The sequence below is a fragment of the Mirounga angustirostris genome, unplaced genomic scaffold, assembly GCF_029215605.1.
Source record: "Mirounga angustirostris isolate CCGP_5_RB_7025 unplaced genomic scaffold, mMirAng1.0.hap1 SCAF_3, whole genome shotgun sequence".
Taxonomy (NCBI): Eukaryota; Metazoa; Chordata; class Mammalia; order Carnivora; family Phocidae; genus Mirounga; species Mirounga angustirostris.
In genome coordinates this window covers 143,497,334-143,569,422 of record NW_026991711.1, presented here as the reverse complement: position 1 = coordinate 143,569,422, position 72,089 = coordinate 143,497,334, and the positions used below count along the sequence as shown (strand labels likewise).

Sequence of the window (72,089 nt, the reverse complement as noted above, 5' to 3'; positions counted from 1 at the left end):
AATCCATACAAACCTAGGTCATCAAAATCTCTGCTGTCCTGGGGACTGTTTCCCCTGAATTAGACTTCAAGCAAAGAACAAATTATCTGGCATGTCATATCCCATCACATCAGGCCCAATCAAGCTCAGTAAGTGACTATTTGCTTCTCTCTTCAGAAGCCCAGCATAATAGATCCTATGCTGATGACACTTACAATATTTAAATAAAGCCAGACTAGGTTTATGATTGAAGAAGCCATCATCTTTCATTAGAATGAGAAAATAAATTTTCAAGAGTAGGCCACTAACATGTTTGAATGGCTCAATTCATTTTCTAGCAGGTCATGGCCAATATCCACTACAGAGCAGCCTTGTTGAAAACAATCCTCTTAAAGAATCCACTTTGTCTTGATGACAAAGAAGTGTGTTCTTCCTCAGACAAGAAATGGGGGAAAAAACAGCTAAACCTTCTAAATGTTTTTACATTTCAGTGATTTGGTTCTGTGACATTCTATCCTGTGTGAAGGGAAAGAGGAAACAACGGATAAGGAACAAAACAGATCGTTATGGCAGAAGCAACGGAAAGTTGGAAGCCCAGTGGCCACATGCAGCCTGGAACAGAGGGAGGTAGTAAACCGGAGTCAGAAAGGCCAGGTTCCACCTCAATCTTGTCACTCACTACCTCTGTGTACTAGAGCATCTCGCAGACCTTTTCCAAGTCATGATTTATAAATTGAGAGGGTTCCATCAGATCACAAGATCACTTTCAGTGTTTACAAGACCTTCCTAACTCTGTACATATGTCAGAGAATTCCAATGTCTAGAATCTTGTGAGAACATGCTGGTCACAGGAAGGTGCTTTCCTCTAAATAACCTGAAGTGGAAGGACATGATGCTCTCTGGTAGATAAAGTAGCAAAATTCACACACTAAGGGTGTGACCACTCATCATGGGGACTTAACTGGGAAAGTGGATGTGTCTCTGTGATCAAAGGGTTTGGGAACACTCACAGCTCAGAAGCACAGAAATAGCATATGAAGACATCTGGGTGTGTTACAATCTAAACATATGTGTTGTCCTTTTTTTTTTTTGAAGAAGGATGATGTGAACCGAGAAAGCATAGTTACCCTGGAAAACAGGTCAGGAAAGACCACATAGATTTGTATTATTTACTTATCTATCCAGTTCTGAGTCTGGAAGTATGAATGAGAGGCAGTTCCCTCTGTGAAGATGGGCAGATCAGCCCCTAGCGCTTGAACCTGAGTGTTCCAGTCAGATAATACTCACTTGCCTTGTTCTGATTCTGCACGTAGCAGGCATCCTTTGGCCTACAGAGAGAAGAGGCAGTGGGAAGACTGACATCAATATCCAATTTCCATAGGGTTACATATTTTTTGGAAATAAGTAAACCTGCATTCTGGTGGGCTTCCTATAAGAAATGGGTCTCAGGGAATATATGCCCCAATTGGCCGACTCAAGTATTTTAGTCTACCTAAAATTGTATTTCTAATTCTAATTAATTGACATTGTGGTTGAAATATACCCTTCTCAGTGAGCTTTAAGGGGAGTCTGTCCCTGAGAGATGGATCTTTCCTAAGGATTCTGGCAAGATGATATTTAAAACTGCATATCCTCAAGTATTCCAGACCTTGGATACACTCTTCCTTTCAAAATGCAAACAATAGTCTCAGTCTCTATGCTGCTTGATTAGTAGGGAATCCCGTCATTTTCCCCTTTATTTCTGTTTCTTAGGAACACCTACAAGTCCTAAAACCTGTCCTGGTTGTCACTTAACATCTCTGTCAGTGGTTTTCCTCCCTACCAGCAGGTTCTTTGCCAGTTGCTTTTTTGTATGTCCTAACCAGTACTACCATGCTTCTAAGGAAGTATTCCCATACAGCATCACCACAGGCCCGGCATAAGCTTGAAAGCAAACCTAGTTTACTTCATTAAAGAGGTGGGCTTATGAAAAGGAACAAACAAAAAAAGAAAAGGAAACAATTCTTAAAATTGCACAGAAGTATTGTTATAAGATGAAGATATTGTTATGATTTATTGAAGACCTGGCCCCCAGGACCTCAGAATGTGACTGTGTGTGGAAATGAGGTTGTTGCTGATGTAATTAGTTAAGTTAAAATGAAGCTAGACTGTCTATGAGGAGACTGGGTCCCTAATCCAGTATTACTGGATTCCTCATAAAAAGGGGAACTTTGAATGGAGAGACAAACACAACAGGAGAATGCCATGGGAAGACTGGGGTCAGATGCCCACAGGCCAAGGGAATGACCAGAAGCTGGGGGAGAGGCCTGGAACAGATCTTCTCCTGGCACTTCCAGAGAGAACATGGCCCTGCTGATACTTTGATCTTGGACTTGTAGCCTACAGAACTATATGACAATAAATTTCTCTGGTTCAAACCACTTGGTTTGCAGTGCTTTGTTATAGCGGCCCTAGCAAATTAGTACTGGTATTATGTCTCCTTCAAACCTCAGACTAGGCCTCTCCATAGGTCCTGCTGCATGTTGGGCCCCAGCCTGCTGCCGCCCTGCAGAGGACAGATCACCTATAGATAAATCTGTAATTCTCGGTAGCAGGGATGTTGGGCTCTCCTTACCTACAGTCTAGGCCCCTCAATCAACCTTCTTGTGTCTCCTATGACAGATTAGAAGAAAAAAATATTCTTTCTCTATAGCTAGTATAAGGTCTACTTCACAGCTAAGATCAAAAGGAGTTCTGCTAAGATGTAATTCTGATTATAATGAGAGAAGTTGTCTCAAACCTCATCATTGCAAGGTAAGGTTTGACTTTATCTTTGTATAACCAAAGAGGTCCATGAAGCATTCGCCCCAAATAAAAAAGTTTTCTTCCCAAGGTGGAGTTCTGCATATCATTTCAGAAAAGAGCTGTAAAGCAGTAGCTTGTCTTCTCTCTAGTCATTTGGGTTTCAGGATGTAAGGTACCCCATGCCCTTGTTTAGCTGCTATGAGATCAATGAACTCACTGTGGACACAAAAAACACTGAGTTTTTTGGTAACCGTTACCTCTGGAGGCTCTCTGGCTGGTGTTTTCCACGTGCAGTGGATAGTGTCCATGCTCCACGCACATCCCGATATCCCCTCAGCACTCCCTGTTCTCATACAAACTAATGGCTGTCAGCAAGCTCTGTCTGACAGTTTTCTCTGGCCTCAGTGTGCTCACAACCCTCAAAAGGTAAGCTGAATTACCAGAGTTGATAGCCTTGGGGGTAGTCCTCAACTAATGCAAAGCCTGAGATGGTGGAAAAATGTCTGTGATGATCAGGGTTATGGGTTGAATTGTGTCCCCTCAAAAGGTATGTTGAAGTCCTAATCTCTGGTACCTGTGAATATGACCTTATTTAGAAGTGGGGTCTTTGCAGATCTAACCAGGTGACAATGAAGTCACACTGGATTAGGGTGAACTCTAACCCAATATGACTGGTATCCTTACAAGAAGAGGAAGATTGGGACAGACACAGAGGGAAGATGGCCATGTGAAGAGAGAGGCAGAGACTAGAGTTAGGTTACCAGAAACCAAAGAATGCCTGAGGCTACCGGATGCTGGAAGCAAGGAAGAATCCTCGCCTAGAGGCTTTAGAGGGAATATGGTCCCATTAACACTTTGATTTCAGCCTTAAGACCTCCAGAACTGTGAGAGAATAAATTTCAGTTGTTTTAAACCATCTAGTTAGTGGTACTTTGTTAGGGCAGCCCTAGCAAACGAATATAGCCAGTTTGGCTGGGTTATAGTACCAGTTATTAATTTAAACACTAATCTGGTGTTGCTGTGAAGGTATTTTATAGATGAGTTTTTTTTTTTTAAAGATTTTATTTATTTATTTGACAAAGAGAGACACAGCGAGAGAAGGAACACAAGCAGGGGGAGTGCGAGAGGGAGAAGCAGGTTTCCCACGGAGCAGGGAGCCCCATGTGGGGCTCGATCCCAGGACCCTGGGATCATGACCTGAGCCAAAGGCAGACGCTTAACGCCTGAGCCACCCAGGCGTCCCAAGATGTGGTTAACTTTAAGTAAAGGAGATTTCCTATGATAACATGGGTGAATCTCATCTAATCAGTGGAAGGCCTTAAGAACAAAAAATGAAGTTTCCCGGAGAAGAAATTCTGCCTCAAAAAGGTAGCATCAACTCTTGTCTTGCCCGAGCTGCCAGCCTGCCAGCGTACCCTGCCCTACAGGTTTCTGACTTGCCAGTCCCAACAATTCATGAGCCAATTCTGTAGGATCAATCTCTTTATAATCATATATATACATATATAGTGCTCTTGACTTGTGTGATCCTATCTCCTTGAGTGTGGGCAGGATCTGACACTTACTTGTGACTAAGAGGGGTGATGGGACATATGTCATTACATGCACATAATTACATTACATACAATTTCAGTATCGGTCCTGCTGAGAGTGTGTCTTTCTTGCTGGCTTTGAGGAAGCAAATGGCCATGATGGAAGAGCCCATCTGGCAAGGTACTAAGGGCAACCTTTGACTGACAGCCAACAAGAAGAAGCTGAGGCCCTTAGTCTGGCAATCCACAAGGAACTGAGTGCTGCTGACAACCACAGTAGGGTAGAAGTAGAGGCTTCCCTAGTCAAACCTCTCATGAAACTACAGCCCCAGACAATACTTTGATTATAGCCTGTGAGACCCAGAAGCATAGTACTTAGAAATTTTGGAGAATTATGGTGACATACTAAAATGGAAGAGGGGCGCCTGAGTGGCTCAGTCATTAAGCGTCTGCCTTCGGCTCAGGTCATGATCCCAGGGTCCTGGGATAGAGCCCTGCACTGGGCTCCCTGCTCAGCAGGAAGCCTGCTTCTCCCTCTCCCACTCCCCCTGCTTGTGTTCTCTCTCTCATTGTGTCTCTCTCTGTCAAATAAATAAATAAAATCTTAAAAAAAAATAAAATGGAAAAGAAAAATGAAACTAGAACTTGGATCATCCGAGTCCTGGTTCAAGGACCTTTTTGTTCTACCCCAATGTATTCCTCTGGTGTTCACAAGAACACAAATGCTTCAGAAAATTTCTGATGCCAAGAAAAGGCTCTAACTATCCTTTGTACAAGAGTGAGCATATAAATGTGGGTGTGGATGTATGGATGTCTTTTGTGTTTTGTAAGAATTTAATTTATAGATCAGCACCTCTGTTCATCAGTACAAGTCCCCATCTCTAACTCAGAGCAACTGAGTAGTAATGAGCATCAAAAGTAATCATTCCATATGAGGAAATAGAGGGTTATTCAGCTATTAGGATCAGGAAAATTTGCCTGGTTGGCTCCCCACTTCCTGACGGATATTGATTCAATTGCAAAACTGCAAAGATGTGGCTGTTTCACCTCCATTTAAAGTAATTAGAATTAGTGAGAGAATGTCTTATTGTCATACCTATTGCTAGTTTTCACAATTACCATGAACTTCTGGGAAGGGATAAAGGGGAAACCCATGTTGACCTCTGGCAGGCCAGACTGTGGTAGCAATCAACCACTGAGCTCATAGGATACCACTTCCAGTAAGTTTTTCTCATTTATTTTTCCATAAATTTATGATGTAATTCATTATCTTAGCATTGACCTATAACTATGGTGTTGAGGAAAATGTGTAAGATCTGAAGTCAGAAAACTCCTCAGAAGTATTCACAGCAGCAGGTCTCCATCAACTTGCCCTGAATTGAAAAAAAGCAAACTAAAAGCCAGGGCATGCTCCCCTCCCAGGAGAAACTTAAACATCACAAGATATGGTAAACAACAGCACTCAAATTTAACAAAATTCCAGGGGGAAAATGGATAACTCCACCCTCTGTAAGTGCCACAGGAAACTTTGAAAAGCTTGCAAAGTCCTGCATGCCCCACTCCATGCTGTTTAAAAATCTCCTAAGTTTTTTTCTAAACTTTAATTCAAACAATTTTATCTAGCTGTGTCTGTGTCTTTCTGTCAATCTTACCATGATGTTGGTAACGTGGTGCGGTAGCCATGGAGTCGGGTTGGGTGTAGGCATAGGGGATAGAATGGATTAACATGTCAATACTGTTTGTGTCTTGTGTCCAAGTGATGAGATTACAGGTGATTTCTATTTTCCTTTTGCTTGTTTTTACTTTGTGATTTTTCTAAAATGAATACATATTACTTGCATAATTTTAAAGTTATTTAAAGCCAGCTTTGAAACAATGTGGATAGTAGGACAACGAGTTTGATTTGGTACCAATATATACCATATATAAACCAACTTAGTTGTGGTTAATGTCTTTGGTGAGATTTTTTATTTCTTCTATGTATTTTAAAATTTATAATCACGATAATGCCAGTACGTAGACTCACAAGGGTGTCCTCATACTTGGAAATGTTAGAAATCACCATGTAGGTTCTGGTCACTCAAAGTGTAGATCACTGACCAGCATTGTCAACATCACCTGGGAAGTGTAGAAACTCAGGCTCCACTCCAGAACTAATTCACTTAGCCTCTGCCTTTTAGTAAGATCTCAGGTGATTTGTATGAACATTAAATTTTCACAAGTACTTGTGTGGTTAAAAATTCACTACCCAGAGAACTTTTCCCCCCCTCTATGTTATCAAGGCTCTTTGGTGTCTGTCTTAAATACTCTGATTGGCAAACAAATGCTGCTCTAATTGAAAGTGATTAAACTCTGACAATGGACATTTGGTCACTTCTGGGTTTTAGATAAGATTTATTCTCTGTGATATTTTGAGAAAAAATATACATACTTTAAAAGATTATACATGGCCTTTCTGGAAGATGGAGCAGATGGAAGGCAGGAACAGGTGTGAGGAGGAAGAAACTGGCTATAATTAACCCTCGGTGGTGATGGAGATAGGAGGTACTCAGAGTTATGAAAGTCACAATGGCGGGGAGCAGTTAGAGGTAGATATGTTCTTCCTCATCGCATCAGTTTTGTTTACCACTAATTGTCTGATTATGAAAGGATTTAGTAATAATTTACACCTATATGTAGCTTTAGATTTGATAAAGAATTTTACAAATTTTATTTTTATCACTACCCAATGGGATAAGCATTTTAATCAGGAGAACTGTGATTCAGAGATGTTGACATCTGGCTAAATACTGGAGAGCTAATCAGTGATGAGACCATGGGTTAAACCTTCCTTCTGTACTCACAGCCAATTCTAAATAAGGAAGAACCATTCTTAGGACTTCCCCTCCTCCCAGGGTTTCCGTCTCTGGCTCTAATCCTATTTCCTCAGCCATGTGTCCTTCTCACCTACCTAAGCTGGGGACTGTGTGTGGTGCTAGGCAGAGAGCAAGGAAACACAACACATGTCCCCATCGACAACGAGCTCACAATCTGGACAGACTGTCCTTTCTGCATTTTATGTTTATTTCATTCAGTATGTCAAATATTCATGTTATCATCTTATAAACATGACATACCCCACACTGGGTAAGGGCTCATCCTGGGAATCACTTTTCCTTAATCGCTAGCTCAAAAACTTATTTTGTGACAGGCCCAGGGACTTACCTTATATATAAGCCAGCATGTTTATATTAAATAAGTGAGTCCATTTTCATCAGAATACTTTTTCCCTTTTCATTGTGATATCAACACTTATTCACAGAAAACAGGAATAGAATTTCCCACACTAACAACTCTGAACCATTTTAAATGGAAATCCCTCCTGATTATGTAGCTTGTCTCGGTTCTGAAGGGCTGCACCCCAGAGAGCGGAGAACGCATTAGCCTGCAGTGCTGTTCCCAGTGGGAGATGACTGCTCAATATTGCCACCAGAGTAGCAGGTTTTACTGCTCTGTGTACTTGGTCACTGGACTCATTAAGATCACTGAAAGGTTTTAGTTAAAAACAAAAACGCAGTGCCTTCAATAATGAATGCTTTCATGAAAATAACAGCTTTACTTTTCATGTTAACTAGAAAATGTTATTAAAATTTTGCCTTAGAACTGAGTACTCTATGCACACAGAGTTTTTTTTTTTTTTTTTTCCCCAACCTCATCTGCCTGTATTTACTCATTTTGGTCAGTGATCTCAGATATGACCTTTATGGGCAGCAAAGCAGAGTGGTTAGAGTGTGGCATCTAGAACTCTATTTCCTGAGCTTGAATTGAGATTCTGCCAAGTATTAGCTACATGCTCTCAGGCAAGTTACTTAACCTCATCATGATTCAGCTCACTCATCTGTAAAATGGGAATAATAATGGGATCTCAGTGTTGTCATGAGGACTAAATGAGATCATATATCCATGGTGCTTAGGACAGTGCCTAGCATACACTTACCACTCTATATGCACTAGGCTGCTATTAAGTTATACCTTTTCTGGAATTGGGGTCTAAGCAACTTCCCTCATTTCCATATTATCTATGTGATAGTGCAAGTCTTTCCACCTACAGAAAAGGATGACACAGTAGATACAGTACTGAACAAGGAATTAAGAGATATGTGTTGGCAGCTCTAATTCTCTTAATTAGCTTGGGGATCTTGGGTAATTTCTTAGCCTTTCTGAGATGCAGTTCCTTGTTTTGAAAGGAGGAGGTTAGAGCAGGTAATCTCAACATTCCCTTCCAGTTCCAAGTTTCAGTGATTTTGAATTTTTATGTAGGGCTCTATTTAGGATTACAAAGAAAGGGTCCATATGACTCATAATTGCTAATAATTGCACATATAATAATTCATATTTGAAGCTGAAAGGAAAACCATTTTAAATTGATTTAGTTAACAGCCAAGAGCTCTTGCTTATCAAAGTCTATTCCAATTATTTGGTGCTTGTAACACTGGACAGAGTCTACTGTATTAGGGCTAACTGGATCTCTTGTAAAACTCACTCCAGAGAACAGATATCTATGTGCTAAACCACACTTCCAGGAAAGTGTCTAAAATAACACTAGGAATCTGACCCTGAAATAGCAGGCCAGTGCGGTAACAGTTTCATGGCTCTAGGGTCCAGTGCAAGGCCAGAGCAGTCCAGCCACGGGAGGCTGAATCATGGCCAATAGCTCATTATCCTGTGGGAGGAAGGGGGCTGTAATTGAAATAACCTGCTGCTCGGAGTCTTTGAAGACCCAGAGCCCTCACATGGTGTATTCAGCAGATGCTTTAGTTTGTGTGGCAGTGGGTTGTGTATGTGAATCTAATAAAATCACTCCTGACTTATATCAGGGCAGAAAGTCTTATAAATCTGCCATCCATGACTTTCAGTAACAATTGAAAGTGAAAGTCATATCCAAGCTAAATATGAAATGTAAGAGGTCATGTTTGTGGTCTTGATGTGGTTCCTAGCCCTCCTGGTACATTCATTCTAGGATATGTGTTCATTTGGAACTCCTTTAGTCTGTGATATTTGCATGAAAGATAGCCTGTTCACATTTTTTTTAAAGATTTTATTTATTTATTTAAGAGAGAGAGAATGAGAGAGAGCACATGAGAGGGGGGAGGGTCAGAGGGAGAAGCAGACTCCCCGCCGAGCAGGGAGTCCGATGCGGGACTCGATCCAGGGACTCCAGGATCATGACCTGAGCCGAAGGCAGTCGCTTAACCAATTGAGCCACCCAGGTGCCCCTCCTGTTCACATTTGAGGGAAGCCTGACATGGTTTATAATTCTCACATGACCACCATCCCTCTAACCCACATAACCCCATATAAAACAAAGTGGGAAAAGAAATCCCTATTGAGATGCTATGCTAAGTGACGACCACTGCAAAGTTACAAATTAGACCTTGGGGTGTTCTTGAAACAGGCATAAATGCAAATGCTAAATGTCCATCATTTAATTACTTTAATGGAGAAGATTTTGCTAATGGTAAGAAAAAGAAAATATGAGTTGGGGAAAGGTCTATAGATCAACATTGTCCAACAGAGTTTTCTGCAAAGATGGCAAGATCCTAGATCTGTGTGCTGTCCAGTATGGTAGTCACTAGCCATATGTGGTTATTGAACACTTGAGATATAACAAGGGTGACTGAGAAACTGATTTTTAAATGCTATTTAATTCTGACTAATTTAAATAATGTGGCTAGTGATTATCATTTTGGACAGGGTAGCTATAGATCCAACAAAGCAGGAAATCTGAGTTGTCACCAGTTAGTAAATAACTCTCACCCAACCCCTCTGCCATTATCTCCACTGGCTTTTCTCAAAAGCACTTAAATTATATTAATTTTATACTAATTTCCAAACTTGGATTTGAGCAGTCTTGTGCAAATCTAGCTCCAAGGAAAATGATTAAGGTAGATGATGTCTGTTTTTCTCTCATGGCTTTTCTTACCATTAATATTCTCCTTCCTTTGGTGCCTCTTACCTTTTTCTAACCATTAAGCACCAACCCAAGTCCCACCCCCCCACCTATGTTTTGCTCTACTGTTTATGAACTATTAGTTTATAATGTCCCCTAAGGGAATTTTCATTGCAGTATGTGACTACTGAAAACCAAACCATATCTTTGATACCCAAAGTCAGTGCTTTTCAAAGCATGGTCTGAGAACCCCTAACATTAGAACCGTCTGGGAGCTGGGGGAAGTGTATGTTGAAAATGTGGATTCCTGGGCCCCACCCCAGATATTCAAATTCCAAAATCTTTGGGAAAGGGAAGAAGGAGTCCTCTTCAGACCGGCCGAGTGGGTAAAAACACAGGCTCTGGAACCAGACTGCCTCAGTTTGAATTCTAGTTCCAGCCTCTATTCACTGTTAAATTTTGAATAATTGACAAAACTTCTTTATAGTTCCACTTTCTTTCCTTTGAAAGGAAACTTAACTCAGGGTGTTGTGAGGAAAAAAACCAGTTGATATGTGTGAGGTGCTTAAAAGAGTACCTGGTACATATTAAGCACTACACACACACACACACGCACACACAAAATATATATTTTTAGAGAAAGAGAGAGCTAGCGCTCAAATGTGCATGAGCAGGCGGGGCAGGGGGCAGGGTGGGGAGGGGCGGAGAGAGAATCTTAAGCAGGCTCCATGCTCATGTGAAGCCTGAGGAGGCGCTTGATCTCACCACCCTGAGATCATGACCTGAGCCGAAATCAAGAGTTGGACACTTAACCAGCTGAGCCACCCAGGTGCCCCCATATCAAGTACTATATTAACCATCATTTCTATTACTTTTAGCAAACAATTTGAATAAGTCTTATATACACTTAAGTTTGAGAATTCCCAACCAAGGAAAATAGTGTAAACAGTAGAGGGATAAAGGAGCCCATGTTGTATGGGTGGTAGCTCCTATCTTGTGTCTCTGTGTTTTCAGCTGTAAAATAAGATGGTGATATTTACTCAGAATTAAATGGATATAGAAAACAAATGTGAAAGCCTTTTACAGTTTATGCAAAGCTATACTAAGGTTTGCACGTGAGAATGCCAGATTTGGGATTTTCACTGAAATGAGATGCATAGAAGCTATCAAATGGACAGTGTCACACTGGGTAACTGCAAGAAGGAAGAATCAAATCCACATACACAGGAGGGAGAAGTGGTATCCCCATGTGAGTGCAATTTGCAAATAATTGTGCTTATAACACATGAAGACTTTCAGAACAATTGTGCATGCCAGGTTATAAAGCCTTCCATTTCGCAAATCGCATACACCTGCCAATTGGGACAGGCACTTTTCCCCTTGTCAGCAAGCTGGAGTGAAAGCTTTGCTGATCATCCTCCTGCCAGCTAGAAAATGGATCTCACTATCAATTTATCCTGGAAGTGAGAAGCTCCTTGCCTCTGGGAGAGATTATAAAATGGAGTCATTTTACTCCTGACACCTTCAGAATCAGTTACTCCTTATGGGACAACTCAAGATCCATGTTCTGTGCCTTTGGCAAGAAAACATTTTCTACAAGCTACTGGCTAACACCTCACAGAGGAGTTTTATTTAAGGTCCATGTGGGACCAGAAAACGAAAACCAATAAATTGACACTTTCTAGAGAACACAAAATATCTCAAGACAGAAACTGGCAGACATTTTTTTCCCTTTTCTTTCAGTATTATAAATCACTATTATTTTAAATGCATGATTGAATTCTGAAAGTAGCATACAGTAAGTTTTGACATTTTCTACCCTCTCAGTTTCTGAAATAGATATGTAAACTAGCTCATCTCTCATTTTATTTAGCATACTGTATTCCCTTCCCATTAAAGAAAACATGCATGCTTCCCTCTTTTGATATGAAATATATTTTTAAGAGACCCAGATGTCTATCAGGTAAGTTATTTTTCTATGAAACATGTTTGTGCTTTACAGCTTCCTTCAGAAGAACAAAGATTGATCTAATTGCCCAGTATATTTATCTGTTTCCAGAGGGCAGTTCAGTTCAGGCCTCCCTTGAGCATGGATCATCTAGCTGCTCAGAAATGGATTTGGGAAAATTGAACTGGGGGAGCCCCTACTACAAAGGAGCCCTGTGAGCTCTGGTCAGCTCTGAAGCTGAGCCAAGTTGAGCCTCTGACATCTTGGGGAGATTGTTCTCTAAGCCTCATCAGAGAGTATTTCATTAGCCAGAAAGAATTTGTCAGTAGTTTTTACAACATGCCCTGTCCTCCTGAAAGTCTATGAATAGAAAATCCACCAGATTCTGACTAGACTGAATAGGGTCAGTTGGGTACTCAAGAGGGTCAAATTGACAACTCCTGGGGCTGGTAAATGTCTTCAGAGGCTTTAGGGCATGGACAACCAGATACTGAACATATCACTATTTATCTATTCTTCATACCAGATTGATGTTGATCCAGTTTTTTTGCCCTCTCAATTCGGAGTTAACTTCCATTGCACGAACATTGAAATAAATGAACACAATTGTACAAATTTATTGACAGAGAAGCCTTTATTTACCCCCTTTTCAGCCTTTTTCTGCCTCCATAATAATTTCAAAGTAATTTGTTCTCCACTGTTACAGGAAAAGAGATATCAGCACCAAAAGTGAAGAGAAATATAAGCTATTGTTTCTTGGCTTTTGAGCTTTCAGTGGCCCGGTCTCGATAATATGAGATTCATTTAAGGAAGTTTCAGAGGTACATCACTGTGCACTGTATTTTGTATTACTGGCTAACTTTAGAGCCCAAGCCCTCACATAAGTTTTTAGCTAAAGTGTCTCTTTACCTTGAGGGAATTCATGGACACCTTTGAACAACTAATAAAAGCAATGGACTCAATCCCTGATAAAACTTGTATGTACTAACAAAATTTTGGACATACTTTTAGGGGGTTTCTTGGACATCATGAAGGCATCCATCCAAAACAAACCTATTTTAAACCAAAATACTAAATGCAATATAGCCTAAAAAAAATAGACTTTGGAATCTGATACCTAAATTGTACCTTGGCTCTGTTACTGGTGGTGTGATGTATTTTATCTAGACTTCAATTCTCTCATCTGTAAAATGAGTAAAATAAAAGTACCATTTCCTAGAGGGTCTGTGAGGATGAGATGATATCATGCATATAAAAACACAGCATAGGCCTAGCACATAGAAAGCATTCAACTGAAGTTGATACTATTTCAATATTCATCATTTAAAAACAAACATGGATGGGATTCAAAAAAATTGAGAATTAGCCTACATGTTGGCATTCTCTCATCTCATCCCAGAAGTTGTCCCAGAGGTAAAACAAAGTGAATTTGGAGAAAAAAGCAGACAACGATTGACGGAAATAATTGAAAATAGAGATATGGCTGAGGAATAAGGTACCATGCTGGAGAGAAAAGATGGGGAGGGTTTTAAGCCTTCCCCCCCCACATTATCCTGGCCACACGATAGCTCAAGGGAAAGCAGTGCCTACTCAGTGCCACCAGGTCAACAGACACTGGGCTAGGAGAGATACCTGCAGGGCCCAGTGATTATGGCAAATCGCACTGCATCACCAAACCCACTTTCGGCATTAGCTAATTACAACCAAGGGGTAGGTAAGATTGGTGAGGAGAGAGCAAAGAGGGATGGTAAAGCCCAGACTGTGGCATGGTGAGCTCTCTATCTAGGATTGTCATCCTTCTAGTCACGTATAGCTCTCAGAAACCACAAAAGCTAGAACCTGGGATTCTCTATGTACAAAACCAGCCAGATAGAAACAAGTTCAAATGTAAAAATAACTAGATATCCGAGGAGCATAACTGCTACAAAACAAAGGCAACAAATACAAATGCAAATACTAAGTGACCCAGCTCTTAGTTTTTACTTATTTACTGATTGTCTTTTTACTTGAAATAAAACTAATGAAAAATTTTCAGAGAATTAAGAAATGGTTGGAATATGAAGCAGAAACAAACCTTTTTAAATAAAGCCAGGTAGGTATACTTGGTGAGAAAAATATGTGAGTTTCAATAAATTATTAATGCATTGGATAAATAACTAAAAGGGTACAAGAATAAAATAGGGTACTAGAAAGTAGGCTAGAATATTTTCCCAAAAAAGCATTTGGAAGCACACCTGGGTGGACAGTTAGTTAAGCAACTGCCTTTGGTTCAGGTCATGATTTCAGGGTTCTGGGATTGAGCCCCACATCAGGCTCCCCTCTCAGCAGTCAGTCTGCTTCTCCCTCTCCCTCTGTGATCTCTCTCACTCTCCCTCTCTCTCAAATAAATAAATCTTAAAAAAAAAAAGCATTTGGAAAGAAGAAAAGTAAAAAAGTCAAGATTTTTTCAGTAATAGAAATATCAAAATATATATTTAATAATTCCCATTTGGAGAGAAAAAATGTACATAAACACAGAAAAGAAACTTTCAAGAAATGACACCCAAGAACTGCCCCAACTGAAAGGGGATGGAAAACTTCATATTCAAAGGCCTTCATAATGAAAAAGCAAAGAGAATAAGATGTCCAAACCTAGAAACAGTATGGTAAAATGTATGGATAATGAAGACAAAGAAAAAATTAAAAGTTTCTTGAGAGAAAAACAGACTACCCATAAAGGAAAACAAGTCATGTTGGCATCAGACTTCAAAAAAGCACACTTGAGTGTAGAGCAGAAAAACATTTTCAAAAGGCTTAAGAAAATAGCTTCTTGTATAAAATGTAATACTAGGTTGCCATATATGGTCATTAAGAGACAGGATTTAAAAAATTTGGGGGGATGAATTAGAAAACTCACACTAAAATCTATACATAAGAATGAAAATCTTTAAGTAGGTAAGTCAGCTTTGAAATAGAAGGTAAGGGGCACCTGGGTGGCTCAGTTGGTTGAGCGACTGCCTTCAGCTCAGGTCATGATCCTGGAGTCCCTGGATCGAGTCCCGCATCGGGCTCCCTGCTCAGCGAGGGGCCTGCTTCTCCCTCTAACCCTCTCCCCTCTCATGTACTCTCTCTCTCTCTCATTCTAGCTCTCTCAGATAAATAAATAAATCTTTAAAAAAAAAAAAAGAAATAGAAGGTAAAAGGTGCATGAATGGGTGGCAGGTCAGGGACTTTCCCTTCCAAATACTAAGACAGAACCCAAGCTGTAGTGATAAAATCAGTATATTATTAACTTCAGAACAGAAAAGCAAGCCAATGGATAGGAATTGAGTTTGGAAGTAAAATATAGCACCACAAAGCAATGGGGGAAAGAATTATTTATAAATGGTATTTAGAAAACAGGTTCAGTAGGGGTGCCTGAGTGATGTAGTCAGGTAAGCGTCCAACTCTTGGTTTTGGCTTAGGTTGTGATCTCAGGGTCCTGAGATTGAGCCCTGTGTCAGGCTCCACACCCAGCATGGAGTCTTCTTGGGATTCTCTCCCCTTTCTTTCTCTGCCTCTCTGCCTGCTCTCCAAAATAAATAAATAAATTAAAAAAAAAAAAAGCACAGCTTCAGTATATGAAGAAAAGTGAAGCTAAATTTGCACATTATCATAGCATAGATGGCAGATTAAAGACATGTTAAAAATGTAAAAAATTAAAAATAGGTTAAAAAACATAGAAAATATTTTTGTGATCTAGGCATAGAAAAAAATTCTTAAAACCCAAAACATACACACTATCAGGCAAAATTAAAAACAGATTTTATTATATCAAAATTAAAGACTTCTTTTAATGAAGGACTACATAGACAAAGTGATGATATTGATGGAATACAGAGAAAGTTATTTATGAATCAGTACGAAAAAGACAGGAATCTCAATAGAAAAATGGGCAAAAGAGACAAACAAGCAATTTATAGAAAGAAAAGACACATGGCTAATAACAACATATATGGAAGGATGATCAATGTTACTATGAATCAAATAAAGAAAAATTAGACAGTAATGAGGTATCATTTTTCATCAGTCAGAACAGCAAAAATAAGAAAAACATTTAATAATGAATGCTGGTAAAAATGAGAAGAAAGAGAAACTCTCCTGTACTGCTGTTAGGAATATAAATTGTAGAGATGTTTCTGAAAGCAAACTGGTATTTTATTTACTGGAATAAATTATCCATTTGCCTTAGAACCCACAGATTCCAATCCTGAATATATACCCAGAGAAATTCTCACATAGCTTCCTAAGGGAACATGTATAACAATGTTCATACATGTGATGCCAGGAAGGTAGAAACTACTTGAGTTGTTGTTGATCAAGCATACGTAAAATATAAACTGTGAAGATAATGGAAACACCATCTAGTAAAAAACCAAGTAACTGATGTACATACCACAGAGTGGAGAGATTTCAAATGTGTTAAATATGAAAAGTAGGAAACAGACAAGCTTAACAGCAAAATATCCTGTACATAAATTTAAAAATACCCTCCTACAAAATAGTACTACAGGGATGTGAGTAGAGACCTGTATCACAAATAGGGTGGTAGCCATGAGTATATGGGGGATGGGAGCCATATTAGAAAAAAGACAAAACAGGGTGCCTAGGTGGCTCAGTTGGTTAAGTGTCCAACTCTTGATTTCAGCTCAGGTCATGATCTCAGGGTCGTGGGATCAAGCCTGGTTTAGGGCTCCATGCTCAGTGGGGAGTCTGCCCCTCCCCTATACTCTCTCTCTCTCTCAAATAAATATGTAAATATTAAGAAAATAAAAAAGAAAGAAGAAAAATACTAGTTTGAAGCCTTAAACCAACCAATGATGACAATGTGCAAAGAGCTAAGGGGTATAACTAACTCAACTCTGTACTTGATATCAACTCAAAAAGACAAACAAACTCATACATGTCTAAGGCTTAAAGCAAATTAGCAAATAAGGAGAACTAAAGAGAAAATATTAAAGAAACCAGAGTGAAACTTTAAGTTTGGATAGATTTAAATATCTTTTTTTAAATATGGCTTTCCCAGTTTTTTTAAAAGATTTATTTAAAAAAATAAAGATTTATTTATTTGAGAGAGAGAGAGAGCATGAGCAGAGGGAAGAGGCAGAGGGAGAGGGAGAGCAGACTCCCCACTGAGCAGGGAGTCCGATGAGGGGCTGGATCCCAGGACCCCAGAATCATGACCTGAGTCGAAGGCAGATGTTTAACCAACTGAGCCACCCAAGATCCCCTAGATTTGAATATCTTTGGAAGAAAATGTTAAGAAATAATTTTTAAAACTTCCAATAATATAATATAGTATTTTCTTTTAGGAATATTTTCCTTGAATATATCTTGCTCACTCTTCCTTATTTTCAATGGATCACATAACTTATGTGATATTAAAATTGTCATTCAAAGATAATAGAACCAGTAATACCTAAAAAGATAAAACTGCAGAAAGTGTTGAGAAGTCACCTAATATTTAATAATGATTATATAAATAATAACATCACTGATATCTTGAATTAATATACCTCTTATTTCATAGGTGCTCAAAGAACTGTGACTGTAGTTCACAAAATATTTGACACAAATATTATACTGTCATCATTTTTCATAGGTTATTACATTGATTCGATGCAGTGAGACCTGGTGGTGTCTAATCTTCTCTGTCAACATCAGAAGGATTTGTGGTCACCATTCTTATAATGAAGAGTAAGGCTAGGCTGTTCAAAGTAGTCTATGGCAGTTATCATGAAGATGAGTCATGCAAAAAGAGAGGGAGACTGAAAAGAAATGACTAAAAAAATCAGGGTGGAAATAGTTTCAGAAATTGCAGAAAGTACTATTGGAATCTATATATTCATGTTTTAGTGATAGATATTTTTGTTGCCTCCATATGCTTCCTGTAAACTGGTCACTAACATTAAATTCTCCCATATCTGTCACTGTCACAGTACCTATTTCCAACATACCAAATCCTTGTCCTTTTCTAGAGTCAAGCCTAATCATTTGGTAAACTCAATTTTACCTTCTATTGAACCATGACTAATGTGAACTAATATTATGAAATATTGGTATTTTACTGACCCCCTCCAGAGACCCTCTTTATCCCATTAATCCTCCATTTTATACTTAGAAACATTTTTTATCTATGAATGTATACCTTTCTCTATATTCCTTCCTTTAGAGCCAGAAATAGAGCTGACAAAACAGCTATGCAGTGACACTTTTTTAAATTAACAAACTCTTTCTTCTTTCTCTTTTTTTTTTTTTTTGAGATTTTATTTATTTGAGAGAGAGAGTGAACGAGAGAGAGCACAAGCAGGAGCGAGGGGAGGAACAGAGGGAGAGGGAGAAGCAGATTCCCCACTGAGCAGGGAGCCTGATGTGGGGCTCGATCCCGGGACTTGAGGATCATGACCTGAGTCGAAGGCAGCTGCTTAACCGACTGAGCCACCCAGGCATCCCCTCTTTCTTCTTTCCTTAAAGAATACTGACCACGTGTCTTAATTTCTGAATATGGAACTTTTTAGTGATGTTCCGAATAAATTCTTATCTTTCTGTTTAAAATTAGTTATATATTGTGATTTCCATGTCTCAAGCATTTCAATCATTTTTGTAATTCCTTACAGACATCTGAGCACAAAACACTGTCACATAATTTGCTGAATCATGTTGACCATCTTATAAGCAACCATCAAAATTTTATGGATGCAGTGATTCACAAAGATGATTTTTCTTCTAAAAGGACATGTCTCCCCAACGAACTTGAACAGGTTGGGCACTGTAACCAAGCGTATCATCATTACAACAAAATACTCCACAAAAGCAGCAATATTCCAATGTGACAATTACCCAGAACTCTCTAGGTCTACTCATGTCAACTGAGAATTAAGAGAGGAATTTTCAGTAGTTTGATGACAGGGCTACACATTACACATGGTTCAGATGCTAGGGCCCAGGAGGAAAAAGCCTCAGAGTTTATACAATATACTGTTGAATGAGTGTTATTTTTCCATTAGATAAAAACACACAAGGTCTTTGAAATAGTGAATGAGGAGAAGGAATCCTTTACACTCCGTAAAATACTGAAAAATCCTTCCCCGAGGGAAAATAATAAAATAATCTTATGATGTTTTTATTAACAAATGTAACCTTTCTATTCTCAGGCAATTTATCTAGTTCTGGCAAATCTATGCCATCATTAGTGTATTCTCTGCTGCCTCATGATTTTTGCTTAATAATAAAATATTCAGTGCTCTCATAAACCACAGATGTTTATGTAGAAGTTTATTACTTTTCTGCATATAAAGCTTAAGTGTATTTGCTAAATTTCTTCTCCTTCCCTCTGTCATTTTCCTAATTAACAATTTTCAGCATCCCCAGGCCAGGTTGCATTTGCTTTGTAGCTAAAAGATCAAATACTTAATTTGAACTGCATAAATCAGGAAGAAATAGAGTACCAAAGAGCGCTTAGCTCCCTCTTGCAACTTCTTGGCAGAGATGTTTACTTTGCCACAGAAATATCCCTCAGGAGTCTGTATGTAATTGGGAGCAGGGGGAGGGGAGAAGGAGAAGGGGGAGTGAGGAGTGAGTGAGGAGGGAGAGCGAACAGGAGGCACTGATTCAATCGGGTCCTTACTATTCTCAGATATTTTATCTAACAATTTACTAATTGTTATTTTAATGATATGACTAGTCCTTAAAATCACTGTCCCTTTTCTTTTTTTTTTTTTTTTTATAACTTTGCTTTATTAGAGCTACCCCTTTATTTGGAAGCCTCTGGATTCAGTTATAAAAGTGTCATACACCAGGAAAAATAAATCGTGGGTGTGGTTCACATCAAGAGCTGATGCATGAAATATCTAAATTTATTTAAAATGACTTTTTTATTGATAATTCACACATATAACACTCACCCTTTTAAAATGTAAGGTTCAGTGGTTTTTAGTCTATTCACAAAGTTGTGCATCTATCACCTCCAAGTTCAGAACATTTTCACCACTCCCAAAAGAAACTCTACACCCATTAGGAGTCACTCCCCATTCCCTCCTCCTATCAGTCTCTGGGAACCACTAACTTTCTTTTCTGTCTCTATGGATTAGCTTATTGTGGATATTTCATATAAATAGAATCATATAATATTTGTCCTTTTGTGTATGGCTTCTTTTGCTTAGTATGTTTTTGAATTTATCCATGTTGAAGCATGAATCAATATCTCAATCTTTTTATGGTTGAATAATATTCCATTGTGTAGTCATAGCAAGTTTTGTTTACTGTTTGAGTTGTTTCTACTTTTTGGCCATTATGAACATGTTTTGACTGCTATGAACATTCATGTACATGTTTTTTTATGGATATATGTTTTTCATTCCCTGGGGCATATACCTGGGACTGAAATTCCTGTTTTTAACTTTTTGAAGAAGTTGCCAACTATAGGACTTCTTTAAATGATGTGTTCTCTTGTTATCAAAATCAATATTGGCAAAACTGTAAAGGTTTCTTAACTATAAGAAGGTGATCCCCTGAATGCCTCTCAATTGAAAGGATATAGTAACATAGGAAAAGTCTTTAAGCATGTGAGGAAAGAGCTAACATACTGGAAGACTGGTATTGTCATAGTAGCAACTTACTTATCTGGCATCATTGGGAAATGAAAGGGTCTCTTCAGAGGAACTGTCAAGCATATAACTTAAAATTTCTAACACGAAGTCATTTTTGCTGGAACCCTTTCTGAAGTGCTTTTTTTTTTTAAGATTTTTATTTATTTATTTGACAGAGAGAGACAGCAAGAGAGGGAACACAAGCAGGGGGAGTGGGAGGGGGAGTGGGAGGGGGAGAAGCAGCCTCCCCACTGAGAAGAGAGCCCAATGCGGGGCTCTATCCCAGGACCCTGGGATCATGACCTGAGCCGGAGGCAGACGCTTAATGACTGAGCCACCCAGGCACCCCTGAAGTGCCTTTTTAGATAGAAACTCCAAGGATGATTTAGCCATTCCTGATAACTCAGGGAGTGTGCTGTGAACATCTATCATAATACTGTTTAAGTCCAACTAAACAACCATGGGGTTCTCACATGAGATATATAGAGCCGTTTGCCACCACAATAAATTCCCATGCCTTTTGGGATCTTGTGATTATTTTATAGATTTTTTTCTTCTCTTTTTGTTCTTCCTTTACTCATAGGCTATACTGCTTGATTCTGTCTATGAGGATGCTTCTGAATACTTTGTATTAATTCTCATTTCCTTGATTGTGATTTTTAAGCTAGAAGGAAACAATTTGTTTTAAAGCATCTCTGAATCTCCTGAATACACGGAATTTCATGTTTTTATACATATATGCTTCATTGTTTGCATATAACATCCAGTGCTCCATTCAGTATGTGCCCTCTTTAATACCCATCACCATTTCCTGGACAGATTTTTTTTTTTTTAATCAGAGATCAAGGAAGAACTCCATGCTGTCAAAAGGCACTAATCTTTGTTCCTAATATAATGTAGTATCACTGCTTGTTAAAACTATCACTGGTAAATTCTGGATAAATATGATCCTAATGTAACAATTTATTCTTTGTCAATATTATTGAACCACACATCTTTTTTTTTTAAGATTATATTTATTTATTTGACAGAGACAGAGATAGCAAGAGCAGGAACACAAGCAGGGGGAGTGGGAGAGGGAGAAGCAGGCTCCCCACTGAGCAGGGAGCCCAACGCGGGGCTCGATCCCAGGACCCTGGGATCATGACCTGAGCCGAAGGCAGACGCTTAACGACTGAGCCACCCAGGCGCCCCTGAACCATACATCTTTATTTTGAAGTCCATGGGCAGGATAGATTTTTGATAGATCCTTTTCCTCCAAACCACCCCAATTTTGACATGATTCAATTTGAGTGTAAGAGCAGGCCCTGCTGTCTTAGATACTAATCCTGGTTAAAGACATTTAGGTCTTACACTGGTTACACCTCAGAAATGTATCCACCCAGCACCCCCTTATTACTTTACTTCTTTTTAAATTCTTCCAAAACTTGTTTTCAGAACAGTTATTTTAAATGCCATAAAAACTACTTAACTCTATACATATACTTACTGTGTATAAAGTAAACAAACAACTTATTTATAGAGTCCTCAGTTGCGAACTAATTATCTAGGTATGGCCCATTCCAAACCTATACCTTCCTTTCTTAACTCTTGCTAGAAAATGTATTTTCTTGCAAGTATTGCAAGTGCCACAAGATTCTATCAGTAAGACAAACTGAGATCCTGTTCTCTGACTTCAGGAAAATCAGATGTCCAACACTAGGATAGTAGTTACATAAATTATGTTTCATTTATATGATGGAATATTGTGCTGCTGTTAAAACTATGAATCATAAAGCACTTTAATGACATGAGGGAATTTTTTTTAAAGATTTATTTATTTATTTATTTGAGAGAGAGCACGCACAAGCAGGGGGAAGGGCCGAGGGGGAGGGAGTAGAAGAATCCCAATCAGACTCCCCAAGGAGTGCGAGCCTGAAGCTGGGCTAGATCCCAGGACCTTCAGATCATGACCTGAGCTGAAATCAAGAGCCTGACGCTCAACCCACTGAGCCATTCAGGTGCCCCATGAGGGAATTCTTATATTAATGCTGTTAAATTAAAAAAGTGAGAGGTAAAATTATACCTATAAATAATATGTTTCAGGGGCGCCTGGGTGGCTCAGTTGGTTGGGCGACTGCCTTCGGCTCAGGTCATGATCCTGGAGTCCCTGGATCGAGTCCCACATCAGGCTCCCTGCTCGGCAGGGAGTCTGCTTCTCCCTCTGACCCTCCCCCCTCTCATGTACTTGCTCTCTCACATTCTCTCTTTCTCAAATAAAAATAAAATCTTTAAAAAAATATAAAATAAATAATATGTTTCATTCATGAAAGTATCAAAAAAGATTAGAAGGAAACAATTATTAAATACATTTGCCTCTGGGTTTTGAAATTATGTATAATTCAAGGTAAGAAATTTGGATTTTATCCTACTGAGAATAAAATAATTGAGCAGGAAGTGGCAACATTTGACTTATGACTTAAAAAAAAACACTTTTGTTGACATGTAGATAATTGTTAAGGGGCAAGAAAGTCATTAGGAGTCTACTGCTATAATATAGATGTAAGGTTTAAGAGACTCAAACCAAGGTGATGGTAGTGGAGTGATGAACACTGATGGTATTTATTTTATAATTGGAGCTAAATACAATAGGACCAAGGTTTTTGAACCAAATAACTGGGTAGATATTAGTGATATTTACTGAGAGGAGAAATATTTGGGGATGAAGATATTTAGGAGAATAGCACAAAGTGCTAAATATTAATGACTTTATTTTCACTATATTAAATTTATTTATTTTAAAGCTTTTATTTATTTATTTGAGAGAGAGAGAGAGAGAGAGAGAGATTACAAGTGGGGAGAGGAACAGAGGAGGAGAGAGACAGAGAGAATCTCAGCAGACTCCATACCAAGTGGGGAGCCCGACGCAGGGCTCCATCCCACAACCCTGAGATCATGACCTGAGCTGAAACCAAGAGTTGGACACTTAACTGACTGAGCCACCCAGGCACCCCTACCATATTAAATTTAAGATAGTTATTAGATAGGTAGGTCAACGTTTAGAGTAAATTGAATCTAAATATCTGGAGTTTGGTGGTAGGGCTGGAATGAGACATTTGGGAGTTAGCAGGGTAGAAACTATTTAAAGGCAGAATATTGCACATGATTGACAAGGGAGAACATGTTAATAGAGAGAAGAAAATGACAAGGGCTAAGCTTAAAACATTCTAACATATAGAAGACTTGGCTACTAAGTGGCAAGAATTGTGAAAGGTCTGAGATTTTGCTCTTTTTGAAAGCTAACAAGTTAGTTTGGTAAAGTTTCAGGAATCCTTGCAGAAGACATGAGTCTCCAGGGACAGAAGCAAAGGGCTTTTTACTCAAAACAGAGCAGGTAGCATGAGCATTGGCATGTTTGCATCAGCTCCCCTCGCTCCCAAGTTTCATGGTAGGTGACGCAAAGGGGTCCAGGTGAATGCTTTGCATGCAGTGGTTTTGTGCCATAACTGAGGAGCTGTGAATTTAGGAAACTCAAATCTTTCCAATAGACAGTAAGCCTCTTTCACTTACACCCCAGAGAAACATATATATATATATATTTTTTAAATTGTACTGGGCAGTAAACAAACCTACCCTTTGTATTGAGGAGAGACACCATCTATTTGCTACACAAAAATGCATGAAAAAATAGTATGAAACAAAGACAGCCAGTGCCTCTGCTTGCAAGATGTGCTGAATGTTTCCCAACAGGAAATAGATAGTAGAAATAAATTAGAAGGAGTGGTAAATTAGAAGTATTACTGAGTATAGTAGAAGAAAATCCCATAAAATGGAGGGTTTGAAGATAAAAGAAGTCAGCTATGTCAGCCACTGTTATGATGGCCTTTATCAGATTTATTTCAGTGTTGGGTTCAAAAGCTTGATTAAAGAGAACTGAAGAGAGAATTGAAAATGAGGAAGTGGAGACAGGGAGTGGAGACAGTGAATACATATAGGGAGTATAGGGCATAGTTGGAAGCAGAGCTTCTTGGTATCTAGAGGAAGTTTTTACGTTACTTATGCATATTGATGGGGATGATCTAGGTGAGAGTGAGGAAATGATGCAGGAGATAATGGGGAAAATTGCAGAACAAAACTTTGAGAAAAAATAAAAATGGTTAACATTGGTAAAGTACTTGCTATGCCCTGCTCTAATCTAGTTACTTTGTACATACTAATTACTCCTCCTGTTACTGACCCCAGGTTATAGATGAGAAACGTAAAGCACACAGGTGAAGTAATGTATCTTAACTCTTAAGGACCACATGGTACTACCTCAGAAAACCGAAGGGAGGTTACTTCAGAACACAAATGGAGGGTTAATATTAGAATGGAAGAAAGACATTTATTCTATTTCAATGGAAATTTGGGTATAGATGTAGTATGAATTTGGTTACAGGAAGAGGAAGCAGTTCTCATCTGATAGCATCAATTTTCTCTCTAAATATGAGACAGCGATTGGCCAAGATGAAAATGGGGACAGGTATCAGAAACTCAAAGAGGGAGAGAGAGAAAAAAAGAACAGGTCTGAAGTGTTCATTTCAAAGACTAGGGCAGGCAGTTTTTTAAAGTATAATTACCTGGCAGTGTATGAATGGCCATTAAGATTCATGGATGTAGGTAAAGAGTAAGAGAATTTTTGGATTTATAGAGAGGCAAAGAAAGGTATTGAGGGAAAAGGCGTGTTTATTTTAACAGACCCAGAATCCAAGCTGGATAAGGAAAGGCGGGAGGACATGGAGGTGACTGAAAGTGAAGAATAGTCGGGTGAATGGATTGGAGGACCCGATGTGGTCAGAGTTGCCAGAACACAAGCACAGAGCAACAGAATTGAAAAGACTGAAGGTCAGAGAGGGGAATGCTTAAAACAGAGATTTTTCAAAGTAGTGCAGTTAAAGAGGAAAAAAATCCTTTGAGGAGAGCATACCAAGGAACAGATGCCAGGTGTGGGATAGGTCACTGTTGTGGATAATAAATGACCAGAATGAAGACCATTACAGTGAGTCACGTATTCAAGTTAACTAGTAACTATGGGATCCAGGTGGGGAGGACAACTGCCAGGAGTTGGTAGGTGACAGCAAAAAGAAAGAAGAAAGGCTGATAAAGTGCACTTCAAAGAAGAAAGCACTGCTGCAGGAGAAATGTTTTAGAAGCAAAAATGAGGAAAAAGGAGGTTACCTATTCTGTTTAACAAAATAATTCAGCCTCCTACAAATAGTGTAAGTGTACTGAAATCCATGCACTTTTATCAATGGAATAAAGTAGAGACCTATTTAGGAACTGAAACTACGTTTTTACAAACCAATAGTCTCTCAAGTTTGACAGCCGTGACAGCACTAAAAGGGAGATGATTGTCTAATATAGGATGGCTATCACTATAACAAAATCTGAAATATTTCCTTTGTACTTCTTGGGAATGATGATTCCTATGAAGAATAAATGATGAAAATGTGAGGAGATTAATTCGATTGACCAATGTGCTTCTGCATAGGAACACATCTAATGTGAAATTGCCAAAATAACACCAAATGAAATGAGTGCATTCAATTTTATGTAACTAATACTTAGCCCAAGCTTTTTTAAATTTTGTTTTTAAGTTTATATTTACACTGGAAATAAATATAATGAACACATAGGTTGGGTAGCATTTAAATAGTAAATCATCTAATTAAATAGTCACTTGAAAGTGAAAAGGGAAATTTGGGATCTGTTGTTTAATTGCCACATTTCAAAAACACATTTTAGCTGGCTGCATCTAAAAAGAAATAATAATATGAGATCATGAAAGCATTTCATAGTAATGAGTAGGCTCTGGTTTCTATTTATTGTGTATACAAAGGATACTGACAAGAGTTTTGGAAAAATGAGTAAAGGCCTCAGAATAGCTAGCACAGAGATATGAAACACTGGTGTGAGACAGATCAATTCTAATACTATCTCCTGGGAAGAGGACAGAATTTCTTAAAGCTATAATGGAAAGAGTATATGACTCAAAATTGTATGGCTTTAAATAGTCACCTTTGGATGGAATTCCGGTTCTAGCCACACACATTCATAGGAGGGAAGCACACTGGCTTACTAAGGACTCATATGTTAAATAGTCTTCCTTACACCTGATGGCAGAAGGTTCCGATGTCTGAAATTCTTTCTTTGCACTTTCCTCTTGTGTTAAACATTGCCTCTCCCACATCCATAATAAAAAACAATATTAGCAAAAAAAAAAAAAAATGAAACATCAAGTCCCTCATACTTTAAGGTATATGAATATGAGAACAGTCATTTTTCCCCTCTAGGCACCTATATGTGGTAATGGAAATGGGAAAGGATAAATTGAAAGAAAGAAGAGGGAGTCCAAAAATAGAATCTATCTGGTTTGTATAGATAGATATACATCCATATATCTCTATCCATCTATCCATCCATCCATCAATCTATCTTTTTGTATAGAGGGCTGGTTATGCTCCGCTGGTCAGGCTAATAACAATTGGGGAATTATTTTCTATCATGCCATATACTCACCAGTCAAGAGGATGAAATGATACGGAAAATGCTTCTGATATGATTGGTAAGTGGGAAAAAAATAGGCAACAAGAATAAAAGATAAGTATATAACCAAAGAACTTGAAGGCCTTACAGTGGCCTGCCAAGGTCTACCCTGACCCCGCCCCACATTGACTTTTTTTTTTTATTATGTTATGTTAATCACCATACATTACCTCATTAGTTTTTGATGTAGTGTTCCATGATTCATTGTTTGCGTATAACACCCAGTGCTCCCTTCAGTACATGCCCTCTTTAATAGCCATCACCAGGCTAACCCATCCCCCCACCCCCTCCCCTCTAGAACCCTCAGTTTGTTTCTCAGAATCCATAGTGTCTCATGATTCATCTCCCCCTCCAATTCCCCCCCCTTCATTTTTCCCTTCCTGCTATCTTCTTCTTCTTCTTCTTTTTTTAACATATAATGTATTATTTGTTTCAGAGGTACAGGTCTGTGATTCAACAGTCTTACACAACCCACATTGACTTTTGACTTTACCTCCTGCCTCTCCCTGATGCTCCCTCACTTCAGCCACACTGGCCTCCTGTTCTGTTCCTGCCTAGAGGTCTTTGCTTGGCTCTGTCCTGTCTGGAACTCTCTCACCCTTGAAAACCACATGGCTGTTTCACTTCCTTTAAGTCTTTGTTCCAATGTTGCCTTCTCAAGGAGACCTACTCTGTTTGTTTATGCTCTTTATAAGTGTAATGTCCCTACCCCTGCTCTGGGACTCCAGACACCCTCATCTTCTATTTTCTAACCAAAGTATTTCTCACCTTCTAACAGTTATACAAATTTACTTCTTTTTTATTGTCTTCAATCTCCCAGAATTTAATCTACATGAAAGCAGAGATTTTTGGGGTCTGATATATCATAAACTCCTGAAATGATGGTGGCACTTAATAAATATTTGGCAAATGAATGGATAAATAAATGGTTTTGTTGCTATGTTTACTACTATGTTAAAATTTTTATTGCATATTGTCAAGGCTTCAAAAGGATAATGAAAAATTAAAAAGTCTGTTGAGGTGACAGGATTATGAATAAATGCTGTCCTTTTATTTGGTGTTTAATTATAATTTCTAAAATATTTGTATAATAAGAAATAAAAATGAAAATAAATGAAATTTGTGGAGTTTTTCTTCCCTTTCATGCAAAGCAGAAATATAAACAGATGATGATCAGTTGTGTACTGTGAAACAGAGAGATGGCCCAATTCACACTAGTCAATATTAAATATATTTATCTAGCTCTCTATGCCATAACCAAAACATATGGCATAGAGAGCTTCAGGCATGAGAACACGTTATATTCTTTTGAAATACATTTTAAATTCTAAATTCATATATAATTTGTTACTCCAAATATGTGTCTAGAAAGGAATTCTATATAGAGTTTTGCTTTATTTCCAAAAATTCCTCTTTATCTACTTCAGTGTGCGGTAATACCTGAGATATCTTTTTTTTTTTTTTTTCAGTGAAAGCTAGATGATGACTAAGTCACAAGGCAACTCATTAAAATGATGCCAAGTATTACAGCATTAGCACTTAAAGGATAAACTAACATTTCTCACTTCTTTCTAAATCATGGTAATGAGTTTTATAGTATATTGAGTGTGGGTTATTGTGTGAGATGAGTGATTTAACAATGCACTGCATGAAAAAAAGTAATTCAAAGTCCCTGCATCATTTCTGATGTTCATACTCCTACTTCTCTTTCCATATGATGGCATGCTAATTGTCAAAAGCATTGTATAAGAAAAGCTTTTATCTATCTTAATTTTCAAATGATGGTTAGAATAAGAATTTTCCTTCCCAATAATAGACTAGGAATAAAAACATCATTTACTTCACTGTGAATTTCTGACATAGTTTTTAAAACAAATAAAATGGTGTTGTTGATGTTTGTGATTTTACCTACTGTTTACAGTTTGTCACAAAAAGAAGAGAATTTAGAATAAAAGAAAAAGTAGAAAAAGCTTTCTTAACTAATACTTTAATTGAGCCTTTAAGATAATATTTGATGTCAATGAGGAAATTTACTGGAAAAAATCAGCATGTCACATACAATTCATGTTTTATTGAAAAGAAAATGAAAAGAAAAAGGTATATCTAGATAATAGTCCTCAAATAGTGTCATTTACATAGCAAACATTCAATAAATATTTGCAAAAATAAATTTGTTGTTTACTTATTTCATTTGAATGTAAGGTGACAATTTTTTTTTTTGAGGCAGAGTCACTGAGGTATAATTTACATGCAACAAGTCACCTTTTTTAGCATATAGATCTATGAATTTTGACAAATGTATATAGTCATATAACTGCCACAACCATTAAGATATGTAAGTTTCATTCCTACCCCAAATTCTTCTAGGCTCCTTTGTAGTCAACTCCTCCTCCCAAGCCCAAGCAGAAGCCCAGCCCCTGGCAACAACTGATCAATTTTCTATCAATACTGTTTTGCCTTTTTGATTCATTTTGAAATGTTGAACTAGCCCTGCATTCTTGGGATATATCGCATTTGGTTCGGTCACTTTGCCCTCTATATATATTCATGAAAGCTATTCTGTACTTTTCTTGTACTGTTTCTATCTGGTTTTGATACCAGGGTAATACTGGCCTCATAAAACAAGATAGGAATGTTCTTTTTTTTTTTTTATTGTAGTTATGGTTTATAGTACACTGTTAATTTTCCAGAAAAGTGTGTTTTTTTGTTTGTTTGTTTGTTTGTTTGGATAGGAATGTTCTTTTAACTTCATTTCCTTGGAAAGTTTTTGTAGAGTTGTCATAATTTCTTCCTTAAAAACATGATAAAATTTGCAAGTGGGATCATTTAGATTTGAGGTCTTCTTTCTTGGAAGCTTCTTAACCATGAACTTAATTTATTTAATAGATACAGTATTCAGATTATCTCTTTCTTGAATGTGCTTCAGTAGTTTGTGTTATTTAAGGAATTTGTTCATTTCTTCCAAGTTGTCAAATTTAAGGACATAGAACCTGTTACTGTCCTTTTAATACCTGCTGTTTCTACAGTGATATTCCTTTTTCACTCCAGGTGTTGGTCATTTGTCTTCTTTTTTTCCCCCCAATCAGCCTGGCTAGAATTTTATCATTTCATTGATCAAAAATAGTTTTTGTCTTCATTTTATTGTTTTTATGTTTGTGATTAACATAATTTGGACTTAATTTGCTCTTCTCTTTGTAATGTCTTAAGGTAGAAACTTAGATAATAGATTTAAGACCTTTTTCATTCCTTAATATTAGCATTTAACATATAAATTGCTCTTTAAGCTCCACTTAAGCAACATGCCACAAAGTTTGATATGTGCTTTGATTTTCATTTAATTCAAAATATTTTGTAATTTCCCTTGTGATTTCTTATTTGTCTCAAGGATTGTTTAAAAGTGTGTTATCTGGGGCGCCTGGGTGGCTCAGTCAGTTGAGCGTCTGCATTCGGCTCAGGTCATGATCTCAGGGTCCTGGGATCTAGCCCTGCATCGGGCTCCCTGCTCAGCGGGAAGCCTGCTTCTCCCTCTCCCACTCCCCCTGCTTGTGTTCCCTCTCTCGCTGTCTCTGTCAAATAAATAAATAAAATCTTAAAAAAAAAAAGTGTGTTATCTAATTACCAGATATTAGAATATTTTGCAAATGTCTTTGAACTGATTTCTAGGTTACTTCTGTTATGAAGAATTTATTATATGATTTAAATTCTTCTAAAATTGTTAACATATGCTTTACATATTGGAATATGGTCTATACTGGAATGTTCCATGAGTACTGGAAAAAAATGTTTACTCTGCTATTATGGGATGGAGCATTCTATAAATGTTAATTAGATGAAGTTAGTGGATAGTGTCTTTCAAGACTTCTGTATCCCTCTGGTTTTTTGTCTACTCCCATTGATTTTTGAGAGAGGAGCACTGAAGTCTCCAAAATTAACTGTGGGTATATCTAATTCACCTTTTAATTCTCTCAGTTTTTGCTTCAGGTAATTTCAAGTGTTGTTGATAAATGCATACACATTTAGAAATGCTATGTCTTATTGTTTAATTTCACCCTTTATTATTACATAATGTCCTCTTTTTTCCTGGTAGTCTTCCTTGATCTGAAGTCTGTTTGATATTAATATAGTCACTCCAGCTTTCTTTTAATTAGTGTTGGCATAGTGTATCTTTTTTGGATTCTTTTGCTTTTATTCTACATTTTTCTTAATACTTAAATGGTTTCATCTAGACAAAGTAAAGTTGGATCTTGCTTTTTATCTGCTAAAGACTGAATGTTTGTGTCCCTTATAAATTCATAGGTTAAAATCCTAAACTTCAGTGTGATGGTATTAGGAGGTGAGCCTTTGGTAGGCTCTGCCCTCATGAATGGGATCAGTGTCCTTATAGAAGAGACTCCAGAGAGCTCATTCACCTCTTCTGCCATATGATAGCTTTCTATGAGCTGGGAACTGTGCTCTCCCTCTCACCACACACCAAATCTGACAGAGTCTTGGTCTTGAACTCCCAGTCTCCACAACTGTGAAAAACAAATTTTTGTCATTTATAAGCCATCCAGTCTATGGTATTTTGTTATAGCAGCCTAAACAGACTAAGACATTATCCAGTCTGACAATCTCTTTTAATTAGTGTATTTAAACCATTTTATAAAGTGTAAATATTGATATAGTTTAACTGAAATCTACCATCTTGCTATTTGTTTTCCATTTATTCCATCTGTTCTTTGTTCTTTCTTGTCTCCTTTTCTTGGCTTAATTTTGATTGAGTACTTTACATAATTCTATTTTATCTCCATGATTAGCTTATTATATATACCTTTTTAAAAAAATTTAGTGGTTGCCCCAGAGTTTTCCATGTACGGCCTTAATAACAATGTACTTTCAAATATTAGGCTGCTTCATTTAGAGTGCAATTCTTAAAACAGCACATTGTCAACTCCCCGCTCCCATCTTTTGTGCTATTGATGTCATCCATTTTACATTTACATATGTTATAAACCCCTAATGCATTGCTACTAGCTTTCTTTCAACATTTAATTATCTTCTAGATCATGTAAAAGTAAGGAAAAATGTATAGTTGACCTTTGAACAATTAATATCAAACAAACAATGCATGGGTCCACTTATACACATTTTTTTTTTAATAAATATAGTACTATAATGTATTTTCCTTTCAATTTTTTAACATTTTCTTTTCTCTAGCTCATTTTATCACAAGAATACAGCATATAATACACATAACATATAAAATATGTGTTAATTGACTAAACACATTGTCAGTAAGTCTTCTGGTCAACAGTAGTCTATCAGTAGTTAAGTTTTGGGGGATTCAAAAGTTACATGTGGATTTCTGACTGCACAGGGGGTCAGCACTCCTACCCTCTGCATTGTTTAAGGATCAACTGTATTTTATAATTATCTTCATTTTAACTATTCCTGGAGTTGTTCATTTGCAAGTATTTGTGTAGATTCCAGTTTCTGTCTAGTATCATATTCCTTTTTCCTAAAGACTTTTTTTTTGTTTGTTTTAAATTTCTTGTGGTACAGGTCTGCTAATATCAATTAACTGACTAACTTATCCTTTAGTCTCAAAAACTTTATTTCACCATCATTTTAAAAAGGTCTTTCTAGCATTTCTATTTGACTCTTCCCCATAGCTTTCATCTTTATGCTAAATTCCATATCTGTTTAGGCCTATTGCCTACATTTTCTACTAGAAGTTATAACTTATTATTTATTAATGATAGGTGTTTAAAATTTCCTACGTGATATTTCCAATGTTTGTGTCACTTCTGAGTCTAGTTCTGTTATTTGATTTGTCTCTTGATGGTGGGTTCTTTTTTCTCATTTGTGCCTTATGTATATTTATTTTTTAACTGAATACCAGTCATTGTGTATGGCACAAGTAGGGACTGAGGCAAATAATAGTTGTGCTGGGAAATGGGTATGCCTCTTCTGTTAGATCAATAGTGTGGGAGGCTGAGTCAATCTACTGAGTCTTCGAGCTTTGGTTTGAGTTTTATTGTTGCTATTGTTTCCTTCAGGGTTATCTTGGGAGCTGTGTTTCCAGAAGGTTTTTCTTCAATGTTCTTGCTCCACTCTCAGCCTTCAGCCTTCTCTTTGTCCTTGCATCTCATGGTGGGAGTCAACCTTTTTCTCAGGGACAGAAATTTGTTGCCTGTTACTTGGTATCTTCTAAACTTATTATAGCAGTGATAGTGGGCTTCTCTGTTGTCCTGCTCAGGCCTCATTCTTAGGCAGGCCTTGTGTCCCTTGGCCTTGGAATGAAGCTTTGTCAGGGATCCTGCCTCTCATGTTTTTTTTTGTTTGTTTTTTTCTTATTTCATAAATATATGTATATCTAAGGGGCTTAAAAAAATGATTCTTCAGAATGATTCCTTGTTTTTCTGGACAACTGAGTCTTTTCATAGTTCTGATAACTTTTATAATTTAAAAGAAAACTCTGCCTTTATACTACTGCAATGATATCTTTTTCCTGGTACTCTAAGAATCTGATTTTCTGAGTTCTCCCCATATCACAAAGGCTGATCATCTATAATCTATGTACCCCAGACTCACTTTCCTATAGGGAATTGTAGGCTGGAGTCTAGAACAGGCCCACAGCATTATATATATATAAAATGTTGGCCAATAACTGATTTTGTGCTACAATGGAAGAGGTGAATATTTGAGACAGAGACCATATAGCCCGCAAGCTCACAAAACCTAATATCTACTATCTGGCCCTTTATAGAGCAAGATTGCTTATTCTGGTCTAGAAGTTGTAGAGTGTAGAAATTGTAGCAATTGTAGGCCCCAGGGTCTAGAAAGGTAGAGTGGTTCTGAAGTGGCAATTAGGAGACATCTAGTTCGGAGAACAATGCAGAATAAATCTGCTCCACACTCTTCTTATCTTTAAATGAAAGTTTTCCCATTCATTCACTCATTTGTCTTATGACATGGTTCCTACCACCTCAGTCACAAGTACCCAGAGTTCATTACAAAATGTGGCTTTAAATTTAATCATTCCAGTAATATATTCCATTAAAACATATGTAATATATATTTTTAAAGATTTTATTTATTTATTTGACAGAGACACAGTGAGAGAGGGAACACAAGCAGGGGGAGTGGGAGAGGGAGAAGCAGGCTTCCCGCGGAGCAGGGAGCCCAATGTGGGGCTCGATCCCAGGACCCTGGGATCATGACCTGAGCCAAAGGCAGACGCTTAATGACTGAGCCACCCAGGCGCCCCAAAACATATGTAATAGTTTAAAAACCCTGCCAATACTTTCCTTATAGATCTACTTCTTTAAAATGCAGAAGCCTGGGTATAGTCTGACCAAAATTTCCAGTTTGGAAATAATGTCACAATTTTTTTTCCTATACATGTTGGAAGGCAGCAAGACGCAGAGTTCTCATTCTTGCCTAAAACCTCTCATGCCAATTTATTTCAGCTTGCTTTTCTGACAACTGGCAGAAATGGCTTGCCTGTGAATTTTCTTTTAATGTATCAATGTCCAACAAAAATATCAACAGATTTAGGTTTCAAATAATGATCTCCTTTAACAGGCAGAAGTTAATACTTTTTTTTTTAACTGGATTGGAAATATATACTGTAATTCCATTTTTCTTTCATCAATTAAAAAGAATTCAGGGTTTTAGCCAAAGCAGGTTTTCAAGCATAACTTGTGTTTATGTTCCACTTAGTTCCACCCTTTGAGCAACAGCATATGAAAAACTGCTTCAAGTAATAGTTTCTCTGAGCCGAAACCTTATTTACTCCTTAACAACTTAAATAGACATAGTACATAAATATCTATATACACCCATGTGTAAATATGTATGTATATGTTTATGTTTTATATGAATACATACTTTTCTATCAATTTAAACTATAGATGGTTCATGATGTAATGCTTTAAATGTAGACCAAACCAACTGAAAATTTTAAGAATAATCTTATAATTTATATTTGGTTAATATTATATGAGTTTGTGTTTACTTTTGTCATATTCCAAAGTTGGGCTTTCTTGAATTTCCTTTACTTTTCTGTAAGTATACCAACCTCCTGTCTCCTTTCTTTCACTTAACCTATCTAAGGGTGAAAGAGTATATGTAATGATAGGCAGTTTAATTTCATTTCTATCTCTAGGTTTTACATAGGAGTCTGATATTATATACTGTCCTACCATAGGACTGTCTATTCTCACCCCAACTCAAAAGATAATGAAACCAATGCCAGGTTTCAAAGCCAAAGACAGGAACTTAGAGGGGAGCCTGGTGGCTCAGTCATTAAGCGTCTGCCTTCTGCTCAGGTCATGATCTCAGGGTCCTGGAATCGAGCCTTGTATCAGGCTCCCTCCTCTGTGGGAAACCTGCTTCTCCCTCTCCCATTCCCCCTGCTTGTGTTCCCTCTCTCACTGTGTCTCTGTCAAATAAATAAATAAAATCTTAAAAAAAAAAAGATAGGAATTTAGAAGAGTCAGTTTGCAAAGTCAAGAATAGGAACATTGAAGGCCAAAGTCAAAAGAAATATTTGAGGAAAACAAATAATCAAGAAATCTTAGAATAAGAGTTAAACTACTAATTTTTACAATTACTGAATTTAAGAATAGGTTGTATGCTTACATCATTTTATTGCCATACCTGAGCTTTGTGCAGTGGCAGTATCGTAGCCAATGAGGTTTAACCAAGGCGTGATTATTGTTAATTATTGCCATACCTGATATGCAGAAAACTCCCCTCTCCTCCAAAGAGATCTATGTTATAATTCCTGGAACCTATGAATATGTTACCTTACACGGCAAAAGGGATTTTAGATGTAATTAATGTATGAAATTTAAGATGGCAAGATTTTCCAGGACTATCCTGATGTGTCTAAGCTAATTACAAGGGTCCTTTAAAAAGAGGAAGGCAGGAGAGAGTCAGAGGAAGTTGGAAGTTGGAAGAACAGTCAAAGAAATGCAACACTACTGGCTTTGAAGATGAAGGGGGACCCTGAATAAAAAAAATGTTGACAGCCTCTAGAAGCTGGAAAAGAAAAAAAAAGATTCTCCCCTAGAGTTTCCAGAAAGGAATGCAGCCCTGTTGTTACCTTGATATTAATCCAGTGAGATGCATGGCAGACTTCTGACCTACAGAATTGTAAGATAATAAATTTGTATTGTTTGAGCTATAAAGTTTGTGGTGATCTGTTACTGCAATAGAAATTCATCCATTATAGTTATCACAGTTATTTATATTCTACTGGTTTTGTTGTTCACTAATATTTTTTTAATACCTTGTTTCCCTATTCCTATGTTTTCTACTTTGGTTAAATCTTAATCTAGAAAACTAATTATATGAGAAAAAAATTTTTTTTCAATAAGGACGTATGTGGGATTTTCTAGATCCTTCCATCTATGAGCGTAACTTCTTATTACCCTTGCTCATACACAACAATTTGGCAGTATAGAATGCTTGGGTGACAATCTTTTATTCCCTTCACCCTCTAGATTTTTATTAATAAAATTTTCCTTTAGTTCTCTCTCTCTTTCTTTGCTAGACTATACTTTTTTTGTAGGAAATCTTTGTTTCCTATCTATGATTTTTCTCTTATATCTGTGCAGATCTTTTTGTATTTCTCCTCTCTAGATCTTTTGCCCTCTTCAGACACAAATCTTTGGTTTTTTTTTTAAGATTTATTTATCTGAGAGAGAGAGAACACACGAGTGGGAGGGGGAGGGGCAGAGAAAGAGGGAGAGAGAATCTGAAACAGACTCCACACAGAGCAGAGCATGGAGCCTGATGTGGGGCTTGATCTCATGATCCTGAGATCATGACCTGAGCTGAAACCAAGAGTCAGACGCTTAACCAACTGCACCACCCAGGTGCCCCAGATACAAATTGTTTTTTAAGACATTTTTTCTTCTCATTATTTGCTTTCTCTATCTACTCCTTGGATGCCTATTATTTGTATGTTGCATCTCCCAGATCTGTTCTTCACATCTCTTATTCTTTCTCTCATTATTTTACTTCTTTTCCAAGATCTTGATTTAATTAACAGATTTAATTTTTAAAAATCTATTATGCTCTGCCTCCATAGCACTTTTTAATTTAAAAAATTTGTTATTTCTTTAAATGCATTTAGACCTTTCAGATCTTGGATTATCCTAATTTTATGTTTGTGTCCTCCAACTTTATAAGTATAGCATCCTTTACAGAACATGGGTTAGAGATTTTCCAAACTTTAGCTTTCTTCATTCTCTCATTTGCTCTGATTCCTCAGAGTAGATACAACCTCTTGAATTCAGTGATGTTCCTCTGTTTTCTCATCCTAAATTCAAATCCTAACTCTGCTTCTCTCTCGATGTAACTTTGGGCAAGTTATTAGTTCTCCCCAAACTCAGATTGCTTATTTATAAAATATTCCTAAAAGATTCCTATAAGGCATCTACCTTAATAGAACTGTAATGATTAACTAAATACAAGAGAAAGCTTAACATAGTGCCATGTACATGGTAATTGCTCAGTGAGTGGTAGTTGCCATTATCATCATTGCTTTCATTGCCATCATAACCACCATCATTATCATCACTATAGAACAAGTTCTATTATTGTCTAGGCAGGAGCAGAGGTTGGTTTTGTAAGAGTGCTTGGATTCCTATTTTAGTCCGATAGATCTAGATAAAAGGAGAAAAAGAAAATTTAGATTTACAGTAGTGTTACTTTGCTATTTCAGAATTTCACTTTTCTGGGACCAGCCTGGATGGCACCTGAGGCTGAGCCAGCTGCAGCAGAAAGATTTATTTCTGGTTGAGGGTGCCTTTCCCTTTGATATGGCAGCCAGAAATTTGCCTGTTTCAACCTTCATTTCTCTCATGTACTTGTCTCTGCCTACATCCTCTTGATGAAAGGTGATCATAGCCATATGCCAGCTCTTTGCCTGACTTGGTAGCCCACATCAAAGGTGTTTGTATGGGGGCGGGATGGGGGAGTGAGCATCATCAAGGGTTCTCCAGATAATGTGGACACAGTCACATGGGTGTCTGTCTCCAATCTTTGCCCCTATGAGTTGGGGTAATTGTGTGGCAGTGGGGTGGGCTAGGATGGGGGTGGGAGGATGTTGAAATCTCTTGTACTTGCTTCTCCTGCAAGGCATAACTTCACAGGTAGGGATTTACAAACTGTCCTGCCCTTCATTAGATATATTCCTGTCTGCATTTACACTGCAGAAATCTCTCAAAGTTTTTGGACATGGATATCTCATTCTCCTAATTTTCACTTGCTTTCCCATTTTTATATTCTATTTTCCATTTCACTAGTCAACTGGGAGGGCAGGAGTTAGACATGATGCTCATATTAATGTTACAGAAAATCAACCATCAACTTATCTTGAGATAAGTTTTCTTTGTCAAGCTCATCTTATACTCAATAAAGGGTTCACTGTTTAAAAATCATAATAAGGTGAAAGATTTATTCGATCTGAAGAGAAACCAGAGTATAAATCTTTCACCTTATTATGATTTTTAAACATGATAATAAGGCAAAATTTCTTCTGATGCTTTCACATTATGACAAAGCTGTAAATGTGAATCTTTTTCCATTTTTTAAAGTCCTCAAATCTTATTTCTATTGCTTTAGAATCTATTTATGGTCCAGTAATTTCTAAAAATACTTTGCTCTATTAATTTAAAATGATCTAGCATTACTCTATTACAATAGCAATGAAAACTAAGCCAGGTTTTTATATCTATTGAATTTCTCATATTTTCAACTATAGCCCAATCCTCCTATAAAGCTGTTCAGCACCTTAGGTAGGTAGTTATGTATCGGGGAAATAGAGCCCCTCGATAATGTGAAGCAATCTAAAATGCATACAAAATACTTTCATGGAGATCTCCTTCCAACTGTGCTTAGACAGATGTTGAATATGTTTTCTGTTTTAAACACTGTTGGTGTGGTGTAGTCAACTCTTCCCTGTTTAGCTAAGAATGAAATAATCAGACTTTTAACTTTTTCCTTTTAAATCACTAGAGATAATTGTTTTGTGATGTGGAATTTTTATTTTAGATCATACATTAGTTTATAAGATTCAATCAATTTTTCAACATTTCTTAGTTCTCTTTTTATGAACTTCCACTTAAAGCTTACAGACTCTGAAATGAGCTTTACTGCTAATTCCTTGTTAAAATCAATTATGTTTAGAATATCTAGAAAGCCATTACAAAACTATTTACAATTGCAAGTACAAAGTCAATAAAAGTGTATGGAAGGACTGGATTGGGTCCTATCCAGTCCTATTTGTGGCTCTAGTAACAGCTGGGAAAATCTCTAGGATTTACTTTAAAAAGTTAAGAAAATTTATGTTCTGACTTCTCCTGAAAAGATAGGGTTTGTATATAGTAACAGAGTAGGCATTCGCCCAAGGATGGGGATGTAAGGCTTTCTGAAGGGAATTATCTCACTCAACACTACAAAAAAAAAAAAAAAAAAAAAACCTCTTGTATTGATCTGCTGATGAATATTTAAATTGTAGCAGCACTTCTTTACTTTTTTGTCTAGTGGACAGATCTTTCCCTTCCTCTTTTCCTCCCTCCTTCTCTTCCCTCCCTCTGTTCTCCTGTGTATGGGTATAATCCGGAAGAGCAAACAGCATTTAGCCAGGCATTAAACAGACTGAATAAACACATTTTGAATTGGATTATTTTGTTTTGTGTTTCTATCTTAAAATAATCCTGGGAGAGCTGAGATGTTAACTCTCAGTCATAGTGATTATTAAAATTTATTGGGCATAAAAATCATCTTGGATGCTTGCTAAAATGCAGATATCCAGGCCCCACCCCTTTGAGATTTTGACACAGGGAATCATTGTTCCACATTGTCTGAAACCACTCTATGATATCTTAGTATGAACTTGTTTTATTACTTTTCTCTGGGGCAAGTTGAGAGTTCCTGGATGGAACTAGGCAAGAACAGGTTAGGTGAGAATGTGAGTTAAACCACTGTCTTTTCTTCCCAGTCTCTGCATAAAGGGATTTGAATAAGAGAGTGAATTTTAAAGTAGATGTTAAAGCAGCTTCCTTTTGCTTCTGCAGTCAAGCATGGGGTAACCAACCACACGTATGTTAGTAGGTGGCCTTCTTCACTCCACACCCTTAAATCCCGATAGTCAGAGATTCCTCTCCTGGCCCTTCATCGGGGATTTGTAGTCTCTGCCCCGTCTCCATGGCACTGCCACTGCCTTTGTCAGTCTTAGCATTGCTGCTAGACTATCACGATGAAGTAATTTGCTTGTGGTGTTGCTCTTCTCTCTATCCCCGGTCCCCTCCAAACTGCTGATGAGTCAGATTTCAAAAAAAAGCAGATCTGATTAACTTACTATGCTGCTGAGATTCCTTCTAAGGGTCTTCACTAATTTCAGGATAAAATTAAATGTCTGAGCCCTTTGTGATGTGATACTTCCACTGACCTCCCGCCATGTTGAACTCGGTCCACATCCCTGGACACAACTCACTCCTCTCCTCCACATACACAGACTTTGGTTTCTCGTCCTTCTCTTTGCCTGAAGCACCAAAAACTCACCAAAGAAGGCTAACTAATGTCTACTCATTCCCTAGAGTTGTATGTAATTTGGCCTCTAGAATTAAAAATAGTATAACATTAAGAAAATTTCTGTATGAATAAAAACTATGAACTTAAGCAACTTTCAAACCTTTATAGAATTCTACAGTTAGAACAGCAAAGAAATATTGATGCCTTCAGAAAATGTTTAGTGACTATACAAAATATTAACTGTGTACTCTGAGTCCTAGGATTATAAATTATTATTCCTCCTTTATGCTCTTCTATATGTTCTAAGTTTTACGACCCAGACATTTACTAATTTTATAAATGAGAAGAATAATTCTTATAATTTTTTTGATGATAACTAATAGCACAAAACCTGTCATTTCCATATAATTTCTTTCAAGGAGTTCGTATGTACTCACTCATTTGTAGTTTGACATCTTTCTTAGCTAGGCCGAAGCCTGATGTAGTCTCGCTTCACAGGCACAGTGAGTAAGTTACAAATAATATTTCAGGGAACCAATGGCAGAGTGCTCTTAGGAATGTTTGTCCATCATCTTCTCAGCAGAAACTCAGTCATCAGGCTCTAGAAACTCAGTCATCAGGTTGCTACCATTTATTAAGCAGTCAAGTGGTCTCTGTATCAGGATATCCAGGACTAAAGAGCCCTTTTCAAACAGCAGGCACAGTCCCTGCCTACTTACTCCTAGTCCCCTATATATCATTTAAAGGAAACACCACAACACCCCACTGAAATGGTAGAAAACATTTAAAGTATGTTAGTCACACTAGGTTCTTGATTAGTAACAAGAGAAACAACACTGGCTAAATTGAGCAGAAAAGAATATACTGGAAAGATCTTGCACAGCTCACAGGACTCACAGAAAGTCTAAAGAACCAAGCTCTGTAAAGAGAGCACAGCCAGACTCAAACTACAGGCATGATCCGCTTAAATTGAGCAGAAAAGAATATACTGGAAAGATCTTGCATAGCTCACAGGACTCACAGAAAGTCTAAAGAACCAAGCTCTGTAAAGAGAGCACAGCCAGATTCAAACTACAGGCATGATCCGCTTAGGACTCTAACTTTAAACCCTGCTGTCCTGCCTCACTGCTCTCCGCCTGCCCCCTGCCACAGCGGAAGAACTAGACTCTGTGTCTGCACTCCTGCAGGAGTCTAAATCCCCTGAGGCTGTGGCCGGTTGGCAGGCTGACTTCATCGGCTCATGACTTCAGTGACCAAGGAGCAGGGGATTCTCCTGAAACAGGATATGTGTTCCAGTGCTAGGTAGAACTAAAAGAAAACAATGTTTGCCACACAAAGTACCAACAGATGCAGACACACAAACTGACAAAGGATGGCTCTGAGCCCTGGGGGAAACACTGGCTCATGAAAGGAGGGTTGTTGTCCCTCTTGGGTTGCTCATGTGCTTAGAGAAGGGAAGATGGAGATGCTTGTGAAACTGTCCTGAAGGTTAAGGAAAGAATAGTGCAAAAGAAGAGGAGGAAGAGGAGAGAAGGAAATTTGAATCAGAGGAGAAAGAGAGAAATAGAGAGAGAAGAGACCCCAGATGGCATAGAGAGAGAACTGAGACGTAGGAAGGAAAGAAGATGTGGGTGCAAGGCATGTGAAGACAAATAGCCCAATGGAAGAAACTACAAAAAAAAGCCATGGGTCCTTGCTTTCTATAGCCATAGTATTTTTAAAATACTTAAAGAGGATTTAAGATCAGAGAACTAGTACTTCCTGCGACATGTTAGGTAAGCACTCAATAATACTTGTTATGCAAACATTTTAGCCATTAAATAGTAACAAATGCTATTAGAGCTACAGCAGCATATGTACAAAGTGAGGATTTTTCAAGGCAGACAGGAGGGGAAATATTACACCATTGGCTCCTGTCCTTATCTAAAGTTTTAAGAATATATGGTTTTGTAATTTACCTACTGTTTTTATAGTAATGACTATAAGTAGCTTCATGAAATGTTCTACCTATACAAGTACTAAAAATTTGTTTTTATGTACAAGTCAGAACCTTCCTCATTTTTTTCTTTCTCAACCTAGAGTTTGTTTTCTTTGTTAACAATACTTGATTTTATTGTATATGTTTGTTTATCTTAAGTAAAATACATATTCTTTTCAGCATCTAATAACTAATTCCACAATTTAATTTTTTTTTCTGAGCCTAGAGTAGGGGTAGCAGGAATAGAGTGGGGAAAGTGGGTTGGGACAAATCCAAGTGAAGTTTGGTGAAATAAACCATATTTATTGGAAAAAATGGGCCCTGATTATTTATTCAATCTTCTTTATTTCATTAGAGTTTTAACATGCATATCATTCAAGGCTAATTTAAAGTCATAATAGGCAAACTATGTGTTCCTCTAAAATTGCAATTAGTGAGATAGAAGGCAAATAGATTAATACCGGTATTAGGATATTGAATCAAACAGAATTCTACAAGAGAAGGTAGAAGCAGGGTTCACTAATAGATTTATTACAAACAATCAGCTTACATGATTGTGGGGGCTGGCTAGCTTAGTACGGAATCCAAAGGCCAGTGGGCTGGAAACCTCTGTGCAGCAGACACTGCAGTCCACAGAAGGAAATACTTCTTCCTCAGGAAAACATCAGTTTTACTCTTAAGGCTTTTCAACAGCTTGGAGAAGCCCAACCAGATTATGAAGGATAATCTTTACTTAAGGTCAGGTCAACTGGTTGTAGATGTTAATCATCTCTACAGAAATACCTTCACACAACTAGTGCTTGATTAAAAGACCAGCCAAGTTGACATGTAAAACTCACTACCACAGATACTCAGTGACTAAGGAAAGAAGTCTTATAGCAAGGCTGGAATGACAAGTCGGCAAGGTGTATGTTAAGGTTCTGCACAGCAGGCGAGGCTGACTCCAGGACCAATGGAGACTTTTCTGGACATCCAATGTAATTTTGTGAAAGGCAGATCTACCCTGAGGTTGATTAAAAAGAGAGAGACAGCTATGTTTGAGAATCTCATAAATCATATCTCTCGTGAGGGATTAACAACATCACAAGCAGCTACCATTGACTAGCTTCTCACTATTCATGCCCTGTGCTAAGCATTACCTCATTTCATCTCATAACACCCTCAAGGGTTAATATCATGAATGCTTACTTTTATAGCTGGGGAAACTGAAGTTTATAGGGGCCAAGTCTTGCCTAGTAAACTAACATTTGTTAAATACCCATGATGTGGTAGACACATTGCTGGGGGTTTACATTACTAATCTTTATCATATATTTTACATGTGGAATTCCCTCTTATTTTATACCTGACACTGCTGAGGGCCCCAGAGTTTAAGCAGCATGCTCTGCTTTTAATGTCTAGTAAAGAGTGGATTCAAATTCAGGTTTTTCTACTCAAAGCCCATATTTATTCCACTGCTTGGTAGAATGTTAACAATCACTTTTCACTCAGAAGGTTCGTGACAAAAATGAGGAAGAATTAATAGAGAGTGATGATGGGAGGGGATGGGAGTTGTTTGTTTGTAACTGGCTAGACAAAAGAGTGTGTGGGTCACTGTGGTAGCTTTCAGATTACAAAAATAAGCACAGAATTAAGGAGTGTGTGGTGTGTCTCCTGAAGAAGGGTTTGTGTACTGGAGGTAAAGCATGTAAATTTGTGCATGTGTGTTTGCATATTTTTTGAGGAATTATTGCTTAAGTAAACAACAAGGCATCCATCCATTCATACTATTGCTTTACTAGATAAAATTTAAGTAGCTAATACATGACAGAGAAGTAATGATGATAATAGTAATGGAGGAAGAGTTTCTTAATGGTGGTATCACAATTCATACATTTTACATAGTCTTTCATGATATGTACCTTAAGTATTATTAACTATAAAGTGCTGAAACTTGTGAATAGTTTTTTTCTTCCTAAATCAGAGCAGATACAAGGGTATACCTATAATATCACTCTCTCTGGGTTTGGTCAGTCTGAGTTTGGTCAGGAAGACAGAGTCCCTGCAATTATTGTAGAAATAAAGGATTCCATACCGAAACTGGGGTTTGCACACATGTGGCAGGTGCTGGATAGCTATAGGCACTGGGTCAAAGAAACGATCAGTAGTGATTTCAGTTCCAAGTCCTAGTGTGGCTGGGAAAGTTGAACTGGTGCTCAACCCAAGAATTGTTGTGTCTGGTGATTGGGCTGCAAAGCAGGTGCTGGTGGGGACATGTCTGACGCTGCCACACCTGGTGGTCTCCCAGGAATAATGAGTTTCTCTTTCTTTTGACTTCCAAATCTTCCCCAAGTATGGCTCTTTGGCAAACTAGCCTGAAATCGGATGGGAAGGGAAGTTCTGGGAAGCAAGTTTCCAACATCGGAAGAGAGTGGTGGTGGTACCGAGTTTATGAGTTACTTTTTTTTTTTTAAGATTTTATTTATTTATTTGAGAGAGAATGTGTGTGAGAAAGAGAGAGAGAGATCATGAACAGGGAGAGGCATAGAGGAAGAAGCAGACTCCTTGCTGAGGTCCTGGGATCCCGACTCAGGACTCGATCCCAATCATGACCTGAGCCAAAGGGAGACGCTTAACCGACTGAGCCACCCAGGTGCCCCTATGCGTTACTTTCTTAAGAGGGAGAGGAAGTGTGAGGTTAGAGCTAAGACACCAAGAATGGCATTCAGGGGTGTAACACTGGTGTATAAATTTGTCCTTACCATAAAAGAGAAAAAAAAAATGTTTGAAGCATCTGTGATAAAATGTAGGCCTGGGCGGCCTAGGACTACGGCAGGCTGAAGTAGAGCCATTTGAAATATAGCATGATAATCTCTTTCCATTGAGTGAGATTATTTTTTTAGTTATTATTATTTTATTTTTATTTTTATGCTAGATACCACAGAGGGAGGAAGAAAGGAGATCAGGTCAGTGTCTATCTCTTCCAACAGCCGGCGTCAACCTCAGGAGAAAAAGCAGCAGTGATCCCATGGTCTCCTGTAGGAGGGTAGTAGGCTGCCACTGGACAGCACCATGTGCGCCCTTCCCCTTGCTACGCCCACTGCTGAAGAGGCACGGTTGCTTTTCCACCGTGGATCTGATGTGACGACGCAAACCTGGGCAAGTTAGCTCCCCTATCAAACCAGCACCACCATAAAGCAAGTAATTCAAAAATAGCACTATAAATTCAGGGCACAGTCTCTTACATAGATGAAAAATTAACACCTTTTAAAATAAGGCAATATTTACCTTTTAAGTGTGGCACTATGCACATTATTACTACTTAATATTTAATGAAGGCCACCAGTGTGCCTGTGTTGTAGATCACCCTGCACAAACAGTTGTATTTATATACACACACACTATATATATACACATACTCCCATCTGAGATATATATATATGTATATATACATATGTATATGAGCTCCTATATATAGAAGCCTGGAATCCTATAATTATAGGGTCATGTGGCATATGGGAGAATGGACCATACCCCAGAGAGGTCAGATGAACAACAGGAACCATAACTGGTTTATATACTTCATTTCCACCGACCGAGGTTCCATCTTTCTTAATAACATTAACATTTAGGTTATACTTCACTGCTTATGTGAGACTTATTGAAAATTATGACTGCTTGGAAAAGAGTTAAGCTCTCTTTGTTCAACTGTAAATTGCCCTTACACAGAACTTTTTTTTTTTTGATATGTGAAATACTCTTTCTATTGGTTTAAGAATTGCTGGTATTGAGCAATGTATTTTAAAGAGAGACAGTAACTGCATGAGACACAATATTTGTCAAAAAGAAAACATTTTTTGTTAAAAAAATCTCTAAAAATTAAAGAAAGAAACTCTGCACCAAAAACTGTGCTATGCACTTTCTTGGATGATTTTCCTATCAAGGATAGTTTTTTTGTCCATCTTAGAAACCGCATATTCAAGACAATAATCATGGTTTTGAATATTGAAAATGAGTCACTGCAAAGAGAAATAGTATCGGGAGAAATGGATTGAAAAATGATGCACACATTCACCAAAAGTCTCTTTGTAAATGAAAGCGTTCTTTTTGATAGCCATTCCTATGCCATTCCCTGGGAAAATTAGTTTTGTGGGACAAAAATAGGTAGTGACAAAATCTCAGCTCATTAGTTCTGATGCCTAACTTTTAAAAGTTCTTAGAAATCAAGCTAATCTGCAATAAGGATGGTGGAATTTCCATAATTTAAGGTACAGAGGAGATAAACATTCTCCAGCTCAGGTTCTTGTAAATTGTTTATAGCACAACAGTTTGCCACGTACTAATTGATTCACAAGATGTTTCTATTTCTTCCACAGCTGGGACTAGATATAATCAAGAACTACCATGGTACCCAGAAATAAAAGTTAATGGAACTTTTGCTGAGCCACAAAGAGAGTCTTTTCAGTGTATGGCTAAGGGTTCAATTTCACACTTGAGAACTTTCTAGTCTGTCCTGGTTTTCGCTGGTCTGTACCACTAACCCTTCAAGAAAGGTTGGAAAAAACTGAGCCAAGCTGACAGGAGCAATGTCTTTCAGGCAAGAAATTCAGCTGCCAAAGAAGGCAAATGAGGACTTTATACAAGTGAAAGCCGGCAGGGTATCTGGGGACATCACATTTCATTGCTCTTTTCTGTTTACTACAAGATATAAAAACAGTCGTTTTCCACCAGGGGGATGTTTCATGAATTCACTGTTATGATTCCGTGACCAGATACTATGGCTTTAGGGGATTAAATGAACTTTTAAGGAAGATTTTCTCCCCCCAAACTGGGATCTTAAAACAGATTCTAGTAGTCTTTCAAGAGATAAACGGTAATTGTTTAAGCAACTCCTGATGGTCCTTTCTAGCCTAACAAAGAACTTCAAGATTTCTTGTCCCCTTTCCTTTGCCAGATAAATTCCATTTAAAATTTAACAATAGCAAAATATTTTTAAAGAAATAATTCAATTGTTTTTCTTCTCTCTCTCTTCCCCTTCTTCCTGTCCTTCCCCCTCTCTCCTCTCCTGTTCTGTCTTGCCAAATAGGTATTTCTTTTCCCTATCCTTTCCTAATGTTCCCAGATGCATATTAATTCTTTTGGTCCATCTTTCAGTTGTCTCAGCAGAGATCGTATAGAAAACTTGTCCTGTAAGAGGGTCAGTAGCTGAGGAGAGCTCAGAGAAACTGTGCAAAGCCATTACATGGCAGAACTAAGACTGGAAGTCAAAAAATTTTTATCCCACTCACTACCAACCACTTTTAATACTGTCTTCAGTGTAACTTATTTTGAGAGGAAAGCCTTATGAATGTGCTAACCATAATTTAATAACTTTTAAAGATGAATTTATGAACAATCTCAGAAAGTATTGAGAAGTCAGTTTATAGCTACATTTCCTATGGCGCACTCTACAATTCTCAGCATTGATATTAAAAAAAATCTACTCAATGCAAACTTTCTCATTACTTGTAACACTAACAGTTGTTTTTAGCTTTTAATAAAAATTTTAAAAGGCGATGTGTTGTAGCCACTTATTTGTTCAGCAAGTATTTGTTGAGAACCTACTGTATTACAGAGACTGTTCTAAATACCGGGGATACACTGCTGAACAGCCAACATCTCTGCCTCACGGAGCACCCCTGCAAATTATGAAAAGCTAAACCGTACAAAAACAGTATTAAATTTTTAGTAGTAATACAAAACCAAAAGACAACCAACAGAATGGGAGAAGATATTTGCAAATGACATATCAGATAAAGGGCTAGTATCCAAAATCTATAAAGAACTCATCAAACTCAACACCCAAAGAACAAAGAATCCAATCAATAAATGGGCAGAAGACATGAACAGACATTTTTCCAAAGAAAACATCCAAATGGCCAACAGACACATGAAAAAGTGCTCAATATCACTTGGCATCAGGGAAATCCAAATCAAAACCTCAATGAGATACCACCTCACACCAGTCAGTATGGCTAAAATTAACAAGTCAGGAAACAACAGATGTTGGTGGGGATGCAGAGAAAGGGGAACCCTCCTACACTGTTGGTGGGAATGCAAGCTGGTGCAGCCACTCTGGAAAACAGTATGGAGGTTCCTCAAAAAGTTGAAAATAGAGCTACCATATGATCCAGCAATTGCACTACTGGGTATTTACCCCAAAGATACAAAAGTAGGGATCCGAAAGGGTACGTGCACCCCAATGTTTATAGCAGCAATGTCCACAATAGCCAAACTGTGGAAAGAGCCAAGATGTCCATCGACAGATGAATGGATAAAGAAGATGTGGTATATATATAGAATGGAATATTATGCAGCCATCAAAAGGAATGAGATCTTGCCATCTGCAATGACGTGGATGGAACTGGAGGGTATTATGTTGAGCGAAATAAGTCAAACAGAGAAAGACATGTATCATATGATCTCACTGATATGAGGAATTCTTAATCGCAGGAAATAAACTGAGGGTTGCTGGAGTGGGGGGTGGGGTGGGAGGGATGGGGTGACTGGGTGATAGACACTGGAGAGGGTATGTGCTCTGGTAAGCGCTGTGAATTGTGCAAAACTGTTGAATCTCAGATCTGTACCTCTGAAACAAATAATGCAATGTATGTTAAAAAAAAGAAGAAGAAGAAGAAGAAGAAGAAGAAGAAGAAGAAGAAGAAGAAGAAGAAGAAGAAGAAGAAGAAGAAGAAGAAGAAAGAAGAAAGAAGAAGAAGAAGAAGGAGGAGGAGGAGGAGGAGGAGGAGGTAGCAGGAGGGGAAGAATGAAGGGGGGGAAATCGGAGGGGTAGATGAACCATGAGAGACGATGGACTCTGAAAAACAAACTGAGGGTTCTAGAGGGGAGGGGGGTGGGAGGATGGGTTAGCCTGGTGGTGGGTATTGAGGAGGGCACATTCTGCGTGGAGCACTGGGTGTTATGCACAAACAATGAATCATGGAACACTACATCTAAAACTAATGATGTAATGTATGGGGATTAACATAAGAATAAAAAAAATAAAAAAAAATTTTTAGTAGTATTAGGGAAGGTAAATATATCTGAAGGCCAAAAAACTGTGTTGTTATGGTTAGTCTCTAGAGCCTCAATTATGAGCCATCTGCATTACCAAAAAATTGTGTTAAAGAAGTGATTGCCAAACTTTTTCTTGTGGCAACCTTAGGGTCAAACATGGACATTAGGAGAAAATGATGTCAAATGGCTTAGACCAAATATCCAGTCTAGGCTGACTGAAAGATCTGAGGAGTTTCCTGGAAAATATAAAGAAGTTTCCAGAAGTTTCTATAGTACTGTCATGGCTGTGCTAAGATGTCCATGAGAAGCTAGATGCTACACTGATGTGCACAAATATTCATGAGCCTCCTGGATTCCTCTTCTCCTCGAGTCTATGTCTCAAAAACATCCTCATTCATTATCCTCAACTGTCTCTGATTTCTCTGTCAGAGAAAAAGCACTCAAAAAAGATTTGTCTCTGTTACTAGAGAATCCAGCCCAGCAAATACAGTTAGTGATACCATAGAGAGAATATCATCCAAATATTTAATATTTAGCCACAGAATAAATTTCCACATCTCCAAAATGTGGAAGATTTAAAATGCTTAACTAGCTTTTAGGGTTACTGTGAAAATTCATTAATAAAGAGCCTTGAGGAAGAGTGTTTGTAAAGCACTTGAAAAGGATAATTACAATGAAAGGCACAATTTAGCAGGCATGTAAAATGTGGTTTAGGTTCCTTTGGTTATAAAGCTCATCACTGTACATAAAAACCCAGATTTTGCATGAATGGATAAGCCAGTTAGAAGAACTCTTGATAGTCAGTTCTGCAAGATATTATATTCAGTAATTAATTTTATAATAACTGCTTCACACATATAAAGTAGTCCATTTGCATAAAAAATTACTGCTTAAATGACAAATCAATTATTGCACACAAAGTCAATTATTATACACTTGTTTAAAACTGAATATCATAATTAAAATTTGAGTAATTTGCTGTTTTTCCTATTGCAACACAGTTCAGTAATTAGTATTCTGGCTCTGTGAGATTAAGTATCTCCATAAAGTCATTAAAATAAAAATCCCTAAATCTAATGCATAGTAAATGCATGATAATTTTAATAGTAAAAGAAAGTTTTTTTCTTTTTTAAAAGAAATTATCACTTGAGCCTCCTTCTTTCTAAACCTTCTGACAGAGTCCACATGGCTACTGGTTATCACTTTTTTTCTGAAACAGAGGTGGGGGTAAGAACTGAGCATGCAAAACTGCGGGGCAGGTAGCTTTCTGATTAAAGAAATTCACCTATATAAAGGAAAGGTAAATCTTTAAAAAGCATCAAAAAGGAGTTCTTGGTGAGTTTTCTAACTGGAACATGTAATTCCCAGTGAACAGAAAATAAGCACTTGGTTTGCTTCAATTCCACAGAAATACTCTGCAAATGAATAACATTCAAAATGGCAGCAGAATCATCATGGGTGGATAAAAGAGTCTATGAGGAACTATTCAATAAGCCTTCGTTCTGAAGAGGCCCCCAGGCCTACAGAGTCATATGGATCAGGCAAGTTGCAGGTAGTCACAAATATGCTTCTCCCTCATGATTTTCTAGGAGCAAAGTACACATTGAATATCTAGTTTCCAGTTTTATCCAAAATCTGACCTGACCCCTTTTCACCTCCTGTACCCTACTACTCTAGTCCAAGACACAATCATCTCTTACCTGGATTAATTTAATAGCTTCCTAACTCCTATCCTACTCTTTATAGTAGTTCAATAAAACAGTCAACATAGTTCTTTCAAACCGTAACTCAGATGAAGTTATAAGCAGATAAGTTAAGCAGGTAACTCTGCTCAAACCCCTTGATGGCTTTCATCTCATTTACAGCACATGTCAAAGTCTCTGCAATGGCTAACAAGGGCCCTCCTAACTGGCCTGGTAGTAATAAGAGCTATGAAGAAAAATGAAGAAGGGTAAGAGGTTGTAGAGTGTCTAAGGGTGCTATTTGAGAAGAGGTGGTGACGGAAGCCCTTTTTGAGAAAGTGTGAATGGAATGAGGTGTGGAAGTGAGCTGAGATGTTATCTGGGATATTGCTGCCAGAGGATAACTATGGGCATGCCAAGTTGAGAATGAGCTTGGCACACTGGAGAAAGGGAGCCCAGGAGGGTGGGAGCAGAGGCCCAGGAAGGGTGAGGGATGAGTGAAAGCCAATGAAGTTGGAGAAAAAAAACCAGGGGTAGGTTTTATAAGACTTCTGGATAACTATTCTCAGTGTGCTGGGAAGCAACTGGAGACTTTCATCAGGGGAGTGACTGGATCTGACTCATATTTTACAGGAAAAATATCACTGTGGCTGTGTTGTGGAAAGCAGACTGAAAAGGGGCAAGCACTGAACTTAGGAGAGCACAAAGCCTTATAAGGGAGAATCAGTCATCATAGTGGTGGGATATTATCAAGAGCTCCTTGGTAATATTTGGGAGCTGGGATAGAAGGCCCAGAATGGCCAATCGCCTAGGTAAATACAGGAGCAGAACAACATGGTGCCGTGAGCATCCTTTCAGCCACCATCATGGTCATTCACAAAGTTCAAAACAGAGGCCCAGGGTTCAGTACACCCTGGGACATTCCTCCTAATGTTGAAAAGGAAAAAGGAAAAAGGGAAAAGAAAAACACTGCAGCAAGAAATACTGTATTGCTCAATACTTCAACTGCAAAGAGAGAAAAATAGGATCAGGAGAAATAACACATGCAATTCACCAGTCAGGTTGGGAAATGTATAGCCAGATTGGCTCTTTTAGTCATTTATGTTCACATAAATAAGATATTCATGGAGGATGTCAACCTGACCCCTCAAAGAACAGTGAAATGACTAACAACATTGGTCACTGTTGAAGTCTATTTTTTTCTTTCCCTGTCCAAATGTATGATTTTCTTCTTTTTCCCTAATATTCCATCTATTAAATATAAGTGGCCTAGAGTTTATTTTACAATAAAAATATATATCATGATAATCATGGCAACTATACTAATTTCTTCCATTATAATTAAACATCTAGTAATTTAAACATATGTCATCTACCTATCTAGGGCACAATCCTATTAACTATGACTAGAGAGGAACTGATGAGTTAATAAAATCCATAAGTCCCTTGCATTCACTGTACTATCGCTACCAAGGAGGTGATGTTTATATTTTTGCACAAAATATGATTTGAAGCCTCTACCAATCTGAAATTCTGTATAGTACCCCCCTCTCCAAGTGGTCCTAATTGTTTCTAGAAGGTTCTATTGTTCTCATATGACTGACTGGAATGCTTGTTTTGGTAATAGGGTTCACTCATTTCTGGGTAACCTATTCCCTGTGGATTGGGGAAAAAATATACCATAGCAATCACAAGCTCAGGCTCTGAGTTCAGACTGCCTGGATTAGAATTCTAATACTGCCACTTACTAGTCACATGTTGCTGGCAGATTATTTAATCTCTATATCCCTCAGTTTCCTGAAGTATAAAACAGGGATAATACTACCTTCCTTTCTCCTAGTAATTACCACTCAGACTCATGTTATGAGGAATAAATGAGATATCCATAAAACATTTAGAACAATGTCTGACATCTGATAAATGATTAATACATGTTAGTGATTATTACCATGTCTTGGGGAGGGAGTTGTTTTCAGGCTCACTATTTCCCCCTCTGTGAATGCTCATTTTGAGAATGCCAATGTCTGGGTCAAGCTTTCTGTACCCAGGTATCCCAAAGCTGTCCTTCTTTAGTGCTGATCTCAGAACAAAGGTAGGAAGATTAACTTTCTCTTTCATACTCTTGGCCAGGCCTTATTTCCTTGGTCCCAAATAGAACTACTTTGGTCCATCATCTTGTCAAGCTTCTAGCTTGTGGTTTCTGTTTGTTAGTTTCTGGTCCTCTCTCCTCCATTTATGAGGGTTCAAATCCAGACTTTGTGCTGAGACAGGGAGCAGACCTCTTATCAACCTCTACATTCTAATAGCACCTGTTTCTGGTTGAACTCCTCTCCTTTCCCTTAGTTACCAAACGAATGCTCCCATACATATCATCAGAACATGTAAAAGGAATGAGGGAGAGGAGTATTTTCTACACCTTTAATGTATGCTTCTAGTTTGGTCAGCCAAACATGCTCTGTTGTTTATTTTGGAGTTTTATCTACCCAAGGGGTCAGATTTAGATGGCCCATGGTTACCGGGTTGAAAAGGTATATTGTATTAGTTAGAGTAGATTGTATTATTTAGATGTAAATTTAAAAACATAGAGGCCAAACACATATGGTTCAGATGCAATGAAAATCTTACTTCTTACTCATGAAACAGTCCAAAGTTGATGTAACTGTTGGGAAGCTCTCCTCCACTTGGCAATTCAGGGAGTGACCCAGATTTCTTCTCTTTCAAGTCTCTGAGCATTGTAATCCTCTGTATCTAGCTCTCTAAAGAGAAAAAAAAGGCGCATATAGGAGGCATGTGTTCTTCTAAAAAGACAGTGCACATCTTTTTCCATTCACAGTCTGTTGTGAGTTAGTCACATGCAAGGTCTGTCACATGCACTCCCTGGCCAGGGTGTAACTTCCCAGCTCTACCTGTATACTGTGGAAGGGAAAAAACATCTTTTGATGGGCAGCTAGCCATGTCTACACAGTGAAAAGAATTTCACAAGACCACAGTCAAATAATCAAAATACTTAAACTTTTTATTCAATTTTAGAACTGATATATACTCCAGATCAAAATTAAAACTCATCAGTGAATTAGTATAAGGTGAAACTAAATTGTTTTTTTTTTTTTTTAAGGTGTAACATTAATAAGTGTAGTTATTCCTCCTGCTACATTCTCTGCAAGGAATTATGGTTAAAATAAGAGGAAAAAATGTACTGACAATGATTATTAACATCAGTCTTCATTCCAGAAATCATTTCTGGTAAAAATTAACATTGGTTAAAGAAGAATCATAAAGAGGTAAAAACTGGGACGTAAACACCAACCTCTTTTTTTCCACTTCTTCTAGCATCCAACCAAGGATTTAAGTCTCTGCCAAGAATGGAGGTGATAGGTACTTCATGGTACTCATTAGCAATATTTTTAAAGACTATTTTTAACCTTAATAAGCTAATTCAATTCATGCTCAGGGAGTTGCTAAAATTACTATATTTCAAAGTGCTAAACAAATACCCCTGACTCCGGCGGCATCTTTTTCTACATTACTAATGCATTACACATAAGCTTTCCTAATATTGATACCACTATGCAAACAGTAGTGTCACTTAGAGCCACGTTCACCTTTTGTAAACAAATGATTCAATTAACAAACCTCACTAGGGAATAGTACTTTTGACTTAAAGGTTGCCTTTCTAAGATTGCTTTATAAAACAGTCTTCACTTTCCTGGAGCTTATGACCTACGTGCAATCAGGATTTGCTAATGAACTGCTCAGCTGCTGAGTTGAGTAAATAGAAAAGGCCATTTCTCTTTGCTCTTTTCACACCTTTTAATTGGAAAAAGTATGTTTTGGTCTGATTCATACTTCTATTTTATGTGTTAGAAACTTGTGTGAATGAGAACTTGGTTAAAATTCTGCAGGCAATAGAGGTCATATTTTTTAACATGGGCAGTTGGGTTGCTTTAATTCTACAGAACAAGAATTAATAGATCATGAGTGACATGATGGATTGGTTTGAGAATTACATTCCAACCTGAGTGAGTTTTAACTCTCATAATGTGTCTTACCCTGTTTCTAAAGCAATTATTTTCCAATTAGAATGCACAAGGTGGCCAAAGGGGGCTAAGAGAGATTGTATTAGTTAAGACTTTCTGGTTGCAAGTGATAGAAACACTCTTCAAAATGGATTAAGCGAAAAATGAAATGTTTGTTCTCATGTATGTGAAATGTCTAGGACTGAGCTGGTTTCAGACAAGGATGGTGGAGCATTAGGTATCTCAATAGGAAATAGCTGGCATACTCATAGTAAAATAATACCAACAGTTTATTTACACAAGGACTACTATGTAGGTGTATGAAAATGACCTAGTATAGCAACCTGGGTTTTGCAATACTAGACCCGTTACCACCTCAAGGCCTGATGACATGAGAGGAGGGAGAAGTTTAGGAACTTCTGGAAGGAGGTTTAGCAAGTCAGCCTGAGACAGTCCTGCAGAGGGATCCAAGGGATCAGAACACTGCCCCTCCTTTTGCTGGGGCTCCTCAGGTCCCACCCCATCTGGAAGCCAGAAGTCATTCACTCTAAAAAGCAAATAGAAGCTGTCCCACACAGCTAGATAGGGTCCCTTCAGGGTGGGTCTCCAACTCCTAGACCTCTACTCTCTATTGCCCCCACCATTAGACATGCTTGCCCCTCACGGTGACAGAAAGACCACTAGCAGCTCCACACCTAACTCCTATCAGCCCAGCTGCCCTGAGAGGGGTTCTTCTTTCTGCAAGTTGGACATAAGTCCCCAAACTAGCTCACGGAGCCTTCCCTAAACCAATCACTGTAGGCAGGAAACAGAAAATACTGAGAAGCCAATTTCAGATTATGTGCCAGACTCCGGAGACTGGATGACTTCAGCCATAACTGAACTCCAAAAAATGAGTTAGAGAAGACTGCCTCCTCAAAGGGAAAGGCAGGATGTTATTATCAAAAGAAAGGGAAATTGATGCTGGACAGGTAGATATGCACTGAATAGACAGATACCCATTTCAGGGATCAAAATCAGAAGCTGTGTGTGAGTAAATCCACACATTGCACCCCTCAAGCACAATTCTGGTTATCTTTTGTTTCTTTTGCCAAGATCCATCCTGAGAAATTTGACTCCTTTCCTGGGATATACCCACTAGGGAATCTGAAGACCTGTATATCTTTATCTCTTCTGAGATTCTGTTTCTGTCCTTTTTTGGTAATTTTTCTTTCCTTGAATGGAAAATGACCCTATTCTCCCCTGAGAGGCACATAAATGAGAAAGGGTGATAGGTTCTTTTGGAATTTTAATATGGAATCTTTAGGTCCTAGGGAGTTGAGTTATGAATTCTTTGGTTCTTGTGAACACCGTAGTTATACATAAACACATTATTTTAGTTTTTCTAAGAGCGAGTGTCCATAGCTTTTCTTAGATTTTCAGAGAGGTGATCCCCCAAATAGTTAATAGCCTCTGATGGCTCACTCTCTTTCATGAACAAATATCCTTTTGATGACTCACAGCTTCTACACAGAGCACCTATAAGAACATCAGGATCAGAGTTCAAGAGAATCCAGACTGCTGTTTTTTTTTTCTTTTTTTAAAGATTTTTATTTATTTATTTGTGAGAGAGAGAGCGAGAGAATGAGCGGGGCGGGGGGTGGGGTGCAGAGGGAGAGGGAGAAGCAGGCTCCCTGATGAGCTAGGAGCCCGACATGGGGCTTGATCCCGGGACCCTGGGATCACACTACCTGAGCCGAAGGCAGACACTTAACCAACTGAGCCACCCAGGTGCCCCTTTTCTCTGGTTTTTAAGGTGTAGGCAGGCAGGCCTACTCTATGAAGAGATAACCATGGTCTATAAAAAAGAGAAGAAAATATTTAATTAGAATATCAAAATAAATAAATTAGATACTTAGTAATGATGCCCCTAAAGTGATGGTGGTTCTAGTAATTAGCTATTTAATGAAAAGAAGTTCTTATAATTGTCTAAGGTTAATTCTCTTTTTAAAATTCAAAAATCTTTCTCTTCCATGTTAATTTTGTGTGTCTATAAATACTATATTGGCATATTAGAAGTGCTGAAAAATCTTATAACCAAAACATATTTTTAATGTTGATTGAACTGGACTTTTCCAAATTCATTTGATTATGTAAACTTATTTTTTCACTAATTCCCATTTATCATCTGGTAAAGCTAGTGCTGTGTACCACACACTTTAGGAAACAACAAGGCAAACATTTACCAGAACCTAGTCTAGATTCATATTTGTGTGGCTTTCCAAGAGGAGAAGAAGAGAGATTGGAGAGGGGAAATGACAGCTACATAATTGAATTTTGAATTGAATTTTGCCATGGGTTCTGAGCCTGGTGCCGTGTCTCTAGTTGGTAAACCAAACATAGAAGACTCATAGTTTAGGCAAGGCCCTAGCTTCGAGATGGGTGGATTTACTAAGAATATTGTACTATTCACGGCTGGGTATCTAAGAGTGAAAGAGACAGAGGACCTGCCATCAGAATGCTAAGCAAATACATAAATGATTCTGATGGAGCATGGAACAAGGTCTCATTAGAAACGTACAGCAGGAATTGATCTGGGAATACAAAGCAAGGACAACATGCACTCAGGCCTCTACTTTACATGCATTTAAAGAACAATCATAACTCTCTGAAGCCAGTGTTATCATCCCAGCTCCACATATGATGTTCAAAGTCCCACAGGAGTTAGCAATAGAGCTGGGATGGAAATCCAAACTCCTGTGCCTCTACACCCATGTCCTCACCAAAACACATTGATCTGGAAAGATCCCCGGGAGAGAAGGACGTCTTGGAACATGAGCGAGAAGTCCTTCAAGAAAAATGAGGAAAGTGTTGTTAGTCAAAATGCCTTGTTCTAGGGTATAACATGTTCCATGACTTTTAGTAGGAATTTGTTGTCATCATTATTAGTGCTGTTATTTCTGATCAACCTGACTAAAATAGCACAAAAATAACCTTCTCAGACCTAAAAATATGCTGAGCATTAAAGAGTCAAAAACTATCCCTGAATTCTGTGGTCTGAAAGCAGATTTGTCGAGCTGTGCTAATTGACAAGGAAAAAATAAAAAGGGATAGATTAATTAAAAAAAAAATCAGATCCCTTGGGACAGACCCAAATGTGGATCTGTGCCATGGATGCATCTGATCTGCAGGATGCCTGCTATATCTCTGACCTACCTTAATGCTGTAGCAGTTTCCCTGAATCTCGTTAATGTCACCAGCCAACCAAAATTAGTACAAAATGAGACAATCTGGGATTGCCAAAAAGATCCTGAAGCAGTCATATAAAACAGCAGTCAATGTGGTTGTGCACCTCTGCCCTGTGGGAGAAACATAACAAACAGAAACCAGCAGGAGTCCAAACGGCAGCTGAAGAACAGGTTGAACTGAGCAGCTTTCTAGAGACATGCAGCCCAGTTTTCGGTGGCATGGCAGAGCTGGGAATGAATTGGAAGCATCACTGATAGAACGACATTGCATGAAGTATCAGGATAGGGTGACAATTTGACTAATGATGTCAAACAGATTGGGAGGAAATGAAACAGATTCCTTCATGGTGGCTGCAGTTGAAAATGAAAGGGGCAAGGTCTGTGTGTCTGCAATGTGCAGAACGCCACTTGGCTCTCTCCAGCAGCAGCAAGCCCCCCACATCCACACTGGGAGCGCTGACGGAGCCGACTTTTTAAGTTTTTGAAAAATTTGACTCACAAGAATAATCCTTTAAGATTATCGAGGCTTCACACATTGTGATTTGCCGTGGCATTTTGTGCTCAGTGCCGTCCAACTTCCAGTACATGGCTGGTCTGTCTCATGCTATTGTACTAATTGTTTTTATCGCCAAACCACATGAGCTTTTCCTCCAAACCCAAACAAGACAAATGGGGTAAGATGGGGGGAGGGGCAGAAGTATATCAAAATATTATTACATAAAAAGTCTTAAAAAAAACTAGAGACATTTAGTTAGAAGAAATAAATAAAGGTATTTGTTGAAATAAACTGAACCAAAATGGGGACATGAGGATCTTCAGATATTTAAGATTATCCTACAAAAGAGGGAATAGATTGCTCTTGATTCAAAAGACCAGAACAAAAATGAATTGGGCGGGGGGGATGGAGAATCCACAAAGAAACAGATTTTAGTTCAGTGCAATGAAGAATATTCTAACTACATTTCAATGTTACAAAAGAATAGACAGCACTGAGGTAGCTCCTTAGCTGTAGTGGTCAGTGACTAGAGAACCATTTGTTTGAGATGACACAGGATTCTCTCTTTAGTGAGTCAGAGGTTAAAGTAAATGTACTTATATATATTTTTTGTTGTTGTTGTCTCTTATTCTTCCTGCTGGGTTGTAAACTCCTTGAAGACAGGAATAGAGTGTTCTAAATATTTCTCATCTCCACAGAGCCTAACAGGGAACTGTGAACACAGCAGACTCCTAAAACTTATGATTTTAATGTTATAGCTTATTTCATACTGAGATTGCTATGACATGAAGAATTCAAAAGTATCCACTCAATTCAGTTCAGCTAATTAGTCCCAAAGGAATCCATTCAACAGATTTACTCAAACAACTAAATTTTCTAAGACAGTGTGATTTTTTTATTACCAAAGTGCTTAAGTCAGTTCAGATTATGTGTATCAAGAAGAACAATGTGGGCGCCTGGGTGGCTCAGTCGGTTAAGCGACTGCCTTCGGCTCAGGTCATGATCCTGGAGTCCCGGGATCAAGTCCCGCATCGGCTCCCTGCTCGGCAGGGAGTCTGCTTCTCCCTCTGACCCTCCTCCCTCTCATGCTCTCTGTCTCTCTCTCTCTCAAATAAATAAATAAAATCTTTAAAAAAAAAAAAAAAGAAGAACAATGTCAGTTAAATATATTTTCTATTTTCCAACCTTATGCTACTAATAAGATATAACTATGTACATAAGAAAGTAAATCTTACACTTTGAGGGGATTTGCACAGGTCAAGTAAAAGTATAGGCAGATCAGTGTCAATACTTTCTACACTTTGGCCATTCTTGCCTATCTTATTTAAAATAAAACAAAACAAAATAAAATAAAATAAAATAAAATGTACCAAATTAAAAAGAGATTTCAGTTATATTCTTTTAAAACTTAATAATTGTTTGACCCACTTCAAAATATCATGTTGACCTTTGAAACTTTTACACTTAAGTCCATCTTTAAAAGTATGACACTGACATTTTTGTCTTAATAGATGTTTCATTAAGGTCACTGCTACATTTACTGCAATAAATAGAGGAGAATTAAGAGCTCATCAGCACTGTCATAGTATGCACTGAAAAGACTGAATTACATGCTTAAGGAGATGAATTGATAATCATTGGCAAACTCTAAGAAAACTGCTGCCTTAAAAAGTATCTCAGAGAAAAAGTGTTTCCACTAATATTTTTGCTCCTCCAGCATATTTTTATTTTGATAGAATGTAGCCATAAATTAGGGTTATCGTTTAAAGATTCAGACTTAGACTGTGACTTAACTATCCTCTAATTAGCTCGAAAGGATCACTGTCCTAGCTGTGATTTCAAAGTACATTCTGTGAAAACCTGTTGCTGAGTGCTCATTGAAAATATGAGTTGTTCTCCTGACCCAAGAGAGTAATCAAATTGCTGTCTGGTTAAAACACACACACACACACACACAGAGAAAGAAACTGAAGAAATATTAAAATAATGAGGAAATATGTAATGTGTGTAGTATGGAGGTATACTCTGAGCTATGTAAAATATCCTTTGTGTAAAATGAAACATCAATCTAATTCCAAGTGTGGAGAGCTAGCATGGCAAATCCAATGTAGCTGCAAGGCAGTTTACATTGTATCTTACCAATGTTCAATTTAAGAAAAGATTGAAGAACATCAGGCTGCTATAAAAACTATTTGCACAGAATAAATTTGGTACTTGCCAACCATTTCTCAGAGAAAGCAGCTTTCCAGCAGAGCTAGGATGTCATGCGACATGGGTTACTGGTACTCACGCAGAATGATTATTAGGCATAAAATTAGTTCAAAAAATAGATTTACGGAAGTATTAAATGTTTGAAATAAGAGCAATACCTGCCATCTAAATGGTATTTAAATCTTGTTAACTGAGAATAGGTAGTAAGAGAAGCATGTTTCTCACCGAAACTTACAGGTTTCTTTTTTATTTTTTCCATCAGATTTTTGCTACAGCTTGCCTACAAAACAATGGGTTAAGGAAAGACGATCAACATCTATGAATTAAGCTTGTCTATGCTCTTTGTCATCTGTCTCATGCTACGCAGGGGTGGGTAAAGGGTCAGAAAAAAGAGGAAAGGCTGGGGTAGAGGTGGGGATACAAAAAAAGGAAATGTCATTATTCTAATAGGTATAAAAAGCATGGGAATTCAGAGAAAATTGGTTATAGGGAATGAAAAGAATGATTTTGTGGAAGATACGAGATTTAAGGTAAATTTCTGAAGGAGTATAGAGATTGATACAAGTAGTCAAAGGAAAGCATACTTCACTGACAGCAAAACTTAGTGCTTTAGGGCAAAGGCTATGGGGTCAGATGCCTGGCTTCAATTCCGCCACTTCTTAAATTTGTGTCCTTGTGTCCTTGCGTTTCTGTTTTCTCACCTGTAAGTGGAAATAATGGGAGCAGCTGCATCTTTGGGTTATTTGAAGGATTAAGTAAGGTAATACATGTAAAGCTTTTAGAACAGTGCCAGGCATGTAATAGCTACTCAGTACAGTTAGCGCTTGCTAACAGCAGCAGGATCTCCGTCAGCTTTATCGGGCTTGAAATTCCTATTATTGATTCTCTTTATCTTCATTTTTACCTCTTTATATACATTTCTTTTTTTTTTAAAGATTTTATTTATTTATTTGAGAGAGAGAGTGAGAGAGAGAAAGAGCACAAGAGGGGGGAGCGGGAGAGGGAGAAGCAGACTCCCTGCCGAGCAGGCAGCCCGATGTGGGACTCCATCCCGGGACTCCAGGACCATGACCTGACCCGAAGGCAGTTGCTTAACCAACTGAGCCACCCAGGCGCCCTACATTTCTTTTCACAAAGAGAAACCAGAGGATCTTAATTGGTTGGGAAATAAACATGGACTTTAAAAAATCCAGTTGGTTTGGGGCACCTGGGTGGCACAGTTGGTTAAGCAACTGACTCTTGGCTTTGGCTCAGATTGTGATCTGAGCCTCATGTTGGCTCTGTGCTCAGTACGGAGTCAGCTTGGGGTTCTCTCTCCCTGTCCCCCTGCTCCTCCTGCTCACACTCTCTCTTTCTCTCTCGCATAAATAAATAAATCTTAAAAAAAAAAATCCAGTTGCCCTTTTTTTCAAAACCACTAAGTCAAATTCTTTTTCTTTCTCTGGATATATGAACAGAGAAATATTTATGTAGTATAGATGTGTGGTCCAATGTGAACTTTAGATTCTTCATGATATTAAAGTAGATACATGCCTAATGCTTGAAAGAAAATATTTAAGAAATAGCAGTTGATGAAAGAATGCAAACTTGAGTGAATATGACTATCAAAAGGCATAAACATATGAAAAAAAACTGGAAGGCCAAATGAACTTAGTAGGGGAAGAGCTGTATTATTTCTATACTACTGTAATTTAGTTTATAATTTAAATATATATTTAAAACATATATTCTTAAATAAAATAACCTGGAGAAAGGTTTTTGTATGTGTGTGTTAATAATCAGACTACCCAGCTTTGTCAGCCACTGAACAGTCTCCCTATCTTTTCCAAGTACTGCCTAGTCCAGTATCTTCTGTCAGTGAAAAGAGGTACCACTTTTCTTTGGATCTTATTGTCATTTTTCTTTGGATATCTATTTACTTCTTCATCTAGAGCAGAAGTGTCAAGTGACCTTGAGGAGTTATCAATGAGAATTTGGCTTACAGAGAACACTATTTAATTCTGTCAATCCCTATTAGACGCTAATGGTTGTCATGGTATCAATTTGAATCTCTTTTGCTTCCTTATGTTTTGCCATCAGTGTTTTTCTCACTGGTCTAAAATTGTGATTTCCCTCAGTAGACCAGAGTTAATACATTTGAGAGTTGGACTAGTCGATACCTAGTCAACTTTTCAGTAAATGAAAGCAATAGAAAATGTTAAAAACAAACTGCTAAGTGGCCAGCCAGTTCCACTGTTATCCAGTTTAGTCATTCCTTTTCTTTTTTTTTTTTTTTAAGATTTTATTTATTTTTTTGACAGAGAGAGACACAGCGAGAGAGGGAACACAAGCAGCGGGAGTGGGAGAGGGAGAAGCAGGCTCCCCACTGAGCAGGGAGCCCGATGCGGGGCTTGATCCCAGGACCCCGTGACCATGACCCGAGCTGAAGGCAGACACTTAACGACTGAGCCACCCAGGTGCCCCAGTTTAGTAATTTCTTAAACATACACCTTTGTTAGTATTTTCCCTAAAATACTAAAGCCATAATGGAAATAGGGGTCTATACAGAAACCCTCCCCAGGTAGCTAATTAGGCTTAATAGGCTGACGTATAGAAAACAAAATATCGCAATATTTTCATACCCTCAAACCCTTATGCTTTTAGTTGTTTGTGTTGATAAGTTCTTCTGGGCTCATGTTTCTGAGAACACTGATTTGGCATATGATAAGAGTTTGTTTTCATAAACCAATAGCCAATTAAGACATCTGTCTAGGGGGAAAAAGACATCTGTCTGGGAATGAAATCTGCATCCTCGTCCTTAATTTACACTAAGCTAACTAGCCACAACCATCAAATGTCAGTTCTTTTGGCTCTTAAAAATATCATCAAGTGTAGTATAGTTTTGGAAAATTTCTTAGTAGAGAAGAACAATTTCATTTGTATTCCTTCTTACTAAAAATCTTCATGTCACACTAAGTCCTTAAGTACTCATGTCACTGTTTTTTTTGGACAGTTTTTTTATGCTAGTGAATTTACTTTTGTAAAATAAGCCCCACACTGGGATATTATGTCTTACAATTCTACCTTCAATTAACCTTCTTTCCAGTGGCTAAATTAACACAAATTAGATAGGATGTCATTCCAAGCTATATAACCTTGGCGTTACAACTAGTGGTCATCTCATAAAAGCAGTGCCTCTGTTAGGAAAACAACAACAACAACAAACAAACGGCATTTTGAATGCATTACAGCACACAGATTTCATTTATCTCTTGGTCCTTATTATACAGTGATATTCCTGGAAATCAGTAGCTACATAATGTCAGTTTATTCCACTTTTCTCCCCCTCCTAAACTGAAATGTTCTAAAATAGCCAAAACAGCATTAGGTCTCCTACTTTACATTTGTTAGTCATGCAGGAAGTTAATCATCTAAATATAAATTAAAGCTTGTACCAGTTTCAGTAAGGCGATATTTATTTTCTTTTTATCCTTAAAGACAGAAAGCCTAACTGGTAGAGGAAATTGAGACTGACAAGCCTTGAGATGGTCTGATTTCTAAACAAAATTTTTTTCCATTGAAATTTCTCAGAGCAGGGATGTCCAACAGTTTTCTAAGGACATGGTAGTGAATGTACCCCTGAGCTAAGCTGCTGTGAGTCCTGAAGAGGTAATGGTCCATGAGTGAGAAGTGGAGGAGGAGAATTTCACACCTCATTTTCATGTTCCTGGTCATAAGCACGATCTTCTCTCCATGTAGCACTGCAATTTGGAGAGATGTGGAGGACAAGCCTGAGAATTGCCAACTTTGATTACCTTCCTTTCCTAGAACCCAATTTGAAATTCTGGAAATCCCTGGGTAAGGAAGATTGATAACCACTGTTGCCTGAAATTGACTCTCAGGTTTCCTTACTGACCTGAAGATTGAACCCATGAGGGAATACCTGTATGTGTATTAAGTATTATTTTTATGTCCCTGACTGAGTAGCCAAAGGCCCTATTAGCAAAGAGTTGCAAAACTGTGAGGTAATGACATATTCTTAAATTACCTAATAGATTAAGAAATCACTACAACTTAAGATCATACTTTCCTAGTAGAAAAGCATACTAAATAGGATAAAAATGATTAGTGACAATTGTACTGAATAGACTATCTGGAAGATTTTTCATTCTAAAATGGCTGACCAAGCATAAATCTTTACCTTGCTTCTTTTGACAAAGCCCATTAAAATTAAGAAGAACAAATAAGAATAAATCTGATATCACAGAAATGCTACCACCAACAGAGCTGAAACTGAAGAATTTCTAGAAAAAAGAGAATGGTTGGAAACAGATGAACCATGAAACCCAATATAATTGACGAGGAGAAGATCTCTGCAAAAATAGATCAACCCAACAGAAACAAACAAACAAAAAAAACCCAAGATCAGGAATAGGTCTTGGAATAGCAGTGAGCTGTCTACCAGTAGGCATGATAATTAATTTAAAGGCTGTGGAATTATTTGTCCCAATCTTCCCGATCTCAATTTCTGGCTGCAATGTTTTTCTCTAAGAAAAAGCTGTCATTGGGATGCCTGGGCGGCTCAGTCGGTTAAGTGGATGCCTTCTGCTCAGGTCATGATCCCAGGGTTCTGGGATCGAGTCCCACATCAGGCTGCTTTCTCAGCAGGGAGCCTGCTTCTCCCTCTGCCTGCCCCTCTCCCCTGCTTGTGCTCTTTCTCTCTCTCGCTCGCTCTCTCTCTGGCAAATACATAAAATCTTAAAAAAAAAAAAAAAAGAACTTAAAAAAAAAGAAAAAGCTATTTTTAGAACTCACTCAATAAAGTGAGTTTTGTTGAAGGAAACTCTCAGAATTAAGATGGAAGTAAGAAGAAAAGCAGGGTGGTGCCCCCAGGCAGTCATCATGGCAACCATCGTGGAGGACAAGGGGCCACCTAGAGAGCTGACTCTAGACACCAAAGGACCAGCAACTCTCTGTCCTCACAAACTAGAGCCAGCACTTTCTGTGATCATTCCTTGCCAGAAGAAGAGTTTTTCATTTGTGTTAGGGAGCCTGCATCTAGTTAATAGTATTATAAATATTAATAAACCCAAGATCACCAAACATTGGGGGGAAAATCCTCATTCTGAACAAATCCCAAATGAAAATATTGATGTAAAAAGTAAAAGGGAACTTTAAAATGAGTGATATTATTATCCTCAGAGAAATTCAAAGGGCTATCATATCCACACAATAAAAAGACTGCCATTGTGTGTCAACGATACTCAAAAAAAACAAAACAAAAACAAAAACCCAAACCCAAAACAAAAACAACAAAAAAGGAAAAGCCCCCCAAACAAAGAAGAAAAATCCCAGACTGCTACGAAAAAAGAATTAAGTCTCTGAAATGAAAATCATGGTAGTGGAAAAAAAAAAAAAAAAACAACTAAATGGCAAATAGCAGGACTTCATGACAGGATGTTTCTCTCAAGTTTTCTCTATAATCTTTTCCATTAACCGAAGTTTCACCTTCAGGCTCCAAATGGTGACCCTTCAACTAGTTCCTGGCTGTCCTCTCAAGGTCAAAAACTGCAACTGCTACAGGTCTCAGATTCTCTTCAACAAACATCTGGTATCAGAGATCTCTGGTAGCTGTTGCATGAGCCCCAAGGTTCACTCACTTTTACAGGCCTGAGCTATTCAGGATGGATGGCCTGCCCATGGTAACAGGGATAAAAGTCAATCTCACCCAAACCACTTGAAGGAGAATGTGAGTAAGGTGAATCTGTCATGGAAACATAATTGGTAGGCAAACGGAATTGATGCTGCAGAGCCAATCAGCTACACCAATCAAACATATCAATAAGTAAGAATAGAGAGGATCTGAGCAACATATTTAACATGGTTAAATTTAACAGCCATGTGCTTGTATGTGTAATAATTAATACAGAATTTGGGTAATGAATAATAATACATTTCAATATGCAGAATTCATATAGGTAATTTTTTTATTATTAACCATGGGTCAACAAGATTCAATATTGACAACAAATGATAGAAAGAGGATATAACTATAGAAAATATAAAGGTATTTTTTAAAAAATAATGTCTTGGGTTAAAGAAAAATTCAAAATGGAAACGATAGATTATTCAGACTATGTGTATCATGATAAAATGGTTATACGGACACAACAACTGGGGCGTGGATATGAGGGGACCCAGACTCATTTCATTTTGCTAATGAGATTTGTGACTTTCAGCATGCCACCTAACTGATTTCTCGGTCTCATTTTCCTGTCCCCTTTACTTTGTTAGCTTAGGAAGAAAGAATGTGTATTTTTGAAAAATATTCTAATAATTATCTTTCTCCCTACCTATATCAAAAATATATATTGCTATATATATCAAGATATATACAAAGATGTGTGTATATATGCTCCTGTTATTTTCAAAATAATTTAATATTGTTGATCCCAAAGACACCAGCTGTCATAACTTCTAATGTTGTATATAATAGTAGCAACGAGGATTTTATTCTCTGCCTATTTATAACTTAAGACAACATTTTATATCAGACATACAAAACATACCCCATTATTTGGGGTGGTGTGGAGGACAGAGCACAAATACCAAGCCAGTTGCCTTGATTTTGGGGGTTTGTTTTCAAAACTGCAGACTAATTACCTCATAAATGTGTAACAGTATATACAGAAACCTGCTCAGTTGTTTCAAAATAGAGAGATCCCCACCCCCCAATTCTCTAAATTCTGAAAACTGTCTTTGATATCCCAAAAACTTCTCTGGAAAATCTTTTGGCCACAACTAGATATTGCTAAGAAAGATTACATTTCATCCCTCAGACCAGTTGATAGTTGTTGGTTTGTTTTCATGAAATTATGTTCAAGACCTTGGTTCTTGAAAACTTTATCAACTTGAGAAATCTAAAATATAATTTTATCACTGATCTATAGTGTTCAAAATTATATCTGGTTATAAATATTTGCAGTATATCATGAAGAATAATTTTGAAGTCAGTCCTAAGGAAACTCAGTATTTTCAAAACCTTACATCTATCTGCTAAATATGTCAATGGCCACTGAATTTTTTCACTTGTGAAGATTTGGAAATTTGTGTTATCCCTGCCATACTAAAATTGGGAAAACTACAAATATCAGTGCTTAAATATGGCCAAATATGATTTCCCTTTGTAAGCAACAATCCATGGTATGAACCATGACCAGCATTCACATCCATGCAATGCAAAGAAAATGATCTGATATTTAACAGACAATTTTTGCATTAGAGAGTTCCTTGATGATGAGGTTAAAGACATTTCATAGATGGATGAACATAGTTTTGAAGGTCAATAATTGGAGATGAATGATTAGTTCATCCCCCAAATCATAAAACAGAGAGTTGCTGGACCAATATTAGATTGCTCCTTCTCATCACTGCCCACCCTATCCCCTGCTGCAGCCACATTTTAGCACATTCACAATGAAGAATGTTCATGCAGCTTCAATGATAATGAAGAGCTCCAAGTGTTAAGAAAAGAGCATTTTCCCCCCTCATGATAATTTTAGAGACAAATTGGGCATAATTAAAACTTAAGCATAAATTTTATTCCTTATGGCCAATAGAGAATGAGGACCATAATTTGATCTTTGGGAAACAGGGAATTTAATATTATTTCTTAAATCTTCTGTCCAGCTTTGACTATATATTTCAATAAGGAAATACTCTAAAATATTTCAATTTCCTCTCTAAGTAATGTTTTGGCACAGTAATAACAATGCAAAGTTTCACAAGAATTTCTCAAATGGTGTGATTTTTTTCCTTTAGTGATTAAAAGGACTATATTAAACAAACTTTCACAGCTTTTAGAGATTGCTGATATGTTTTATTACCATTTAGTCTCATGTACTTCAGTGACTTGTACTTTCTGGAAAAAATCAGTAAAATAATTAAAAATAAGCTTTTATAATTTTTATTTAAATTAGAAGACCACATGGTCTCACTGTTCAGTGTTTATAAACATAAAACTTAAGAAATTCTGACTATCTTTTGTAATATACATGGATCTAGATTTGAATTTATCATCATTTTTTTTTTTTGGCAAAGATTTTCAAAAACCTGTCACTGTCTCACTAACAGATCAATAAATGTGTGTGTTAGCTGATGGGTACGAAATGTTCTATACACCTAGGTGTGTCTGAGACTCAACTGAAATTTAATTTCTGTATATACCTATACCTGCAGCCTAATACCATACATTGTTTTATAATACTAGAGAACAGCTTCAAATGACCCAGCTTTGACAGTGCCCTCACTTCCATCACACTGATACAATTTACAAATGAAATAGGAGATATAAAGTAATGGATTTTTCTTTTTTTTTTTTTTTAAGAGAGGGGAGGAAAAGGGGAGAGGGGCAGAGGGAGAGAGAGAATCTAAAGCAGGCTCCATGCCCAGCACAGAGCCTGACCTGGGGCTCAATCTCACAACCTTGAGATTATGACCTGACCCGAAATCAAGAGTCTGATGCTTAACTGACTGAGCTACCCAGGTGCCTCTAAAGTAATGGACTTTTCACTGGGTGTTATGCACAAACAATGAATCATGGAACACTACATCTAAAACTAATGATGTAATGTATGGGGATTAACAGAACAATAAAAAAATAAAAAAAAATAAAGTAATGGACTTTTTGAGATGCAATGCTAGTTACTGGAAAGTCCAAGTTTACTTTTTACATTAAAGTACAACTTAGAGTGAAAAGAGCAGATCTAATGTAAAGTTTGATTAATTTTGACAAATGTATATACCACTGCAATCCAACCCTGATCAAAACATAAAACATTTCCATTATGCCAGAAAGTGCCCACGTGTCACTTCCAACTATCTTACCATTCCCCTCCCCACTCCCCTGCTGCCAGAAGCAACTGTTCTCTTCTCTGTCACCATAGATGAACTTTGCCTGTTTTAAAACTTCATATGAATGCATGTAATCTTTTGCATCTGGCTTCATTCACTGAGCATAATTTTGTTTGAGATCTATCTGTGGTTTCCCATATGTCACTAGTTTATTTCTTTTTATTGCTGAGTAGAACTCAAGTGTATGAACATGCATAGTTTGTTTATCTATTCTCTTGCTAATGGAACACAGGCTGTTTTCAGTTTGGGGCTATTAAGAATAATGACGCTATGCATATACTTATAAAAAGTTTCTGTGGACATCTGCATTCATTTCTTTTTAACAAATACCTAGATGCTCAATTGACTGATGATAAGGCAGGAGTATATTTAACTTACATCTTTTAGTTTTTCATGCCTTATTGTACATCCAGTATGATCTTGAATAAAAGTAGTAAAAGCTGATATTCTTTCCTTGCTCCTATCTCAAGGGGAAAACATTCAATATTTCACTATTCAATATGTTAACTGTAGGTTTTCCAAAAATGCATTTTATCAGATTAAGGAAGTTTTATTTTATTAGTTGGCTGAGAGTTTTAGTCATTTCTGGAATGAAGCCCACTTGCTAATAATTAATTTTCTTTTTATGTCTTGTGGATTCTCCTTGCTAATATATTTTTGTGTGTGTCTTTAATCATGAGGAACATTAGTCTGTAATTTTCTTTTCTTCCAATGTCTCTGTCTGGTTTTGGAGTGTGGTTATATTGGCCTCATAAAACAAGTGTGGGAAATATTCTCTCCTCTGAAATAATTTGTACAGGATTAGTACTACTTTTTCCTTAAAACTGATAGGATTCCATATGAAGCTGGTGGGACCTAGGGTTTTCTTTTAGGGAAATTTTTAAATTAAGAATTTACTTCTTTAAAAAATGTTAAAATTTTAATTTCTTGTTGTAACAGTTTTGTTAAATTGTGTTTTTCAACAAATTTGTCCATTTTATCTAAGTCATCAAATCTATTGGAGTAAAATTGTATACAACAGTCACTTATTATCCTTTCAATGTCTGTAGCATCTGAAGTGAACTCTGCTCTTTCATTTTTTTCTTTTTTCCCCAGTTTTATTGAGAATAACTGACATACATGACTATGTAACTTCAAAGTATCCAGCATGATGGTGTGATTTACTTCTATTGTGAAATGATTACCACAATAAGTTTAGCAAACATACATCTTTTCCTACAGAAAAAATAAAAGGGAAACATTTTTTTCCTGAGGATGCAAACTCTTAGGATGAACTCTTAATGATTTTTCTATATAACATATAGCAGCATTAGTTATAGTCATGATGTTGTACATTATATCCCAAATATTTATTTATCACATAACTGGAAATCTGTATTTTTTTTAAAGATTTTATTTATTTATTTGACAGAGAGAGACACAGCAAGAGAGAGAACACAAGCAGGGTGAGTGGGAGAGGAAGAAGCAGGCCTCCCGCCAAGCAGGGAGCCCGATGTGGGACTCGATCCCAGGACCCCGGGATCATGACCTGAGCCGAAGGCAGACGCTTGATGACTGAGCCACCCAGGCGCCCCTGGAAATCTGTACCTTCTGACCACCTTCCTCCAGTTCCCCCCTTCCCTCAGCCACTGGTACCCACAAGTCTATCTCTTTGTTATCTATTGTCTTTTTGATGGTGGT

The 72,089-nt window shown here is 37.6% G+C and overlaps 1 non-coding gene across 1 annotated transcript; it reads left to right on the top strand.

The window, feature by feature from the left end:
• The first annotated feature begins 35,988 nt into the window (after positions 1–35,988).
• LOC123839963 (U4 spliceosomal RNA) lies at positions 35,989–36,131 on the top strand. Its single transcript, XR_006789808.1, has one exon. It is a non-coding gene; the product is annotated as a U4 spliceosomal RNA (small nuclear RNA).
• The last annotated feature ends 35,958 nt before the right edge of the window (positions 36,132–72,089 follow it).